This window comes from Scleropages formosus, chromosome 25 (assembly GCF_900964775.1).
Source record: "Scleropages formosus chromosome 25, fSclFor1.1, whole genome shotgun sequence".
NCBI lineage: Eukaryota > Metazoa > Chordata > Actinopteri > Osteoglossiformes > Osteoglossidae > Scleropages > Scleropages formosus.
The window spans coordinates 18,474,834-18,528,539 of NC_041830.1; the positions used below are offsets into that span (position 1 = coordinate 18,474,834).

Below are 53,706 nucleotides of genomic sequence, written 5' to 3' on the forward strand. Positions count from 1 at the left end.
TGAACTACATCATGAGTGTGTAATTGAATCTCCAGCACTGTAATCTGGGGGAAACAAGAATCATGTTAATTCAAGGAAATTAATAAATACTTTGAATATTAAGTGTTACATTTGTGCATTTATCCCTGAGGGGAACAAGTTCACTTGAAATGCTGACCTGACTGCAGTTTTCATAATTTTTACATCAATGTGTAAAAAATGAACTGTAAATTGACTTACCTAGGAGTGCTGAGAGCAGGAGAAATGAAGAGAACAACATCATGGTGGATGGAGAAAGACACACTGACAGTGTGTACAGTTAGAGCTCAACACTTCCTCTACTGTACAGGAGAACTCCTCCTGCCCTGAAGTGCTCAGCTCCTCCTTCACACACAGCACAGACACACAACACACACACACACACACACTCTGTGCAGGAACACATGTCAGCATCAGGTTATTGCAGGTGATATAGTAATGCTGAATATATTAAATGCATCACCATCTGCAGGTGAAAACATTATGTTGTCCCCATGTTTTCACCTGGTATTTATGCTGATATTAATAATGAGATACTCTACTCCCACTGATTCTGTATTCCTGTTAATCAGATATTCCATATAAAATTTAATATGTATGTAAACTGTTCAAGCAATGTCATTTTGTACCCTAGAGCAAACCCATATTCCACTATGGTAAATCAAGGTACTTACCCTCCATTCAAACAACAAAAATGCTCTGCTGTGCAAATGGGTAAATCAGTGCAAAGTGCTTTTCTCAAAGTAATCAGTTCAATATAGACTAATAATATAAGAGCAGCTACTGAAATATTAATTTTACGTTTTTGAGAAACGTTTTTTGAGACATGTTATGTTTCAGAGGAATGTGAAGAGATGAGCTGAGCTGTGCAGTTCAGTTTCCGTAAGGGGTTCAGAGTGTTGCTGTCACTGTGGGCTGCACAGCACAGTAATACACAGCTGAGTCTTCTGTCTGAGTGTCACTGATGGACAGGTTGGTCGAACGTCCCTTTCTGTCCACATCCATTGAGAACCTTCCTTTGGAATCGGCTTCATTAACTCCATGAATAATATATTCAGGTTCTTTGTTCACGTGCTGTACGTACCAGTACATAGAGTTGAAGTTAGTGATGTCATGGTTGCATGTCAGTAGCGCTTTGTCTCCCTCCAAAAAATACATCAAAGGTTGCTGTTCGACTTTATCTGCATCAACTCCTACTGAAAAAAGGACAAGAAAAAAAAAAACTAATTAGACTGAGAAATTCTATTTCCACTGTTAGAAGCTAAATGATAAACATACTTACACATTAGTCCAATAAGCAGCACTGTTGTAAAAACAATCATGGTGTCAATTACAGATGACTTTAAAATATGGTTTGAGATCAGTTTTTCTGGTTGGATCACTGTGGTTACTCAGGTTTATACCCGGCTGTAAAAAGTGGTTTGTTGATGTTTCGGCTCTGGGTTTGAGGGAAGAATGTTCCCAGAAAGATCCAGAACCTTATAAAGTAGAAATAGTGTCATGTACAGTCTGCATCACACAAGCAATTTGTCTGTTACTTCAAAATGCCTTTTTATTCCTGTTGTGAGGGTGGGAACTTTTGTTAAAGAGCGCCACCAAGAGTTCAGGCAGGGAATTAAAAAGTGAAAATTCATTTCCCTCGTTAAAGTAATGACTGCAATTATTCAATTTTATTAACAAATATAGATCAGGCAATTTCAATCTGAGAGCAGTATTTTCTTTTAAAACTATGTGAACCTTATCACAAATAATGCTGTAAAATACAGTACAGTTTAAGTGTTTGGATTGTGCCACATTTTTTGTTAAGCTGGTTCTGTACACCGCACACTGTATGTGACATGAAAGAACAACTATGAGGTTAAATTGCAGACTTTTGGCATTACTTTGAGGGTTTATACAGTTATAAAGAGTGAACCGTGTGGTGATTACAGCTCTTTGTATATGCTGGACACCCATTTTAAAGAGCCAAAAGTAAAGGGAGAAAGTAACACAATTTCAAACAAAATCACCATGTTTAGTACTTGGCTGCAAATCATCAGCATTTGGAGACTTCCTAAATTCTGCTACTTGTAGGAATAACCAGATGCTGGGCATCATCCCTGGAGATGATTGTAGTGCAGCCACATTCCATTGCTGCTGGTCTTCTGCATTTGAACAGCAAACTCAACCAGCATAACCAACAGATGTGTGGTGTACCATATCTCCGTGTGTGGTGTACACAGTGCAGTAGATAGCATTCATTTCACGTTCAAGGTCAAGTTCATTATTTGTCACATACACATCCATACTTTGTAAGACGTGCAGTGAAATGCTTTTCCAACTGTCCGTAATAGAGACTGATAGAAGAGATATAAATAAGGCAATACAAATAAAGTAGAAATTAGAAACATACTGTGAAAGTATGAAGGATATACAGTATAATGCTTAAAATAGGATACAATAAGTAGTAAAACAAATAAAGTAACAAAAAATATAGTGGTAAAAGAATTCGAAAAAAAAAAAAAAACATGTAAGTGGGGGGCGTGGTGGCACAGTGGGTTGGACCACAGTCCTGCTCTCCGGTGGGTCTGGGGTTCAAGTCCCGCTTGGGGTGCCTTGCGGCGGACTGGCGTTCCGTCCTGGGTGTGTCCCCCTCCCCCTTTGGCCTTACGCCCTGTGTTACCGGGCAGGCTCCGGTTCCCCGTGACCCCGTATGGGACAAGTGGCTCTGAAAGTGTGTGTGTGTGTGTGTGTGTGTGTGTGTGTGTGTGTGTGTGTGTGTGTAAAAATATGTAGAGGTGTAAAAATGTGGAATAAACACATTTCACCACTAGAGGGCAGCAGATCTTCACGTCACATGACCAATGACTTTTACTCCACATACAGAAATGATATTAATGTTCTGTTACTATGGGACAAATATGTCACAAATACTGAATGAAAACACGGACAGTAAAATTAATAAATGTGGTTGATTATACCCCGTCAGTTAATATACAATTAAAACTAATAAGCAAACTGGAGTTTCATAGTGTGTATTGAACGCGTCTCAAAGTATCAGTCAATGTAAAAAAGACGTGCATTTCAGGTTAACTGACGACTCAAAATTGCCGATAGATAGATAGATAGACACTTTATTTACAAACATTTAATGATAAGGGGGAGTGAAACCTTGTACACAAATGACGAGTAAAATTCCAAATAAGCACTGAATTTGAAGAGTGTCAAAGTGAAGTGTTGTATGTGTAGGCAAAGATCCCAGGATTTATCTGTTTATCTGACACTTTTTTGAAAGTCACTAACAACGATTAATATTTACATTTACATTCATTCACTTAGCTGATGTTTTTCTCCAACACAACTAACAATGTTAAGGTATTTTCCATTATTTACCCATTTATACAGCTGGGTAATTTTACTGGAGCAATACAGGGTAAATACAGTATCTTGTTCAAGGTACTACTGCTGGAGGAGGAATTCAAACCTGGGTCCTTCTAGTGTAAGGGGGTGATGCTACCCACTACACTACCTGCTGCCCCCTTAAGTTTTAATTTTGAATGTGTTTCAGTTGCTGTGAAAGTGCAGTGTTTCTCAGTCACAGTGAGCTTTTTGTACAGAGTAAATGGGTTTCCTGTCACTGTGGGACTCAAGGCACAGTAGTACATCGCAGAGTCTGTCAGTGCTGTAGAGGAGAACTTGAGATCCACACGGTTGTTTCCTTTATCTAGTATAACTGACAGATGAGGGAATGGTGGAGTCGCATGTATTATTCTGTCAGAGGATTCATATCTGAGCAGGAGGAATTCTGGTTTTGATCTGGAGTACTGTCGATACCACAGAAAACTATCAGCTGATCCACTGTAGCTGCAGGAAAGTGTAACATTGTTTCCCTCCAAAACATGAACTACGTCACTGAGTGGTGTAATTGAATTTCCAGCACTGTAATCTGTGGGGAAACAAGAATTATCATGTTAATTCAAGGACATTGATAAATACTTTGAAAATAAAGTGTTTACAGTCTTGCGTTTTTCCCTGAGTAGAACACGTTCACTTGAAATGCTGACCTGATTGCAGTTTTCATAATTTTTACATCAATGTGTAAAAAAATGAACTGTAAATTGACTTACCTACAAGTGCTGAGAGCAGGAGAAATGAAGAGAACAACATCATGGTGGATGGAGAAAGACACACTGACAGTGTGTACAGTTAGAGCTCAACACTTCCTCTACTGTACAGGAGAATCCTCCTGCCCTGAAGTGCTCAGCTCCTCCTTCACACACAGCACAGACACACACACACACCACACACACACACACACACACACACACACACACACACACATACACATCTGTGCTGGAACACACATCATAATATTATTATTACACATGACTCTCTAGAGTTAAACATGAATCAGATATCAACTGCAAATATTATCACTTAGTACCAAGTCTGCATGATTTTGAGTTTTTTCATTCGTCTTCTTAGATGTTTGGAAAGGTGGTGCAGTGCGTTCAGCCGGTGATGGCTGTGTGGTGGGTGGGGGTTTGAGTCCTGATTAAGGTGCTTTGGGACGGACTGATGTCCCATCCAGGGTCTGTCCCTTCGACCTTGCACCCTGTGTTGCTGGGACTCTGCTTGAGACAAGCGGTTGTGGACAATGGATAGTTGGATAGATGGATTTTGAATTTAATTCAATTGGTTTCCTGCAATAGTCCAAAGAATAAGTGGTGTGTCAGGTGAAGTGGTGACTCTAAACTGCTCGCAGTGTGTGAGTTGAAAGTGTTACCTTGCTCTATAAACACTATAATCAAACAGCAGCTATTGAATAACTTGCAGTATTAATTTATAAATAATAGAGAAATCTGAGAAAGAAGCAGAAAGTCTCCTACTGTAAGATTGTGCCAGTGTCTTGGAGTTTCTGTAAGGGGTTCAGAGTGTTACTGTCACTGTGAGCCTCAGCGCACAGTAATACACAGCAGAGTCATACAGCTGCACATCCTCTATTGTCAAAGGAACTGAACTTGTGTTGAGTTTTGCATTAAATCTTTCTTGTACTCTTGTACTGTATCGTTGCTGTATTTGTCACGTCTCAGCATGTACTTGGGAGGGTCATTAGGACGTTGGATGTACCAGAAGAGATATGGATTTGGATCACTTGTTGTAAAGTTACAGCTGAGAGTCACTGATCCTCCTTCGTATCTGAGCACATCTCCTGTGGACTGAATCACTGTGTCCTGAGCTCTGATTTCTGGGGAGAAAAAGACACAATATTTATAATGCACAACCACAATCCATCATAATTAATTGAACAAAATAATTAATTGTGAATATAAAAGTCATACCAAGGCAAAATGCAGTAAGAATGACAATAATGTTGATCCCATGTGCCATTTATGATCTGCTCAGTGAATAAAGACAACAAACTGATCTGTGTGTCTGTTGCATTTATCAGTCTCTCTGGTTGTCTCCCGACTTTTAGACCAAACCTCTCTGCAGTGACAAATGTTAACGGGAAGGTTGCAAAAAGTGCTGGGGCTGAAAGAGCAGATGTTTCTGGTGTGGTGTCGCCCCCATTAGGCCATATGTGGAATAACATGCTCACAACCTCAGCAGCAGCTTTGTGTGTCAGACCCACAGGTGGACGGAGTGGTCAAAAGCAAAACTCAAGCAAATATACGATATACAGACCTGGACATGGAGGTGCGACTTCAGCTTCAGTCTGTAACTCCACCTGGACACATTTTGGAAATAGAGACACACACAGGTCCTCAGTCACCACAGTCCAATGTGCAATTGTGGAATGTGTGCAGCCACAAGAACTTTTGGACCTCCAGAGGTTTATTCATCCCTCCTTGTTCTATTTGGAAGATTTTAGTTTTACGCTCCTCACTTACCAGTTTGGTTACTTTTTAGCTTTATTATTTAGTGAATATTGTATTGCTGTTGGGGGTGCGGTGGTGCAGTGGGTTGGACCGCAGTCCTGCTCTCCGGGGGGTCTGGGGTTCAAGTCCTGCTTGGGGTGCCTTGCGGCGGACTGGCGTCCCGTCCTGGGTGTGTCCCCTTCCCCCTCCGGCCTTACGCCCTGTGTTGCCGGGTAGGCTCCGGTTCCCCATGACCCTGTGACCCCCTAAGGGACAAGCGGTTCTGAAAGTGGTGTGTGTGTGTATTGCTGTTTGGGGTGTGGTGGTGCAGTGGGTTGGACTGGGTCCTACTCTCCAGTGGGTCTGGGGTTTGAGTCCTGCTAGGGGTGCCTTGTGGACTGGTGTTCTGTCCTGGGTGTGTCTCCTCCCCTCTGGCCTTGTGCCCTGTGTTGCTGGGTTCGGCTCCTGTTGACCGCAACCCCGCTTAAGACAAGTGATATCAGACAGTGTGTTTGTATACTATATATATTGTACCTTTTTGGATCTTTCTGTTGTATTTTCTGGAACTTGTTCAGTGCCCTGAGTCACTCCAGTGAGCAAACACCATATCTAAAAGTAAAATGTGTAACTGTAGAAATGCATAAATACTGACGATGGCTTATATTACATGTCCATGTGTTCTTATGAGAGACTTCACTCCAAAGTGACGTACATCTCATAGAAAATAAAATGTGTTCATTACATGAGCAGGAAAAGACACTTAGATGGGGAAGGATGATTCTAAAGTACAGGTAGTTACTTTCCATCAAATGAATCAATGTACACGACACAAGTAGCTGTTTAAAACTTTATCAGGATATCCACAATTTCTCATTACATTCCAATCAATTTATTTTTTTTTTTTTGTTAGAGATACATAGAAATATTGTGTTACGTTACAGGAGTAGCTGCATAAAGGTTTATCTGAGCATGATCTTAAAGTTATAGTGCATGAGCATTAACCCTTACATGAACTTAAGAGATCATGAATCTCTGTCCACATATAAAAGGGTCTAAGAACTCTCCTCTTCCAGACTCACTTAGCCATGATCTCTTAAGTTCATGTAAGAACCTGAAGTGGGAGCCCAACATAGACTCCATTGTGAAGAAGGCCCAGCAGAGGTTGTACTTCCTTCGCCAGCTGAGGAAGTTCAACCTGCCACAGGAGCTACTGATGCAATTCTACTCTGCAGTCATCGAGTCTGTCCTCTGCACTTCTATAACTGTCTGGTTCGGCTCAGCTACGAAGTCTGACATCAGAAGACTGCAGCGGATAGTTTGGACTGCTGGAAGAATCATCGGCACATCCCCCCAGCTCTCCAAAAGCTGTACTCGTCCAGAGACAGTAAAAGGGCTAGCAAAATCATTGTAGACCCCTCGCATCCAGGCCACTTCCTCTTCGAACCTTTGCCATCTGGCCGGCGCTACAGAGCACTGAGCACCAGGACAGGCCAGGCACAAGAAAAGTTTCTTTCCTCAGGCCATCTACCTCATGAACAGCTAAATCCCCCCTAGAGAGTAAACCAGTGCAATACATAATGCTATCTATATTTCTAACTTTTTATCACATCTCTTCTCACACTCCCTTGCATTTGTAACTAGTGACTATTTTGTATATAATATTGGGTACTGTATATTTTCACACACACACACACACACATTTTCAGAACCGCTTGTCCCTTATGGGGTCACGGGGAACCGGAGCCTACCCGGCAACACAGGGCGTAAGGCCGGAGAGGGAAGGGGACACACCCAGGACGGGACGCCAGTCCGCCGCAAGGCACCCCAAGCAGGACTCGAACCCCAGACCCACCGGAGAGCAGGACTGCGGTCCAACCACTGCGCCACCGCACCCCCTATTATTGAGAAACCTAGATGATAATAACCAACTGTGCTTCTTTGTGATGTTGTGTCGCCCCTTTAGGAAGTGTCTAATAACAACATGGTCGCAACAGACGACATTTCTTTCAGTTTCCAAGGTTTCTGCTTGCATTTTTGAACGTTTTGTTTGATTTCCCACAAGTTGAAAGTGAAATTATTTTAGAATAAATATAATGGCAGAATTAAAGTGTCTGAGAAAATGTTTATAATTTTTGTTCAAAAAACCAGAAGAAATGTAAAACTTTGTTTAACTGTTAAAAATGCTGGAAATTTGATTTAATGTCATTCTCTCTTGTAGGGGAGACAACTGTTAACCAGATATTCTGTAAACTGTAAATTTAAATTATTATAATTATATATTCTCTCAGACTAATGTGCAAGAAACTGCATGTTTTGTACTTTAAGAGTTGCTTGTCTCCAAGAGTTTCTGTAAAGGGTTCAGAGTGTTACTGTCACTGTGGGCTTCAGCGCACAGTAATACACAGCAGAGTCACACAGCTGCACATCCTCTATTGTCAAAGGAACCTCAGTTTTCGTTTTGCTTGCAACAGCTGTAAATCTTCTCTTAAACTCAGGAGCGGTGTGACCTTTTCCGTACGTATTTTCTCTCATCATATACTTGGGAGAGTCACTTTGCCGTTGAATGTACCAGAAAAGTTCTGCTGTTGTATCACTAGTTGTGTAGTTACAGCTGAGAGTCACCGATCCTCCTTCATGTACAAAAAACCTTCTGTGGACTGAGTCACTGTGTCTTCAGCTCTGATCTCTGCAGATAAAAGATATTTTGAGACACATTAATGAACAGCAGAGGAAGGTATCTGTATACTGAAAGTGGAGATACAGCATTAATTTTTTCAATAATCTCTTTGAAAAAGAGGGCAAAGCAGAGTTTCTGGCAGTAAATCATACCTTGATAGAATATGGAAAGAATTAAAACGATCTTCAGCTGATGTTCCATAATTCAGCGGAACATGGATGAAAACGGTATGTATGGCTTCTCAATGTATTTGAGTAGGAGCAGGTGAACAGCCTTTCTGGTTGTCACTTTCTGTCTTCTAGCTCATATCCCCCCTGCGATGCTAAGCCTCCATGAGGACTTTATGCAACAGTGTCGCCATCTTGAGGAAGGAGGTGCAACACTCTCTGCATCTGTGTGCTTCTCATACTTTACTGTACCATATCTGCTCCTGTCCCCAGAGAACTTTTCCAGGTTTTCAAAGTGATTTAAGTACATTAAAAGATTGCCCCTAGATCATGCACTACAGAAGGCGGTGAGAAAATTGGAGGATATGATATTTAAACATTTTTCTGAAGTTTTTTGTAAAACAAAAAATGGAAAGTACGATGATGCATAAATGATAACGAAAATGTGAAAAGTTTAGAGCTATTGAGGTAGTTAGAAACAAATTGCACTTAACTCTGAAACACTATCTGACTCTGACTCTGAACCCAAGTAATGGAAGAGAAAACGGGGAACACGAGAGATGTGGAGGTGGAGATGGATCACTGTTGGATGAGGACGGGAGGGTAACCACAGACTTTGCTGAGGAACAGTTCAGCATCTTTACTGTAAGAAAGTGCCGCAGTGACTGTCCGTGTCGATGCTCTTTTATTGTGTTCAGTGTTGATTGGTGTCCAGCGAGGGTGTGTGTCCTCAGTCAGGAATTCGCTGCTTGACAGTTAATTGATAACTGATTTGGTACCATCACTGACAGTTTAACTAGTTCCGCTAAGAATTTCCAAGAAGGGATGGAAATCCTTTACGCTCGTGTACTTTCAGACACACACACAACTTTCTGAACCGCTTGTCCCATACGGGGTCGCGGGGAACCGAGCCTACCCGGCAACACAGGGTGTAAGACCGGAGGGGGAGGGGGCACACCCAGGACGGGACGCCAGTCCGTCGCAAGGCACCCCAAGCGGGACTCGAACCCCAGACCCACTGGAGAGCAAGACCAGGTCCAACCCACTGCGCTACCCCCCCATTACTTTCAGAACACTTGTAGTAAATTCCAGTAATTTATGAATATCCTATTAATCAGCTGTGCTTTAATTTAACCGTTAATGTTATCAGTTCCAAAGAGTTAATTATCTATTACATTTTTCCAAACTGACACATTTGGAGCTGTATTTTCCTCACTCACTCACTATAAATAGCTGCTTTTCCCAAGACCAGGTTGTGAGGGTCTTGAGCCTATCCTGGAAATGCAGGGTGCTAGGCTAGTCAGGGTAGGTGAGGGGAAGGTGGAGGTGAAGGTAGGTGAAGTCATTGCAAGGTGACCACACACTGTAAGCAGTGTGGAGTCACCAGTCCAGTTCAGTTCAATGTATTTCTGTGTGTCTCCCTCAACCAGGATGTAACTGAGCTCAACCTCCAGCAGCAGCACTGATATCTTATTAAACAGCACTGTAACCGCACCTTTTGGCCACCGTTTTAGGAAGTCAGGAGCATCGCACAGATGTGATTGTGGTGAACCAACAGTAGAGGAATTAGTTCCTCAAAGGGTCGATAAGCATCTGGATGCCACTTGATTTCTGCTGAAGGTTTTTGCTGGAGTGCAGAGCCTCTCGTGTCACTGTGGTAGCTATGGCGCAGTAGTAGATGGCAGAATCGTCAGCTGTCGGCGTAATTCTCAGTGTTCCTCTCTTTTCTGAGGTGACCACTTCTGGCTATTTCCCGCTGTAATCTCCATGCTTAGAGGAACCTGTCGCTTTATTTATGTATTTAGGCGAACCACCGTTAATGGGCTGTTTGTACCACTGCATCGCATAAAAGTTACTGGTTTTGTAACTGCAGTCGATAATGACGGATTGACCCTCTGTCACCTCCTTAGACGCCGGGCTTTGTGTCACTTCATCTGCGCTCTGAACATCTGAGGAGGTAAAGAAAAGCATGAGGTGAGTGAGAGATGATGGAGCAATGGAAGCAGATGACAATGTGATGTGCGGGAGAAACCCTGCAGTGGTACTCACATGGTACGAGTGAGCAGACTGACCAGGCCAGCAGGTGGCAGGAGAAGCGAACATGTACAGAAATGAACATTGTCCGGTGTTTTTCGTCTGCTCGGGATGGACGCTCTCTGCTTCCTTTCACCTCCTCCTCTCATATGAAGGGAAACGCTAAACGGGAAGTAGGAGGGGCTTGGTGAGTCTGCACTAAAACTGCACACTGCAGTATAGCAGAAAAGTCCTGAAATATGAAAAGATTTGGTTTCTACCTGTAAAAGTTCTCATGGTGAAAATAATGTGAGATTAACTGATATGTAAGTGCAATACAGAAGATGTGATAGTCGTTTGACTCAGTGTATAATGTGGGAATGTGAGTCAAGTTTTAAAATCAGCAAGTCAATCATAAAATAATTTAGTTTCCCAACAGAATTTTCACCAACAGGAATGATGACTTGGTGGTGTGCTGAGGAGCTGTTCTATCCCCCAAGGGCTGGGCAGTTTAGGCATACAGTATATTTAAGTGCAATACAGACTGTGCATGTTCATCTTGCGTTTATGTGGGTTTTATCCAGGTGCTCTGGTTTCCTCCCACAGTCCAAAGTCAAGTGTATCAGGTGAACTAGTGACTCAAAATTACCAAAGTGTGTATAAATGTGTGAATATGGCTACCATGTAGTGGACTGGGGTCACATTCAGGGTTTAACCCAGCCAGGGTTTCTGGGACAGGCTCAAAATTACCACAATGCTGAGTTGGAGAAGTGGTTAACGTTTGTTGGGGGGGTGCGGTGTCGCAGCGGATTTGGCCGGGCCCTGCTGTGTGGTGGGTCTGGGGTTCAAGTCTTGTGTGGGTTGCCTTACTGTGCCCTGGCATCCCGTCCTGGGGTGTCCTCTCGCCTTCCAGACTTGCGCCTTCTGTTGCTGGGTCAGGCTCCGGTTTGCTGAGACCCTGCTCGGGACTAGCAGTTATAGACATTGTGTTTGTGTGTGTGTGTGTGTCTGTGTGTGTGTGTGTGTGTTAATGTTCTGACAGCTGGTTCTAGACTACAGTAAATATTTTACCCACCTGAGAATACCAGTGCATGACTGTACAGTATATATGTCTCTATTAAAGAATAAAGACAATTTGCCTACATCTGATTCTAGTCTCCTCTAATACTGCGACTGCATCTCTTGGTATTGAGCTCATGTGACAAATGGACTGTCATGAATGCAGTGGGTGAATTGCTACATGGAACAACAGCACCATCTGGAGTTTCATATCCAACAGCTGTTCTCCAGGCTTTGACTCAAAGCAGTCAGTCAAAACGTTAGTGAATGTAAACCCTCGAAGCTTACTTTATTTGGAAAGATGCTGCAATTTGAAAATGATGAATAAATCAAAGAGGAACAGATCTGGGCGTGAAACAGCATAGTTCATGAGTTGTTCATTTAACTGGTGCAACAGCTGGTAACACTGGGGTTTCACCGTTTATGAGCTGTGCATTGAAGTGCAGGTTTGAACCCAGAAAGGCAATAGATAGCAATATATTGCAAAAGCAGTGTACTTTTCATCTCCACGTAGTTCCCCATGAACCTCAATTAGCTTACATGTTACCCGGCTGAGTGCTCTGGATCCAGGTTTTATCTAAATGATCACTGCTTTTTCCAGCTCTGGTAAACCTCTGAGTTTTTAATTTTTTTTTTCTGGACTCTTTTCTATAGGCAAACCAGGTTTTTGTACGAGTGTTTAGGTGGATTCATTACTGTGGTCACCAGCGCACAGTAATACACAGTAGAGTCTTCTAGTTCCTCTCTTGAGATGGACAGAGAGGCTTTACCAGATGACTTGTCAGCACTTGAGGAGAATCTTTCTTCTGCAAACTCCGCACTGTAGCTATCGGACCCACTGAACAGAATGAACTGTGGAGGTGTTCCTGGATACTGGCGGTACCAGTGGATCCAGTAGCTAGTGCTGGTTGTGCTGAAGGTACATTCCAGAGAAACACTCTGTCCTTCTTCCTTCGACAGCGAGGACTCCTTCTGTTGAATCTCATCTCCAGCTGAAATGGCTGTGAACAACAGATGAAAACCCATTTACATTTATTCAGTTAGCAGATGTTTTGTCCAAAGTGACATAGATTTCAGCAAAAGTACAATTTATGCATTACATTCAGAGAAGGAGACATAGCTGCAGACATGAAAGTCTCAAGCAAACCTAGTTTGTTCCCTACCACTTGCCGCACCGAGGTTCATCGTTCAATTAGCTGCATAAGACACGGGAGACAAAACCCGATACCCCACAACACACACACACACTTTCTGAACCGCTTGTCCCATAGGGGTCACGGGAACTGGAGCCTAACCTGGCAACTCAGGGCGTAAGGCTGGAGGGGGAGGGGATGCACCCAGGACGGGATCCAGTCCGTCGCAAGGCACCCCAAGCGGGACTCAAACCCCAAACCCACTGGAGAGCAGGACCTGGTCCAACTCATTGCGCCACCAAGCCCAAATCCCAATACCCTCCCACCAATTTTTTTAAAATTTAAAAAAAATATTATAAGACACACAAATGAACAAGTACAATGCCAGAGTAATGACTGAATAAAGATTGTATCTGGGATGCTTATGGAGTTACGATGCCTGGACAGTTACAGCGTAAACTAGCTGGAGAGATCTTGGGTAAAGTGGCTCTGGAAAAGGTGGGCTTTCAGACCCTTCTTGAAAACAGAGAGAGTTTTCTAACAGTTCTGAGTGACAGGGGAAGGTCGTTCCACCACAACGGACCGAGAACCTCCCAGTGGTTGCTTTTCGTGCACAGGACCACCAAAGGAGGGAAGTAGATGAGTGAAGGGGCCTGGCTGGGGTGTACCGCTTGATCAAGTCCTGTAAATAGCCGGGAGCAGTTCTATTGATGCATTTGTACACAGTAACCGGGTTTGAATTTGATTCGGGCAGCTATAGTAAGCCAGTGCAGAGAGATGAGTAGAGGAGATACCATGGGAGGGCTTTGGCAAATCAACACAAACTCGTGCAGCAGTATTCTGTTAGAAGCTGCAGAGGTTTGATGGCATTAGCAGGAAGGCCACACAGGAGAGAGTGCAGTAGTCCAGACGGGAAGTCCCCTGGCCTGGACAAGTAGTTGGGTGGAGGTCCGTAGTGAGGTAGGGACAGATCCTACGAATATTATAAAGGATGAATCTGCAGGACAGCGTTGTGGCTTCGATATGTTGAGAGAATGACAGACTCGCATCAATCGTTACTCCAGACTCTTAGCGAAGAAGCCACGAGAAATGAGTGAGTTGCTCAGTTTGATCGAGAGGTCGTGACAGGAGGACAGGCCAGCTGGGAGGTAAAGAATCTCTGTTTTGGAGAGGTTGAGTTGGAGGTGAAGAGATGTCCGACAGGCAGGCAGCAATGCGTGAGGAGATGTCTGACGTACCAGTTTTACACCAATTTTGCAGAATTTTTTACTTTGAGAGAGGAGACGGTGAGCATCAGTTTTAGCTTTAATGACCCACCAGTTCTCACAAGCAGTGTTTAGTTTAGAAAAACTGATTGAATTTGGTTCACAAGTAACATGAGATATACTGGTGTCCCATCTGTGCACATGAGTTGTTACATTGATTTCATGGCATTATTTTATTTACACAGAAAACAAGCATTTTATGTCTTCTAATCCTGCAACTTCTTACGTAGCTGCTTTTAGACAAGACGTGATCAAAGTTGGTTTCACTAGAAAGCAGAGTGGTGGTGGTGCTGCCTTGTAGTGCCTAGGCTGCGGGTTCAAAACTCGCTCAGTCTGGGCAGAGTTTGCATCTCTCTTATTTGCATGGGTTTCAATCCACATTCCGCAGACTGTGTTCTAGTGGATTGGTCACTCTAAATTCCCCAGTACCGGGTGTGTGGGTGTTGATGCGACTGAATGATTCCTCTTTTGACCACTAGAAAGCAGCAGATGTTCACTTCAGAGACCAACAGCTATTATTGTACTGCCACCAGTCCACTAAATATCACAACAGTCAGTTCTGCAATAACAAGCTTTTCACTGAAGTGATTTTGATGTGACACAGAAGGAATGCAAATTTTTGGAAGACGATTTTTGTTGTCACTGTGATTTGGAATAATGAAATTCCATTCATAAAGTTGAAACTTTATGATTGCATTGTCTGAACTTCTCTCCTTCAGTGAGTTTTCTTTATGGCACAAATAGGTCTCAAGTGAAAATCTCACGATATGAATAATTCTTGCAGTCATTTGTTCATTATTTTCATGTGCACAAAAAAACATTATTTCAGTGTACAGCTGTTTTTTTATGTGTGAAAGGGGGTGCATCACATTTATTCAGACTTGCATATATTTAGATAATAGTAAGAGCAAAAGTTTGCCATTTTTCTAAAAGTAGTTTATTCAGTTGCACTGAGGTTTTTGTACAGAGCAGATGGGTTTCCTGTCACTGTGGGCCTCAGGGCACAGTAGTACATCGCAGAGTCTGTCAGTGCTGTAGAGGAGAACTCCAGATCCACAGTGCTGTTCTTTTGTGAACTTTGGCAGACAGGTGTGGATTTGGAGGACTGGCTTTCATTACCTTCCTGAGGATTCTAAAATGAGCAGGAGATATTCTGGTTTTGACCTGGAGTACTGTCGATACCACTGTAGGTTATTTATGTTGCCGCTATAGTTGCAGGAAAGTGTAACATTGTTTCCCTCCAATATATGAACTACATCATTGAGTGGTGTTATTGAATCCCCAGCACTGTAATCTGTGGGAAACAAGAATTATTATGTGAATTCAAGGACATTAATAACTATTTTGAATATAAAGTGTTTACATTTGTGCTTTTATCCCCGAGTGGAACACGTTCACTTGAAATGCTGACCTGATTGCAGTTTTCATAATTTTTAAATCAATGTGTAAAAAAAAATGAACTGTAAATTGACTTACCTACAAGTGCTGAGAGCAGGAGAAATGAAGAGAACAACATCATGGTGGATGGAGAAAGACACACTGACAGTGTGTACAGTTAGAGCTCAACACTTCCTCTACTGTACAGGAGAACTCCTCCTGCCCTGAAGTGCTCAGCTCCTTCTTCACACAGACACACACACACACACACACACACACACACACACACAGACACTCATCTGTGCTGGAACACAGATCAGTATTATTACACATGACTCTCTAGAGTTAAATATGAATCAGATATCAACTGCAAATATTATCACTTAGTACTAAGTTTGCATGATTTTGAGTTTTTTAATTTGTCTTCTTAGATGTTTGGAAAGGTGGTGCAGTGCGTTCAGCTGATGCTGGCTGTGTGGTGGGTCTGGAGTTTGAGCCCTTCTTAGGGTGCTTTGTGATGGACTGGCGTCCCCTCCGGGGTCTGTTCTTTCGACCTTGCACCCTGTGTTGCTGGGACTCCTGCTTGAGACAAGCGGTTGTGGACAATGGATAGTTGGATAGATGGATTTTGAATTTAATTCAATTGGTTTTTCTGCAATAGTCCAAAGAATAAGTGGTGTGTCAGGTGAACTAGTGACTCTAAACTGCTTTCAGTGTGTGAGTTGAAAGTGTTACCTTGCTCTATAAACACCGTAATCAAGCAGCAGCTATTGAATAACTTGCAGTATTAATTTACAAATAATAGAGAAATTTGTGAATGAAGCAGAAGGTGTCCTACTGTAAGAGTGTGACAGTGTCCTGGAGTTTCTGTAAGGGGTTCAGAGTGTTACTGTCACTGTGGGCTTCAGCGCACAGTAATACACAGCAGAGTCACACAGCTGCACAACCTCTATTGCCAAAGGAACTGAACTTGTGTTGAGTTTTGCATTAAATCTCTTCTTGTACTCTTGTACTGTATCGTTGCTGTATTTGTCACGTCTCAGCACGTACTTGGGAGGGTCATTAGGACGTTGGATGTACCAGAACAGGTAGTGTGTGTTTGTGCTGCTAGTTGTAAAGTTACAGCTGAGAGTCACTGATCCTCCTTCGTATCTGATCACATCTCCTGTGGACTGAGTCACTGTATCTTCAGCTCTGATTTCTGGTGAAAAAAGAATACATATTTTTTTAATGCATAAGAGTAGTTTAACAAAATGCACTAAATAAAAATATGGATGAAATTATACCTAAGTAACAAGCAGTGAGGATAACAGTTATTCTGAGGCACAATTCCATACTGAAGTTATAAAACACTTGAAAACTATAGAGTTTGTGGAGTGTGTAAAAAATCTCTCTTGTTGTTTCAGTCTTGTCGTCAGTATCTCTCTGCAGTTCCAAGTCGTGAGAGGAGTTTATGAGGGTGTTCAAAGTACAGGAGTGGAAATATTGCTACAATGTCGCCCCCAGGAGATGTGTGTAAATACTTGCTCACGTCTCCAGGAAAGTACAGTACACACACACATCATCTGGAACTACTAGTTCCATGTGGAGTCGTGGGGAGCCGGAGTCTAACCCGGCAACAGAGGGAGTAAGGCTGCAGGGGGAGGGAACACACCCAGAACAGGATGCCAGTCTGTCGCAGGGCACCCCAAGTGGGACTCAAACCCCAGACCCACCGGAAAGCAGAACCCAGTCAAACCCACTGCACCACTGTGCCCCCCCAGTACAGTACAGTATTTTAAATTTGTCAGAGTCCAGAGGAGCTGGAGGAAGCAGAAGAAGGAACAGATGTACCGACACAGTGCTTCACGTCTCCTCTTTTCATTGTTCTTTCTCTCTGTTAGTCCTTGTTTCCTTTTCATTTCATGTGAAAACTAAATGTGCTTTCAGCTGTTACATGGCTGCACCACAAAGATGAATGTACTTCTGTGCTCATATGCTGACTAGATTACAATCAGGTTTTATCAGCTTTCTTTCCTGCTGAGACCAACCTCTGGTTGTGTCAGTTTGCCCTATAGAGCCCCTGGGGGAAATAGGTTTTGTACCACTGTTGCCCTGAGTTCATCACTGTGGGAGTCAGTGCACAGTATACACAGCAGAGTCAGTCAGTTGCAGCCTCTGAATTGTTAAAGGTACCATGGTTTTCTCAATGTTGGCATCGAATCTGTCCTGGAATTCAGCGGCAGTATCACTAGCTCCAAATGTGTGCCTTCTCAGAATATACTTGGGAGAGCCATTAGGGTGTTGGATGTACCAGAAGAGAAATGGAGCTGTGCTGCTAGTTGTAAAGCTACAGCTGAGAGTCACTGATCCTCCTTCGTATCCGATCACATCTCCTGTGGACTGAGTCACTGTATCCTGAGCTCTGATTTCTGGGGGGAAAAAGACACAATATTTATAAGACACAACCAAAATCCATCATAATTGATTGAACAAAATGATTTATTGTGAATATTGCAGTCATACCAAGGCAAATTGCGGCAAGAATGACAATAATGTTGATCCCATGTGCCATTTCTGATCTGCTCAGTGAATAAAGACAACAAACTGATCTGTGTGTCTGTTGCATTTATCAGTCTCTCTGGTTGTCTCCCGACTTTTAGACCAAACCTCTTTGCATTGGCTGACAAATGTTAATGAGAAGCTTATATGATGATAATCACATCTGAAACTGTGCTTCTTTGTGATGTTGTGTCGCCCCCTTTTAGAAGGTGTGCGTAACAACATGATTGCAACAGACTCCTCCTGCCCTGAAGTACTCAGCTGTGGAAGCTGGAGAAATGAGATGAACATTCAAAAGTCTTCTGTGTACTTGAGGTTTTAGAATCAGAATCAGAACAAGCTTTACTGCCAAGTATGTTCACACATACAAGGAATTTGTCTTGGTGACAGAAACTTCTACAGCACAGACAGAGTTACAGTAACAAGACACAGATGAGAAGATAGAATATGTGAATCAAGGATAAAAATATAAAGTACACAATATACAAAAAATAGTCACTAGACATTGTATGTATGTACAGGTGTGTTCTATACAAATGCAAAGGAATGTGAGTAAGAGATATGATGTGATAAATAAACATAAGTATAAATAGTGTTGTGTATTGCACCACTTTACTCCCTAGGGGGATTTAGCTGTTCATGAGGTAGATGGCCTGAGGAAAGAAACTTTTCTTGTGCCTGGCTGTCCTGGTGCTCAGTGCTCTGTAGCGCCGGCCAGATGGCAAAGGTTCGAAGAGGAAGTGGCCTGGATGTGAGGGGTCTACAATGATTTTGCTGACTCTGGATGACTACAGTTTTTGGAGAGCTGGGGGGGATGTGCCCATGATTCTTCCAGCAGTCCGAACTATCTGCTGTAACCTTCTGATGTCTGATTTCGTAGCTGAGCCGAACCAGACAGTTATAGAAGCGCAGAGGACAGACTCGATGACTGCAGAGTAGAATTGCATCAGTAGCTCCTGTGGCAGCTTGAACTTCCTCTGCTGGCGAAGGAAGTACAACCTCTGCTGGGCCTTCTTCACAATGGAGTCTATGTTGGGCTCTCACTTCAGGTCCTGTGAGATGGTGGTGCCCAGAAACCTGAATGACTCCACTGTTGCCACAGTGCTGTTCATGATGGTGAGTTTCATAATGCTGGGGTATTTCTTCTAAAGTCTACAATCACCTCCACTGTTTTGAGCATGTTCAGCTCCAGGTTGTTATGACTGCACTAGACAGCCAGCTCTTGGACCTCCTGTCTGTAAGCAGACTCGTCACCATCCCGGATGAGGCCGATGAGTGTGGTGTCGTCTGCAAACTTCAGGAGTTTGACAGAGGGGTCTTTTGCGGTGCAGTCGTTGGTGTACAGGGAGAAGAGCAGTGGGGAGAGCACACATCCCTGGGGGGCGCCAGTACTGGTTGTGCAAGTATTGGATGAGAATTTTCCCAGCCTCACTATCTGCTGCCTGTCTGTCAGAAAGTTGGTGATCCACTGACAGATGGAGGTGGGCACAGAGAGTTGGGTTAATTTGGACAGGAGGAGGTGTGGGATGATGGTGTTGAAGGCTGAGCTGAAGTCCACGAACAGGATTCTCGCATAAGTCCCTGGTTTGTCCAGATGTTGCAGAATGTAGTGCAGTCCCATGTTGACTGCATCATCCACAGACCTGTTTGCTCGGTAAGCAAACTGCAGGGTTCCAGCAAGGGTCCAGTGATGTCCTTCAGGTAGGCCAACACCAATCTTTCAAGTGACTTCATGACCACAGACGTTAAGGCGACAGGTCTGTAGTCATTAAGTCCTGTGATTTTGGGTTTCTTCAGGATGGGGATGATGGTGGAGCGTTTGAAGCAGAAAGGAACTTCGCACATCTCCAGTGATCTGTTGAAGATCTTTGTGAAGATAGGGGCCAGCTGGTCAGCACAGGTTTTTAGGCAGGCCGGTGAGACACCGTCTGGGCCTGGTGCTTTCCTTGTCTTCTGTTTGTGGAAGACCCGACACAGCTCCTCTTCACAGATCAAAGGTGCAGGAGGTGGGAAGGTGGGGGTTACTGGAGGTGTTAATCGATGCATGGAGAGAAGGTCAGAATGGGTGTGGGGCGTGAGACAGGGTTTTTCAAACCTGCAATAAAACTCATTCAAATTGTTGGCCAGTCGTTGAGTTGACACGGTTCTGGAGGATGGTGTCTTGTAATTGGTGATGTCTTTCAGGCCTTTCCACACCGATGCTGGGTCGTTGGCTGAAAACTGTTTCTTCAGCTTTTCAGAGTAGTTCCTCTTAGCCACTCTGATCTCCTTTGCCAGTGTGTTTTTGGCCTGTTTATACAAGACTCCGTCTCCATTTTGTAGGCGTCGTCTTTGGCCTGACGAAGCTGTCTGAGTTTTGCAGTGAACCACGGTTTGTCATTGTTGTATGTTAAACGAGTCCTGGTAGGGATGCACATATCCTCACAGAAACTGACATATGATGTTACAGAGTCTGTTAGCTCATCCATATCGGCAGCAGCAGCCTCAAAAACACTCCAATCAGTGCACTTGAAGCAGGCTTGTAAGTCCTGCTCAGCTTCCTCAGTCCATCTTTTAAGAGTCCTTATTACAGGTTTAGCTGATTTCAGTTTCTGCCTGTAGGTTGGTATAGGTCGGTATGTTTACACGGATTTTGTAGCATTTATTTAATTTTTTTTTTACCAGAAAGAGGTATCAATAATTTTATCTCTTCTAACTCAATAATGACTTGTTTTGAATTTAGTTCCACTGTATTTCTTACTTCTGCTGTTCAGGTCTTGCGCCAGAGAGAATTGCACTGTGTTCACTCTGGAAAGTTGAGGTGTTTGTCTGAACACCTTGGTTTTGTTGGACGGAAACCTGTCATTTGTGTCTCATGTTACTACACTGACTTGGTCGTGCTTCCTTCAGCTGAGAAATATAGTGAAATCGAGGCAATTTTTATGTAGTTCGGGATGCTGAGAAACTTGTTCCTACTTCTATTTCAAGTAGGTTGGACTGCTGTAATGCTCTGTTATTGAACTGTCCGTACCAGACTGTATCCAGGTTACAGTGGATACAAAATGCTGCTATGAGACATGTTACTAGAAGTAGGAAGTAAGACCATCAAACACCGGGTCTTAAATCGCTACATTGGCTTCTAGTTCAGTTTGGAATGGGTTCTAAATTTTATTCTCGATCTACCAGGCAGTAAATGGCATTTCTCCAGTTTACCTTAGTGAGAATATTGATTCTTTCTGTGTGTTCCGGGGGGGGGGGGGGGGGGGGGGGGGGGGCACAGTGGCGCAGCGGGTTTGACTGGTTACTGCTCTCTGGCTGGTCTGGGGTTTGAGTCCTGCTTGGCAAAGCTAGTTATTTCTCTCTTACCTTTTGGTTGTGTTTTTATTTGTTCCTTTCATCTGTGACCAGTTGGCTTACTTATAGCTTTAATAATTAATACAGTTATTGCAGTGATTTAATGTATAGCCAACATTTTCTTGGTGTTATGTCTCTGATCTTTTGTTCAGCGCTCTGAGTCACTGTGAGAGAAGAGCTCAATGAAAATACATTGAATTCAATGCTGGTGTTTGATAAACTCTTAATTAAAAAGTGTTATTTTCACCACTAGATGAAAGCAGAAACTTTTTGAACAGGGTTGTGATCTTTATCCTAAAAACTGTGTTCTTTTTCAAATATCTGAAAATCAGAGAGTGGAGTGCGGTGGCTGGGTCCTGCTCTCTGGTGTGTCTGAGGCTCTAGTCCTGCTTGGGGTGTCTTTGATGGACTGGTGTCCCGTCCTGCGTTGCCGGGTTAGGCTCTGGTTCGCTGTGACTCTGCTTGAGAAAAGTGGTTTAAGACAGTGCGTGCGTGCGTGTGTGTGTGAAAATGAGATGTGTTTAAGTCTCGAAATGACAATATGGGACAATGACAAAACAGGGAAAGACCTTTATTACATATTCACACTTAGTTTTAATTGAAAGATAACTTACTTTACCTTTTCCAAGGTTTATTAATCCATAACCTACATTAATGCAGTTCTTTCAAACATCTTTACTGTGTTTCTGTATGATTCTAAATTGACAAACATAGGGGTGTGGTATACAGTGTTTTCCCCTTTATTTCTTTAGGTTCAGCGAATTCAGTGCAGTTCACATTGTTTTACACTTCAATCTTACTCATATTTTCAAAGGGTTTAACAATACCTTAGTTTAAATACACACACACACACACACACACACACACACTCATCTGTGCAGGAACACACATCAATATTATTACACATGACTCTCGAGAGTTAAATATGAATACTATAGCAAAGTTTGCATGATTTTCGAGTTTTTAATTTGTGGTTTTAGATTTTGAATAAATTTTTCTGGTTTCCTACGACAGTCCAAGGAATAAGTGTGTGTCAGGTGAACTGGTGACTCTACACTTTTTTAGTGAAAGTGTTACCCTGCTCTATAAACAGATGAATGGCTGAGGGAGTTTCGGGACCCATGTCTAGCACTGTACGTTACCATGAATGAAGGTTCTGGAAGAGCTCTTGAAGGAAATAATTACAAGTCATTTTGGAGAGAATTGTTTTCCAGTAAGAAGATGTTTAAATATTTATGAGCTGGTGACTGAAGATGCTGGAATAAAGACACTTAACCATAATAAAGAGACAACTACAGAATAACTTGCAGTCTTTATTTATAAATAATAGAGAAATCTGAGAATGAAGCAGAAGGTGTCCTACTGAAAAAGTGTGACAGTGTTCTGCAGTTTCTGTAAGGGGTTCAGAGTGTTACTGTCACTGTGAGCCTCAGCGCACAGTAATACACAGCAGAGTCACACAGCTGCACATCCTCTATTGTCAAAGGTACTGAACTTGTGTTGAGTTTTGCATTAAATCTCTTCTTGTACTCTTGTACTGTATCATTGCTGTATTTGTCACGTCTCAGCATGTACTTGGGAGGGTCATTAGGACATTGGATGTACCAGAAGAGATACGGATTAGAATCGCTTGTTGTAAAGTTACAGCTGAGAGTCACTGATCCTCCTTCGTATCCGATCACATCTCCTGTGGACTGAGTCACCGTATCCTGAGCTCTGATTTCTGGGGAGAAAGGAGACAATATTTATAAGACACAACCAAAATCTATCATAATTGATTGAACAAAATGATTAATTGTGAATATTGCAGTCATACCAAGGCAAATTGCAGCAAAAATGACAATAATGTTGAGCCCATGTGCCATTTCTGATCTTCTCAGTGACTAAATACAACAAACTGATCTGTGTGTCTGTTGCATTTATCAGTCTCTCTGGTTGTCTCCCGACTTTTAGACCAAACCTCTCTGCATTGGCTGACAAATGTTAATGAAAGCTTATATGATGATAATCACATCTGAAACTGTGCTTCTTTGTGATGTTGTGTCGCCCCCTTTAGGAAGTGTGTGTAACAACATGATCGCAACAGACAGTTAATTTCAGCTGATCACTGTGAACAAATGAAGAAAGTTTTCAGCATTTATTGTTTAATTTCTTCTGCATTTTGTTGCATTCTAAGCAAAATAACTGTGAATTATTTTAAAAATAATTATAAGGGAAGAACTGAAGACCATGAAATGTTTTAATTTTTTATTCATAATGTCAGATACGTAAGATCTTTCAACTGTTAACGAAGCTGATTCGGAAATTTGATTTCATGTCATTTTATCTTGTAGGATAGGCAAGTATTAATCCAGGTCATCAGTACATTTTAAAATTTATTTATTTATATCGTCAATTTAAATGTATTTGATATTGTTGTGTTAACGTTAACATAAAAGGTATTGGACTGTATGGAGTCTTATCGGTTATACAGCAAGACTACATATGAAGAGAAATAACACATCAAGCTCTTGTACTCTATTTGTAGAGTTAATATGATAATGTAATGACCTGTATTACTGAAAAATGTCACATTTGAGCATTTATTATAAATACTTGTGAATGACAGGAACTGTGGGAAAAATGTAAAATAGTTGTTTAACCATCGCGGGGGCTGACAGGGTTATTAGGGAGTGAGTGCCTGTTGGGAAGCGTGGAAGACGAGCTTGAGGTGTAGATACTTGTGAAAAATGGGTCCTGCGACTGAGTCCATTATTTCCTCACATTCCTCTTGATACCTTTCACTGTATGTTGGTGTTCCCCTAAATGATAATAATGAACAGTGTCTCTTCCTCCTTCTTTGCCCCATTCAAACCCAGAATGGTGAGCACTACAATAAATATGAAGGAACCCACAAGCATTTATCTGCTTCTTTAAATAAAAAGGCGTCACATAACAATTGATATAATCTAAGACTGATTTGAAATGTTTTCCAAACAATTATGTGGGGTTATAAATCTATTTATCCTTCTCCTTCCCTCTTTCTCCTTTGCTATGAAACTGATGCACACTTCACTACCATGTAGATATACCACAAAACTGAATTGGGTTCAGAGCAAACAGGGATGAGAGCCAGTTTATATCATAATGATCTGCTTCATTTCCTCATGAAGGAAACACTGTGGTTTTTTCAGTTTGTCGTTAATAGACAGGAGGTGAAGCAGGTTTTTGTACGAGTGTTGATGTAGATTCATTACTGTGGTCTCCAGCGCACAGTAATACACAGCAGAGTCCTTCTAGTTGAACTCTTGAGATGGACAGAGAGGCTTTACCAGATGCCTTGTCAGCACTTGAGGAGAATCTTTCTTTTGTAAACTCTGCACTGTAACTATCGGACCCACTGAACAGAATGAACTGGGGACCTGTTCCTGGATACTGGCGGTACCAGTGGATATTGTAATAAGTGCTGGTTGTGCTGAAGGTACATTCCAGAGAAACACTCTGTCCTTCTTCCTTCAACAACGAGGACTCCTTCTGTTGAATCTCATCTCCAGCTGAAATGGCTGTGAACAACAGATAAAAACCCATCGAACTGTTTAATGATGAGAAAAGAACCAGTTTGGTAATGAAACAAAGACTCCGGAGACACTTACGGAGGCTCATGATGAACAGCATTCCCACAAGAGGCTGCATTTTGTCTCAGTGTGAACCTTCACAGTGCTGGAGGACAGACGACTGGAAGAATAAACGTGTTCTTGGTGTCTTTGGGTGGAGGTCAGTCTTGTGATGTGGGTGGGGCGATGAGACCTTCTTGTGGAAGCTGTGAAAAACGGAGAAAGTTCTAACATATTGCATCATTTGTGCACAGCAGTTTTCCACCCATTTTGTAGAATTTTTTTACTTTCAGAGAGGAGACAGTGGGGATCCGATTTAGCTATAATGACCCACCAAGTTTTCACAAGCTGTGTTTAGTTTAGAAAAACTGTCCCATCTGTGCACATGAGTTGTTACATTTATTTCATGGTGTTTATTTTATTTACAGAGAAAAGAAGCGATTTATGTCTTCTCATCCTGCAAGTTCTTACGTAGCTGCTTTTAGACAAAAAGGGATCAAAGTTGGTTTCACCAGAGGGCAGAACGGTGGTGGTGCTGCTTTGTAGTGCCTGGGTTCTGGGTTCAAAACTCGCTCAGTCTGAGCAGAGTTTGCATCTCTCTTATTTGCATGGGTTTCTATCCACATTCCGTAGACGTGTTCAAGTGAATTGGTCACTCTAAATTGCCAATTCCGTGTGTGTGTGTGTGTGTGTGTGTGTGTGTGTGTGTTCATGAGAATGAATGATTCCACTTTTGACCACTAGAAGGCAGCACATGTTCACTTCAGAGACCAACAGCTATTATCGTTCTGCCACAAGTCCACTAAATTATCACAACAGTCAGTTCTGCAATAACAGGCTGTAAGAAACGAAGCAGAAGACAGCAGATGCGGTGCCTGTCGGTGAGGGGTTTTATTTGCTCTCAGTGCAGGGAGAAGGAAGGGGATGGAAAAGGGGGGCCAGGGAACAGGTAAGATGGGGCTTCGTGCGGGTCGGGGGGGCTGGGAGCCTCGGGTCGGTCCCAACACCGGCGTCGTCTCCGGGTTCGGGTTCATCTCTTGGGGTTTGCTCTCCTCCTCCATCTCTCTCTCTCTCTCTCTCTTACTGGCAGGCGCCGGGGAAGAAATAGGGAAGGTAATTAGCCCCAGCTGTGGCTGCTTTGCCCCCGTCTCTGTCCCCATCCCAGGCCGCCTCAGCATGCTACACAGGCTTTCCACTGAAGTGATTTTCATGTGACACAGGAGGAATGCAAATCTGTGGAATACGATTTTCTTTGTCACTGTGATTTGGGAATAATGAAATCTCATTCATAAAATTGAAACTTTATGACCGCATTGTCTGAACTTTTCTCCTTCGGTGACTTTTCTTTATGGTACAAGTAGGTCTCAAGTGAAAATCTCACAATATGAATAATTCTTGCAGTCATTTGTTCATTATTTTCATGTGCTTTATTTATTTGTAATACATTATTCCTTGCTTGCTGGTTTTACTGGCTGTACTTTGAGATTACTTTTTCCTATAAATGATTTTTGTATGGTTTCAGAAAAGTATATAACTGGAAGCAATAAAATGACATTATTTTACTGTACAGCTGTGTTTTAAAGCTTTAAAGTGAGTGCATCAATTTTATTCAGATCTGCATACATTTACATAAATATAATAACAGCAAAAACTTTTACTTTTTTATTGTGAAATACCATTTTCTGAAAGGAGTTCTTTCAGTCACAATGAGGTTTTTGTACAGAGTAAATGGGTTTCCTGTCACTGTGGGCCTCAGGGCACAGTAGTACATCGCAGAGTCTGTCAGTGCTGTAGAGGAGAACTCCAGATCCACAGTGCTGTTCTTTTTGTGAACTTTGGCAGACAGGTGTGGATATGGAGGACTGGCTTTCATTACCTTTCCTGAGGATTCTAAAATGATCAGGAGATTTTCTGGTTTTGATCTGGAGTACTGTCGATACCACTGTAGGTTATTTACAGTAGCGCTGTAGTTGCAGGAAAGTGTAACATTGCTTCCCTCCAAAACATGAACTGCATCACTGAGTGGTGTTATTGAATCTCCAGAACTGTAATCTGTGGGAAATGAAATAGATGTTAATTTAAATTCATAAATAACAGTTAAATTTATCATGTTCATAATTACAATCAATGTAATTATCTTTGTATTTGCTGAACACATTTTTTTGAAATGGTGGTATGAGGCAGTTGTTTCATTCAGATATTTTAGTATTTCCAAACGTATGAACTGTGTGTAAAGTGTGACTTACCTACAAGTGCTGAGAGCAGGAGAAATGAAGAGAACAACATCATGGTGGATGGAGAAAGACACACTGACAGTGTGTACAGTTAGAGCTCAACACTTCCTCTACTGTACAGGAGAACTCCTCCTGCCCTGAAGTGCTCAGCTCCTCCTTCACACACACACACACACACACACACACACACACACACACACACACACAGACACACTCAGCTGTGCAGGAACACATTGTCAGCATCAGGTTATTGCAGGTGATATAGTAATGCTGAATGTATTAATTGCATCACCATCTGCAGGTGAAAACATTATGTTGTCCCTATATTTTTACCTGGTATTTATGCTGATATGAATAATGAGATACTCTACTCCCACTGATTCTGTATTCCTGTTAATCAGATATTCCATATAAAATTTAATATGTATGTAAACTGTTCAAGCAATGTCATTTTGTACCCTAGAGCAAACCCATATTCCACTATGGTAAATCAAGGTACTTACCCTCCATTCAAACAACAAAAATGCTCTGCTGTGCAAATGGGTAAATCAGTGCAAAGTGCTTTTGTCAAAGTAATCAGTTCAATATAGACTAATAATATAAGAGCAGCTACTGAAATATTAATTGTACGTTTTTTGAGACATGTTACGTTTCAGAGGAATGTGAAGAGATGAGCTGAGCTGTGCAGTTCAGTTTCCGTAAGGGGTTCAGAGTGTTGCTGTCACTGTGGGCTGCACAGCACAGTAATACACAGCTGAGTCTTCTGTCTGAGTGTCACTGATGGACAGGTTGGTCGAACGTCCCTTTCTGTCCACATCCACTGAGAACCTTCCTTGGAATCGGCTTCATTAAATCCATGAATAATATATTCAGGTTCTTTGTTCACGTGCTGTACATACCAGTACATAGAGTTGAAGTTAGTGATGTCATGGTTGCATGTCAGCAGAGCTTTGTCTCCTTCCAAAAAATACATCAAAGGTTGCTGTTCAACTTTATCTGCATCAACTCCTACTGAAAAAAGGACAAAAAAAAGACTAATTAGACTGAGAAATTCTATTTCCACTGTTAGAAGCTAAATGATAAACATACTTACAGATTAGTCCAATAAGCAGCACTGTTGTAAAAACAATCATGGTGTCAGTTACAGATGACTTTAAAATATGGTTTGAGATCAGTTTCTTCTGGCTGGATCACTGTGGTTACTCAGGTTTATACCCAGCTGTAAAATTGGTTTGTTGATGTTTCGGCTCTGGGTTTGAGGGAAGAATGTTCCCAGAAAGATCCAGAACCTTATAAAGTAGAAATAGTGTCATGTACAGTCTGCATCACACAAGCAATTTGTCTGTTACTTCAAAACGCCTTTTTATTCCCTGTTGTGAGGGTGGGAACTTTTGTTAAAGAGCGCCACCAAGAGTTCAGGCAGGGAATTAATAAGTGAAAATTCATTTCCCTCGTTTAAGTAATGACTGCAATTATTCAATTTTATTAACAAATATAGATCAGGCAATTTCAATCTGAGAGCATTTTTTTCTTTTAAAACTATGTGAACCTTACCACACATAATACTGTAAAATACAGTACAGTTTAAGTGTTTGGATTGTGCCACATTTTTTGTTAAGCTGGTTCTATACACCGCACACTGTATGCAACATGAAAGAACAACTATGAGGTTAAAATGCAGACTTTTGGCATTAATTTGAGGGTTTATACAGTTATAAAGAGTGAACCGTGTGGTGATTACAGCTCTTTGTATGTGCTGGACACCCATTTTAAAGAACCAAAAGTAATGGGAGAAAGTAACACAATTTCAAACAAAATCACCATATTTAGTACTTGGCTGCAAATCATCTGCATTTGGAGACTTCCTAAATTCTGCTACTTGTAGGAATAACCAGATGATGGGCATCATCCCTGGAGATGACTGTAGTGCAGCCACATTCCATTGCTGCTGGTCTTCTGCATTTGAACAGCAAACTCAACCAGCATAACCAACAGATGTGTGGTGTACCATATCTCCGTGTGTGGTGTACACAGTGCAGTAGATAGCATTCATTTCACGTTCAAGGTCAAGTTCATTATTTGTCACATACACATCCATACTTTGTAAGACGTGCAGTGAAATGTTTTTCCAACTGTCCGTAATACAGACTGATAGAAGAGATAATATAAATAAGGCAATACAAATAAAGTAGAAATTAGAAACATACTGCGAAAGTATGAAGGATATACAGTATAATGCTTAAAATAGGATACAATAAGTAGTAAAACAAATAAAGTAACAAAAAATATAGTGGTAAAAGAATCTGAAAAAAAATAAAAATATGTAGAGGTGTAAAAATGTGGAATAAACACATTTCACCACTAGAGGGCAGCAGATCTTCACGTCACATGACCAATGACTTTTACTCCACATACAGAAATGATATTAATGTTCTGTTACTATGGGACAAATATGTCACAAATACTGAATGAAAACACGGACAGTAAAATTAATAAATGTGGTTGATTATACCCCGTCAGTTAATATACAATTAAAACCGATAAGCAAACTGGAGTTTCATAGTGTGTATTGAACGCGTCTCAAAGTATCAGTCAATGTAAAAAAGACGTGCATTTCAGGTTAACTGACGACTCAAAATTGCCGATAGATAGATAGATAGATAGATAGATAGATAGATAGATAGACACTTTATTTACAAACATTTAATGATAAGGGGGAGTGAAACCTTGTACACAAATGACGAGTAAAATTCCAAATAAGCACTGAATTTGAACAGTGTCAAAGTGAAGTGTTGTATGTGTAGGCAAAGATCCCAGGATTTATCTGTTTATCTGACACTTTTTTGAAAGTCACTAACAACGATTAATATTTACATTTACATTCTTTCACTTAGCTGATGTTTTTCTCCAATGCAACTAACAATGTTAAGGTATTTTCCATTATTTACCCATTTATACAGCTGGGTAATTTTTACTGGAGCAATACAGGGTAAACATCTTGTTCAGGGTACTACAGCTAGAGGAGAAATTCAAACCTGGGTCCTTCTAGTGTAAGGGGGTGATGCTACCCACTACACTACCTGCTGCCCCCTTAAATTTTAATTCTTGAGTGTGTTTCAGTTTCTGTGAAAGTGCAGTGTTTCTCAGTCACAATGAGGTTTTTGTACCGAGTAAATGGGTTTCCTGTCACTGTGGGACTCAGGGCACAGTAGTACATCGCAGAGTCTGTCAGTGCTGTAGAGGAGAACACCAGATCCACAGTGCTGTTCTTTTTGTGAACTTTGGCAGACAGGTGTGGATTTGGAGGACTGGCTTTCATTACCTTTCCTAAGGATTCTAAAATGAGCAGGAGATATTCTGGTTTTGATCTGGAGTACTGTCGATACCACAGGAAAGAGTAAGCCGATCCGCTGTAGCTGCAGGAAAGTGTAACATTGTTTCCCTCCAAAACATGAACTACGTCACTGAGTGATGTTATTGAATTTCCAGCACTGTAATCTGTGGGGAAACAAGAATTATCATGTTAATTCAAGGACATTGATAAATACTTTGAAAGTAAAGTGTTTACAGTCTTGCGTTTATCCCTGAGTAGAACAAGTTCACTTGAAATGCTGACTTGATTGCAGTTTTCTTAATTTTTACATCAATGTGTAAAAAAATGAACTGTAAATTGACTTACCTACAAGTGCTGAGAGCAGGAGAAATGAAGAGAACAACATCGTGGTGGATGGAGAAAGACACACTGACAGTGTGTACAGTTAGAGCTCAACACTTCCTCTACTGTACAGGAGAACTCCTCCTGCCCTGAAGTGCTCAGCTCCTCCTTCACACACATACTCATCTGTGCTGGAACACACATCAATATTATTAGACATGACTCTCTAGAGTTAAACATGAATCAGACATGAACTGCAAGTATTATCACTTAGTACCAAGTTGGCATGATTTTGAGTTTTTTAATTTGTCTTCTTAGATGTTTGGAAAGGTGGTGCAGTGCATTCAGCCGGTGATGGCTGTGTGGTGGGTCTGGGCTTTGAGCCCTGATTAAGGTGCTTTGGGACGGACTGATGTCCCAACCAGGGTCTGTACCTTCGACCTTGCACCCTGTGTTGCTGGGACTCTGCTTGAGACAAGCGGTTGTGGACAATGGATAGTTGGATGGATGGATTTTGAATTTAATTCAATTGGTGTCCTGCAATAGTCCAAAGAAGTGTGTGTCAGGTGAAGTGGTGACTCTAAACTGCTCGCAGTGTGTGAGTTGAAAGTGTTACCTTGCTCTATAAACACTATAATCAAACAGCAGCTATTGAATAACTTGCAGTATTAATTTATAAATAATAGAGAAATCTGAGAATGAAGCAGAAAATCTCCTACTGTAAGAGTGTGACAGTGTTCTGGAGTTTCTGTAAGGGGTTCAGAGTGTTTCTGTCACTGTGGGCTTCAGCACACAGTAATACACAGCAGAGTCACACAGCTGCACATCCTCTATTGTCAAAGGTACTGAACTTGTGTTGAGTTTTGCATTAAATCTCTTCTTGTACTCTTGTACTGTATCGTTGCTGTATTTGTCACGTCTCAGCATATACTTGGGAGGGTCATTAGGACGTTGGATGTACCAGAAGAGATACGGATTTGTAGAACTTGTAGTTGTAAAGGTACAGCTGAGAGTCACTGATCCTCCTTCGTATCCGATCACATCTCCTGTGGACTGAGTCACCGTATCCTGAGCTCTGATTTCTGGGGAGAAAAGGACACAATATTTATAAGACACAACCAAAATCCATCAGAACTGACTGAACAAAATAATTAATTGTGAATATTGCAGTCATACCAAGGCAAATTGCAGCAAGAATGACAATAATGCTGATCCCATGTGCCATTAGTGATCTGCTCAGTGACTAAAGACAACAAACTGATCTGTGTGTCTGTTGCATTTATCCGTCTCCCTGGCTGTTTTCCGACCTTTAGACCAAACCTCTCTGCAGTGACAAATGTTAACGGGAAGGTTGCAAGAAGTGCTGGGGCTGAAAGAGCAGATGTTTCTGGTGTGATGTCGCCCCCATTAGGCCATATGTGGAATAACATGCTCACAACCTCAGCAGCAGCTTCGTGTGTCAGACCCACAGGTGGACGGAGTGGTCAAAAGCAAAACTCAAGCAAATATACGATATACAGACCTGGACATGGAGGTGCGACTTCAGCTTCAGTCTGTAACTCCACCTGGACACATTTTGGAAATAGAGACACACACAGGTCCTCAGTTACCACAGTCTAAAGTGCCATTGTGGAATGTGTGGAACCACAGGTACTTGGGCCTCCAGGGGTTCATTCATCCCTTCTTTTTCTCTTTGGAAGATTTTAGTTTTACGCTCCTCACTTACCAGTTTGCTTACTTTTCAGCTTTTATTATTCAGCGAATATTGTATTGTTGTTGGGGGGCATGGTGGCACAGCGAGTTTGGCTTGGTCCTGTTGTGTGATGGGTCTGGGATTCAAGTCCTGCTTGTGGTGGACTGACTTTCTGTCCTGGGTGTGTCCCCTCCCCCTCTGGCCTTGTGCCCTGTGTTGCTGGGTTCGGCTCCTCTTCACCGCAACCCCGCTTAAAACAAGTGATTTCAGACAGTGTGTTTGTATACATATATATTATTGTACCTTTGTGTTGTATTTTCTGGAACTTGTTCAGTGCCCTGAGTCACTCCAGTGAGCAGAGCACCATATCTAAAAGTAAAATGTGTAACTGTAGAAATGCATAAATACTGACGATGGCTTATATTTACATGTCCATGTGTTCATTTATGAGAGACTTCACTCCAAAGTGACGTACATCTGATAGAAAATAAAATGTGTTCATTACATGAGCAGGAAAAGACACTTAGATGCAGAGGGATGATTCTAAAGTACAGGTAGTTACTTTCCATCAAATGAATCAATGTACATGACACAAGTAGCTGTTTAAAACTTTGTCAGGATATCCATGATTTCTCATTACATTCCTAGCAATTTTATTTTTTTCCTTGGAGAAACATTGAAATATTTGCATTACGTTACAGGAGTAGCTGTGTAAAGGTTTATCCGGGCATGATCGATAGTGCATGAGCATTAACCCTTACATGAACTTAAGAGATTATGAATCTCTGTCCACATATAAAAGGGTCTAAGAACTCTCCTCTTCCAGACTCACTTGACCATTGATCTCTTAAGTTCATGTAAGGTATAAATATTCATGCAAATAGAATAACCCCAACACTCTCATGACCCTGGGTTTCAGTTCCTTGCAGGACCACCAGAGGTCCCCCCTTCCCAGAATTGGAAAAGCCATCACGAGTGTGTGTGTGGAGTCTTGTGTGTGTGACAGTGCTTGACTAGTTACAGAAACACTCGAGTGTTTGTCTTTGTGTATCTCACCAAGCCTGGTCCTGCTCCTGAGTGTCCTCTGAAGGTCCATCTCACTTGAAGATTTGAACCTTTCTCTCTCTAAATAAATTCTGGACACACTTCATCCACCTGTCTGTGCTACAGCTACTGTACCAGTTCTGACCACATTTACAGCACCTTCCTCCCATATTTACTTCACTCTCTCACCCCATCAGCTCCACACAGTCGTGTTTACCACGGTAACCACAGTTACTTCTGAAGCTCTGCTGCTGTGGAACTGATCCCAGACTGTGGGAAGGAAGCTGCATTTCATGGTTGCTGAGAGGAAGTTCTGGGCAAAGGAGTTTTTGTAGAGCTTCTCAGTGACTTTTGCTCACTGTGCCACCATCAGAGCGCAGTAGTAGACGGCTGTGTCTGACATGGTAAGAGCTTCGATGGTGAGCTGGGTTGAGTCCCTGGATGTGGTACATTTGAATCTCTTATTTGTACTGTGTTCAGCACTACTGTATGATCCTGCCCCCTTGTAGAGGAGGTACTGAGGAGCCTGGTTCGGGTTCTGTCTGTACCAGTAGAGAAGTATGTAGTCACTGTTAGCACTGTATTTACAGCTCAGTGTCACTGATTCTCCTTCTTTACCGGACTGTCGATCATTTTCAGGTGCGATATCATCACCAGCACTCAGTCCTGAAAAGAGAATATATACATAAATACCAACAGAGACAATAAAATGACACAAGGACAGAACACTTCAATATTTACCACAGTAAAGCACACAAATCCCCAGGTGACAGTGAGAACAGGAATTACTGTCCAACAGCTCTGACCTGTGGTGATGGTGACAATCAGTAAGATGAATGATTTCTCCATGTAGAACTGAGAGTAACACGACTGCGCTCCTGTGTTCGCTGTGCTGTGGGTTGTGCTCATTGTTACCTCGTTCTTCTGGGCTTAATCAGGTCACATGACCTCCCCTAAGGAATCCTTGCTCTATGTGTCATCCATATATGGCCCCGAACTTCTCCATTTCAGACCCCTAGGTGGCAGTGTTGTCTTTACTTTTTGTGTTGTACGTCTTATCCAGGAGTTTCTGTAAGGGGTTCAGAGTATTACTGTCACTGTGGGCCTCAGCGCACAGTAATACACAGCAGAGTCACACAGCTGCACATCCTCTATTGTCAAAGGTACGCTGCTGTTAACTTTCCTGAGAGTGGATTTAAACCTGAGTTTAAATTCTGGGTCTGTGCTATGTCCTTCATTTGTATCTCCTCTCAAAATGTATCTGGGAGACTTATGAGGACGCTGGATGTACCAGAAGAGATCTGGGACTGAAGAGGTTGTTTTATAGGTACAGCTGAGAGTCACCGATCCTCCTTCATATCCGATCACATCTCCTGTGGACTGAGTCACTGTGTCCTGAGCTCTGATTTCTGGGGAGAAAAAGACACAATATTTATAAGACACAACCAAAATCCATGAGAATTGACTGAACAAAGTGATTAATTGTGAATATAGCAGTCATACCAAGGCAAATTGCAGCAAGAATGACAATAATGTTGATCCCATGTGCCATTAGTGATCTGTTCAGTGACTAAAAGCAACAAACCGATCTGTGTGTCTGTTGCATTTATTCATCTCTCTAGTTGTTTCCTGACTTTTAGACCAAACCTCTCTGCAGTGACAAATGTTAATGAGAAGCTTATGTGATAATAATCGCAGCTGAAACTGTGCTTCTTTCTGATGTTGTGTCGCCCCCTTTAGGAATTGTGTGCAACATCATGTCACAACGGACTAAATTTTTGTCAGCAGTATCCAGGTATTCATTTTTTAATTTTTGAAGATTTTGCTGGATTTCCCACAAGTTAAAATGAAATTATTTTAAAGTAAATATGATAAGGAAAGAATTAAAGTGTGTGAAAAAATGTTTTGATGTTCTGTTCAATATCTCAGAGGAAATGTAAAATCTTTGTCGTCTTTTATTGTTAATAAAGGTGATTAGGAATTTTGATTTTATGTCATTTTATCTTGTAGGGGAGACAAGTATCAATCCCATAATTAGTAAATTGTAAAATTTATTGATATAGTCTTATCTCAAGTGATGTGCAAGAGGCTGCATGTATTATACTTTGAGCTCGTAAGTCAAAGTTTCTTTAAGGGGTCCAGAGTGTTACTGTCACTATTCGCCTCAAGGCGAAGCAACGTTAAAAAGCAACAATAAAGACTAAAGACCATATTATTACAAAATGTAATCATCCATCCATCCATCCATCTTCCTCCGCTTATCTGGGACCGGGTCACGGGGGCAGTGGTCCGAGCAGAGCCTCCCAGACTTCCCTCTCCCCGCAAACCTCCTCCAGCTCCTCTGGGGGAACCCCAAGGCGTTCCTAGGCCAGCTGGGAGACGTAGTCTCTCCAACGTGTCCTGGGTCTGCCCCGAGGCCTCCTCCCAGTGGGACATGCCCAGAACACCTCCCCAGGGAGGCATCCAGGAGGTATCCGGAACAGATGCCCGAGCTACCTCAACTGGCTCCTCTCGATGCGGAGGAGCAGCGGCTCTACTCCGAGCTCCTCTCGGGTGACTGAGCTCCTCACCCTATCCCTAAAGGTGCGCCCAGCCACTCTGCGGAGGAAACTCATTTCTGCCGCTTGTATCCGCGATCTCATTCTTTCGGTCATGATGCAGAGTTCATGACCATAGATGAGAGTAGGAACGTGGATCGACCGGTCAATTGAAAGCTTCGCCTTACGACTCAGCTCCTTCTTCACCACAACAGACCGGTACAATGACCGCATTACTGCGGACGCCGCACCGATCCGTCTGTCAACCTGCCGTTCCATTTTTCCCTCACTCGTGAACAAGACCCCGAGATACTTAAACTCCTCCACTTGAGGGAGCAACTCCCCCCTAACCCGGAGGGGGCAATTCACCTTTTTCCGACTGAGGACCATGGTCTCGGATTTGGAGGTGCTGATTCTCATCCCTGCCGCTTCGCACTCGGCTGCAAACCTCTCCAGTGCACGCTGCAAGTCTTGATTCGATGAAGCCAACAGGACCACATCGTCCGCAAAAAGCAGAGACGAGATCCTGCGGCCACCAAAACAGACACCCTCCGTTCCCTGACTGCGCCTAGAAATTCTGTCCATAAAGATAATGAACAGAATCGGTGACAAAGGGCAGCCCTGGCGGAGTCCAACATGCACCGGGAACAGGTCTGACAGGGAACGAACAGCCCGTAGCAACGAGCCCTGAACCCCATAATACTGAAGTACCCCCCACAGGATGCCACGAGGGACATGGTCGAATGCCTTCTCCAGGTCTACAAAACACATATGGACTGGTTGGGCAAACTCCCATGAACCCTCCAACACCCTAGTGAGGGTATAGAGCTGGTCCAGCGTTCCACGGCCAGGGCGAAAACCGCATTGCTCCTCCTGAATCCGAGGTTCGACTATCGGTCGGATTCTCCTCTCCATTACCCTGGCATAGACTTTCCCAGGGAGGCTAAGGAGTGTGATCACCTATAGTTGGAACACAATCTCCGGTCCCCCTTCTTAAAAAGAGGGACCACCACCCCGGTCTGCCAGTCCAGAGGCACCGTCCCCGAATTCCACGCGATGCTGCAGAGGCGTGTCAGCCAAGACAGCCCCACAACATCCAGAGACTTGAGAAACTCGGGGCGGATCTCATCCACCCCCGGAGCCTTGCCACCGAGGAGTTTTTTGACTACCTCAGCAACTTCAGCCAGGGTAATGGATGAGTCCCCCTCCGAGTCCCCGGCCTCAGCTTCGTCTACGAAAGGTGTGTTGGAGGGATTGAGGAGATCCTCAAAGTACTCCTTCCACTGCCTGAGGACATCCTCAGTTGAGGTCAGCAGCGCACCACTTCCACTGTAAACAGTGTTTGTGGAACACCGCTTCCCCCCTCTGAGTCGCTGGACGGTTTGCCAGAATCTCTTTGAGGCCGACCGAAAGTCTTCCTCCATGGCCTCTCTGAACTCCTCCCAGGCCCGAGTTTTTGCCGCGGCGACTGCCAGAGCCACGCTCCGTCTGGTCCGCCGGTACCCGTCAGCTGCTTCAGGAGTCCCATGAGCCAGCCAGGCCCAATAGAACTCCTTCTTCAGCTTGATGGTATCCCTTACCTCCGGTGTCCACCACCGTGTTTGGGGATTGCCGCCGCGACAGGCGCCGGAGACTTTATGGCCGCAGCTCCGAACCGCCGCCCCGACAATGGAGGCGCGGAACATAGTCCATTCGGACTCAATGTCCCCAGTCTCCCTCGGGACTTGGTTGAAGTTCTGTCGGAGGTGGGAGTTGAAGACCTCTTTGACAGGGGCCTCCGCCAAACATTTCCAACAGACCCTCACTATGCGTTTGGGCCTGCCAGGTCTGTCCAGCTTTTTCCCCCACCATCGAATCCAACTCACCACCAGGTGGTGATCAGTTGACAGCTCAGCCCCTCTCTTCACCCGAGTGTCCAAGACATATGGCCGAAGGTCAGAAGAAACGACTACAAAGTCGATCATCGACCTCCGACCTAGGGTGTCCTGGTGCCAAGTGCACTGATGGACACCCTTATGCATGAACATGGTGTTCGTTATGGATAAACCGTGACTAGCACAGAAATCCAATAACAACTCACCACTCGGATTCAGATCAGTGCCCGGTATGGGGTCACCGGGGCCCCACCCTGGAGCCAGGCCTGGGGGGGGGGGGGGCTCGCATGCGAGCGCCTGGTGGCCAGGTCTATGCTCACGGGGCCTGACCGGGCTTAGCCCGAAGCCATGACGTGGAGCCGCTCTTCGGTGGGCTCACCACCTGCCGGAGAGGACATAAGGGGCTGGTACGTTGTGATTTGGGCAGTGGTCGGGGACGAGTGCCCGGCCGACCCAAACCTCGGGCGCCAACTCTGGCTTTTGGGACTTGGGGTGAACGAGATCCTTGATTTAATAGTCATAAGGGGATTTTGAATCGCACTTTGTCTCGTCTGTCATCCAGGACCTGTTTGCCTTGGGAGACCCTACCAGGGGCATATAGCCCCAGGCAACATAGCTCCTGAGATCATTCAGGCACTCTAACCCCTCCACCTCGGTAAGGTGGCGGTTCGCGGAGGGGTTACAAAATGTAGTAAGAACAAAAATAATTCTCAGCTGTGTTTCTATTTTTCAAGTGTGAGGTGATGAGAAACAGGAAACAAGTAGATCTTTGTGGACAGTGAAGCAGTAAAAGTCTTTCTTTTTGTTTTGAGTAATTTACTCCATGTGTTTCAAGTACTTACATTTAATGTGGAGTTTATATGTCTGAATTCCAACTGGAATGTAGGATATTTGTGCTACAATGTCGCCCCCAAAAGGACACGTGTCACCACATCCTCAAATCTTCAGTGTCGTATCTTCCTTGAGCTTGTCTTTATATGTCTGTTCTTGTGTTCGTACATATATACGCATACAGTTTTCTGTTTGTGGAGTTATTTCCAGAAATCACTGCAGAATACAAGAAATGTATTTCCTATAGTGGCGTAAACATTAACAAAAAGAATACTGGACTGTATGGAGTATTATCAGTCATATAGCAAGACTACATATGAAGAGAAGTAACACATCAAGCTCTTGTACTATATCTGTAGAGTTAATAAGATGATGCAATGACCCGTATGACTGAAAAGTGTCATGTTTGAGTTTTTATTGTAAATACTTGTGAATGACAGGAATTGTGGGGAAAAATGTAAAAGAGTTGATTAATCACTGTGGAGGCTGACAGTGAGTGCCTGTTGGCAAGTGTGGAAGCCTGAGGTGTAGATCCCTGAGGAAAAATGGGTCCTGGGACTGAGTCCATTATTTCCTCACATTATTGTTGATACCTTTCGCTGTGTGCTGGTGTTCCCCTAAATGATAATAATGAACAGTCTCTCTTCGCCCTTCTTTGCCCCATTCGAACCCAGAAGGGTGTGCACTACAATAAATATGAAGGAACCCACAAGCGTTTATGTGCTTCTTTAAAGGAAAAGAGGTCATGTAATCATTGATATAATTTGAATTGTTTTCCAAACAAATATGTGGGCTTATAGATCTGTTTCATCCTTCTCCTTCTCTCCTTTCTCTATGAAACTGATGCATGTTTCACTACCATGTAGCTACACCACAAATCTGAACTGGGTTCAGAGAAAACAGACTGGCTGGATGAGAGCCGGTTAATATCACAATGAGCTGCCTCATTTCCTCATGGGGAAAACACACACACATCACCTGAACCCCTTGTCCCATACAGGGTCATGGGGAGCCGGAGCCTAACCCGGCAACACAGGGCATAAGGCTGGAGGTGGAGGAGACCCACTCAGGACAAGATGCGAGGCCGTCACAAGGCACCCCAAGCAGGACTTGAACACCAGACCCACCAGAGAGCAGGACCTGGTCTAACCCACCGCACCACCACACCCCCCCCCCATGGGGTAAATGCTGTGGTTTTTTTAGTTTATTTTTTATAGATGGGAGGTGATGCAGGTTTTTGTACAAGTGTTGATGTAGATCTGTGGAGCTGTTCCTGGATACTGGCGGTACCAGTGGATATTGTAATAAGTGCTGGTTGTGCTGAAGGTACATTCCAGAGAAACACTCTGTCCTCCTTCCTTCGATAGCGAGGACTCCTTCTGTTGAATCTCATCTCCAGCTGAAATGGCTGTGAACAACAGATGAAAACCCATTTACATTTATTCAGTTAGCAGATGTTTTGTCCAAAGTGACATAGATTTCAGCAAAAGTACAATTTATGCATTACATTCAGAGAAGGAGACATAGCTGCAGACATGAAAGTCTCAAGCAAACCTAGTTTGTTCCCTACCACTTGCCGCACCGAGGTTCATCTTTCAATTAGCTGCATAAGACACGGGATAGACAAAACCCGATACCCCACAAACACACACACACACTTTCTGAACCGCTTGTCCCATAGGGGGTCACGGGGAACCGGAGCCTAACCTGGCAACTCAGGGCGTTAGGCTGGAGGGGGAGGGGACGCACCCAGGACGGGATGCCAGTCCGTCGCAAGGCACCCCAAGCGGGACTCAAACCCCAAACCCACTGGAGAGCAGGACCTGGTCCAACTCATTGCGCCACCAAGCCCAAATCCCAATACCCTCCCCCCAATTTTTTTAAAATTTAAAAAAAATATTATAAGACACACAAATGAACAAGTACAATGCCAGAGTAGTGACTGAATAAAGATTGTATCTGGGGATGCTTATGGAGTTACGATGCCTGGACAGTTACACCGTAAACCAGCTGGAGAGATCTTGGGTGAAGTGGCTCTGGAAAAGGTGGGCTTTCAGACCCTTCTTGAAAACAGAGAGAGTTTCTACAGTTCTGAGTGACAGGAGAAGGTCATTCCACCACAACGGACCCAGAAACGAGAACTTCAGAGCTTTGCTTTTCGTGCACGGGACTACCAAGCGAGCAGAAGTAGATGAACGAAGGGGCCTGGCTGGGGTGTACCGGTTGATTAAGTCTTGTAAATAGCCGGGAGCAGTTCTATTGATGCATTTGTACACAGTAACCAGGGTTTTGAATTTGATTCGGGCAGCTATAGGAAGCCAGTGCAGAGAGATGAGTAGAGGAGATACATGGGAGGGCTTTGGCAAATCAAACACAACTTGTGCAGCAGCATTCTGTAGAAGCTGCAGAGGTTTGATGGCATTAGCAGGAATGCCACACAGGAGAGAGTTGCAGTAGTCCAGATGGGAAGTCACCATGGCCTGGACAAGTAGTTGGGTGGAGTCAGTAGTGAGGTAGGGACAGATCCTACAAATATTACGCATTATGTATCTACAGGACAGCGTTGTGGCTTCGATATGTCGAGAGAATGATAGACTCGCATCAATCGTTATACCCAGACTCTTAGCGAAGAAGCCACGAGAAATGAGTGAGTTGCTCAGTTTGATCGAGAGGTCGTGACAGGAGGACAGGCCAGCTGGGAGGTAAAGAATCTCTGTTTTGGAGAGGTTGAGTTGGAGGTGAAGAGATGTCCGACAGGCAGGCAGCAATGCGTGCGGAGATGTCTGATGCACCAGTTTTACACCCATTTTGTAGAATTTTTTTACTTCCAGAGAGACGGTGAGGATCAGTTTTAGCTATAATGACCCACCAAGTTCTCACAAGCTGTGTTTAGTTTAGAAAAACTGATTGAATTTGGTTTCACCAGTAACATGAGACATACTGGTGTCCCATCTGTGCACATGAGTTGTTACATTGATTTCATGGCATTATTTTATTTACACAGAAAACAAGCATTTTATGTCTTCTAATCCTGCAACTTCTTACGTAGCTGCTTTTAGACAAGAAGTGATCAAAGTTGGTTTCACTAGAAAGCAGAATGGTGGTGGTGCTGCTTTGTAGTGCCTGGGCTCTGGGTTCAAAACTCGCTCAATCTGGGCAGAGTTTGCATCTCTCTTATTTGCATGGGTTTCAATCCACATTCCGCAGACATGTGTTCTAGTGGATTGGTCACTCTAAATTCCCAGTACCGTGTGTGTGGGTGTTGATGCGACTGAATGATTCCTCTTTTGACCACTAGAAAGCAGCAGATGTTCACTTCAGAGACCAACAGCTATTATTGTACTGCCACCAGTCCACTAAATTATCACAACAGTCAGTTCTGCAATAACAAGCTTTTCACTGAAGTGATTTTGATGTGACACAGAAGGAATGCAAATTTTTGGAAGACGATTTTTGTTGTCACTGTGATTTGGGAATAATGAAATTCCATTCATAAAGTTGAAACTTTATGATTGCATTGTCTGAACTTCTCTCCTTCGGTGAGTTTTCTTTATGGCACAAATAGGTCTCAAGTGAAAATCTCACGATATGAATAATTCTTGCAGGCATGTGTTTATTATTTTCATGTGCTTTATTTCTTTGTAATACATTATTCTTTGCTTGGTGGCTTTACTGGCTGTAGTTTCAGATTAATATTTCCCATAAATTAATTTCTTTTGGTGGGGGGTTCGGTAGCGCAGCGGGTTTGGCCAGGTCCTGCTCTCCGGTGGGTCCGGGGTTTGAGTCCCACTTGGGGTGCCTTGGGACGGACTGGCGTCCCGTTCCTGGGTGTGACCCCTCCCCATCCAGCCTTATGCCCTGTGTTGCCGGGTTAGGCTCGGTTCTCCGCAACCTCGCTTGGGACAAATGGCTTCAGACAATGTGTGTCTGTGAATTTTTTAAGATTTCAGAAAAATATACAGTATGTATATCTGGAAGCAATAAAAAGACAGTATTTCAGTGTACAGCTGTGTTTTAATTCTTGAAAGAAGGTCAATCAATTTTATTCAGACTTGCATAGATTTAGGTGAAAAAAGTAACAGCAGAACGTTTGCCATTGTCTTAAAAGTATTTCTTTTCAGTCCCACTGAGGTTTTTGTACAGAGTAAATGGGTTTCCTGTCACTGTGGGCCTCAAAGCACAATAGTACATCGCAGAGTCTGTCAGTGCTGTAGAGGAGAACTTCAGATCCACACGGTTGTTTCCTTTATCTAGTATAACTGACAGATGAGGGAATGGTGGAGTCGCATGTATTATTCTGTCAGAGGATTCATATCTGAGCAAGAGGAATTCTGGGTTGGACCTGGAGTACTGCCGATACCACAGGAAAGAGTTAGCTGATCCGCTGTAGTTGCAGGAAAGTGTAACATTGTTTCCCTCAAAAACATGAACTACGTCACTGAGTGGTATTATTGAATCCCCAGCACTGTAATCTGTGGAAAACAAGAATTATCATATTAATTCAAGGACATTAATAAATACTTTGAAAATAAAGTGTTTACAGTCTTGCGTTTTTCCCTGAGTAGAACAAGTTCACTTGAAAAGCTGACTTGATGCAGTTTTCATAATTTTTACATCAATGTGTAAAAAAAAATGAACTATAAATTGACTTACCTAGGAGTGCTGAGAGCAGGAGAAATGAAGAGAACAACATCGTGGTGGATGGAGAAAGACACACTGACAGTGTGTACAGTTAGAGCTCAACACTTCCTCTGCTGTACAGGAGAACTTCTCCTGCCCTGAAGTGCTCAGCTCCTCCTTCACACACAGCACACACACACACACACACACACACACACACACACACACACACACACACACACACACACACACACACTCATCTGTGCTGGAAGACACATCAATATTATTACACATGACTCTTTAGAGTTAAATATGAATCAGGTATCAACTGAAAATATTATCAATTAGTACCAAGTTTGCATGATTTTGAGTTTTTTAATTTGTGTTTTTAGATGTTTAGAAGGTTGGTGCAGTGCGTTTAGCAGGTGCTGGCTGTGTGGTGGGTCTGGGGTTTGAGTCCTGATTAAGGTGCTTTGGGACTGAGTGACGTCCCATCCAGGGTCTGTCCCTTCGACCTTGCACCCTGTGTTGCTGGGACTCTGCTTGAGACAAGCGGTTGTGGACAATGGATAGTTGGGTGGATGGATTTTGAATTTAATTCAACTGGTTTCCTGCAACAGTCCAAAGAATAAGTGTGTGTCAGGTGAACTGGTGACTCTAACCTGCAGTGTGTGAGTGAAAGTGTTACCCTGCCCTATAAACAGGTGCATGGCTGTTGGGAGTTTGACAACCCATATCTAGCACTGTAATTTAACATGAATGAAGGTTCCAGACAAGTACTAGACAGAAATATTGTTACTTCACCGTAATTAAGGGGCTGCTATTCAATATTGCAGAATTTATTTATGAATAATCGAGAAATTTGTGAATGAAGCAGAAGGTGTCCTACTGTAAGAGTGTGACAGTGTTCTGGAGTTTCTGTAAGGGGTTCAGAGTATTACTGTCACTGTGGGCCTCAGCGCACAGTAATACACAGCAGAGTCACACAGCTGCACATCCTCTATTGTCAAAGGAACTGAACTTGTGTTGAGTTTTGCATTAAATCTCTTCTTGTACTCTTGTACTGTATCGTTCCTGTATTTGTCACGTCTCAGCATGTACTTGGGAGGGTCATTAAGATGTTGGATGTACCAGAAGAGATACGGATCTGTAGGACTTGTTGTAAAGTTACAGCTGAGAGTCACTGATCCTCCTTCGTATCCGATCACATCTCCTGTGGACTGAGTCACTGTGTCTTGAGCTCTGATTTCTGGGGAGAAAAGGACACAATATTAATAAGACACAACCAAAAGTGATCATAATTAATTGAACAAAATAATTAATTGTGAATATAAAAGTTATACCAAGGCAAATTGCGGCAAGAATGACAATAATGTTGATCCCATGTGCCATTACTGATCTTCTCAGTGACTAAATACAACAAACTGATCTGTGTGTCTGTTGCATTTATCCGTCTCTCTGGTTGTTTCCCCACTTTTAGACCAAACCTCTCTTCAGTGACAAATGTTAATGAGAAGCTTATGTGATAATAATCGCAGCTGAAACTGTGGTTCTTTGTGATGTTGTGTCGCCCCCTTTAGGAAGTGTGTGTAACAACATGATCAGAACAGAGTTAATTTCAGCTGATCACTGTGAACAAATGAAGAAAGTTTTCAGCATTTATTGTTTAATTTCTTCTGCATTTTGTTGCATTCTAAGCAAAATAACTGTGAATTATTTTAAAAATAATTATAAGGGAAGAACTGAAGACCATGAAATGTTTTAATTTTTTATTCATAATGTCAGATACGTAAGATCTTTCAACTGTTAACGAAGCTGATTCGGAAATTTGATTTCATGTCATTTTATCTTGTAGGATAGGCAAGTATTAATCCGGCCATCAGTACATTTGAAAATTTATTTATATAGTCAATTTAAATGTATTTGATATTGTTGTGTTAACGTTAACATAAAAGGTATTGGACTGTATGGAGTCTTATCGGTTATACAGCAAGACTACATATGAAGAGAAATAACACATCAAGCTCTTGTACTCTATTTGTAGAGTTAATATGATAATGTAATGACCTGTATTACTGAAAAATGTCACATTTGAGCATTTATTATAAATACTTGTGAATGACAGGAACTGTGGGAAAAATGTAAAATAGTTGTTTAACCATCGCGGGGGCTGACAGGGTTTATTAGGGAGTGAGTGCCTGTTGGGAAGCGTGGAAGACGAGCTTGAGGTGTAGATACTTGTGAAAAATGGGTCCTGCGACTGAGTCCATTATTTCCTCACATTCCTCTTGATACCTTTCACTGTATGTTGGTGTTCCCCTAAATGATAATAATGAACAGTGTCTCTTCCTCCTTCTTTGCCCCATTCAAACCCAGAATGGTGAGCACTACAATAAATATGAAGGAACCCACAAGCATTTATCTGCTTCTTTAAATAAAAAGATGTCACATAATAACTGATATAATCTAAGACTGATTTGAAATGTTTTCCAAACAATTATGTGGGCTTATAGATCTGTTTATCCTTCTCCTTCCCTCTTTCTCCTTTTGCTATGAAACTGATACACACTTCACTACCATGTAGCTACACCACAAAACTGAACTGGGTTCAGAGCAAACAGGGATGAGAGCCGGTTTATATCATAATGATCTGCTTCATTTCCTCATGAAGGAAACACTGTGGTTTTTCAGTTTGTCTTTTATAGACGGGAGGTGAAGCAAGTACGAGTTTTGTACGAGTGTTGATGTAGATTCATCACTGTGGTCTCCAGCGCACAGTAATACACAGCAGAGTCTTCTAGCTGAACTCTTGAGATGGTCAGAGAGGCTTCACCAGATGACTTATCAGCACTTGAGGAGAATCTTTCTTTTGCAAACTCCGCACTGTAGCCACTAGACCCACTGAACAGTATGAACTGTGGAGCTGTTCCTGGATACTGGCGGTACCAGTGGATCCAGTATCTAGTGCTGGTTGTGCTGAAGGTACATTCCAGAGAAACACTCTGTCCTTCTTCCTTCGACAGCAAGGACTCCTTCTGTTGAATCTCATCTCCAGCTGAAATGGCTGTGAACAACAGATAAAAACCCATCAAAGTGTTTAATCATGAGAAAAGAACCAGTTTGGTAATGAAACAAAGACTCCAGAGACACTTACGGAGGCTCATGATGAACAGCATTCCCACAAGAGGCATTATCTTGTCTCAGTGTGAACCTTCACAGTGCTGGAGGACAGACGACTGGAAGAATAAACGTGTTCTTGGTGTCTTTGGGTGGATGTCAGTCCTGTGATGTGGGTGGGGCGATGAGACCTTCTTGTGGAAGCTGTGGAAAACTGAGGAAGTTCTAACATATTGCATCATCTGCGCACAGCAGTTTCACATCCATTTTGCAGAATTTTTTTACTTTCAGAGAGGAGACGGTGAGGATCCGATTTAGCTATAATGACCCACCAAGTTCTCACAAGCTGTGTATAGTTTAGAAAAACTGTCCCATCTCTGCATATGAGCTGTTACATTTATTTCATGGCGTTTATTTTATTTCCACAGAAAACTAGCAATTTATGTCTTCTCATCCTCCAAGTTCTTATGTAGCTGCTTTTAGACAAGAAGTGATCAAAGTTGGTTTCATTAGAGGGCAGAATGGTGGTGGTGCTGCTTTGTAGTGCCTGGGCTGTGGGTTCAAAACTCGCTCAATCTGGGCAGAGTTTGCATCTCTCTTATTTGCATGGGTTTCGATCCACATTCCGTAGATGTGTTCCAGTGGATTGGTCACTCTAAATTGCCAGTACGTGTGTGCAGTGTTGATGCGAATGAATGATTCTTCTTTTGACCACTAGAAGGCAGCAGATGTTCACTTCAGAGACCAACAGCTATTATTGTACTGCCACCAGTCCACTAAACAATCACTGCAGTCAGTTCTGCAATAACAGGCTTTTCACTGAAGTGATTTTGATGTGACACAGGAGGAATGCAAATTTGTGGAATATGATTTTCTCTGCGATTGTGACTGTGGAATAATGAAATTCACTTCATAAAGCTGAGACTTGATGACTGCATTGTGTGAATTTTTCTCCTTTAGTGAGTTTTCTTTATGGTGGTCCCGCGCGCGAAAAGCAAAGCATGGAGGTTCTCGGTTCTGGCTCCATTGAGGTGGAATTACCTCCCTCCTCTCACTCAGAACTGAAACTCTCTCTATATTCAAGAAGGGTCTGAAAACTCACCTTTTGCAGACCCACTTCGCCCATGATCTCTCCAACTCATGTATGGTGTAAATGTTCATGCACCGTAACTTTATGATCATACACAGATAACCCTTTATAGAGCCGCTACTCTCTATTCTATGTGAATGTCTGTGCACCTTATAAAGATTATAAAAATTCTATTAGAAAAATTTAATATTATAAAGATTTTAAGATTATAAAAATTTAGGAAGGTATGTCTGCAACTATGTGTCTTTCTCCTAATGTAATGTACAAATTGTATTTTTGATGAGACGTACGTTGCTTTGGAGAAAAGCCTCTGCTAAATGAATAAATGTGAAAGTGAATGTAAAATCTCACAATATGAATATTCTGTGCAGTCGTTAGTTCATTATTTTCATGTGCTTTATTTATTTGTAGTACATTATTCTTTGCTTGGTGGCTTGACTGGCGACTTTTTCCTATGAATCATTTTTTTATGGTTTCTGGAAAATAAATACACACACACACACACACACACACTTTCAGAACCGCTTGTCCCACCTGCGGTCGTGGAGAACCGGAGCCTACCCGGCAACACAGGGCATAAGGCCAGAGGGGGAAGGGACACACCCAGGACTGGACGCCAGTCCATTGCAAGGCACCCCCAGGGGGACTCGAACCCCAGACCCACCGGAGAGCAGGACTGTGGTCCAACCCACTGTGCCACCACACCCCCCTTGAAAATAAATAACTGGAAGCAATAAAATGAATTTTACTGTGCAACTGCATTTTAATGCTTGAAAGAGGGTGCATCAATTTTATTCAGATCTCCATACATTTACATAAATATAGTAACAGCAAAAAGTTTGACTTTTTTGTTGTGAAATGCCATTCTCTGAGTTTTTTTTTTTTTTTTTTTCAGTCACACTGAGGTTTTTGTACAGAGTAAATGGGTTTCCTGTCACTGTGGGCCTCAAGGCACAGTAGTACATCGCAGAGTCTGTCAGTGCTGTAGAGGAGAACTTCAGATCCACAGTGTTGTTCTTTTTGTGAACTTTAGCAGACAGGTGTGGATTTGGAGGACTGGCTTCCTGTACCTTTCCTGTGGATTCTAAAATTAACAGGAGATATTCTGGTTTTGATCTGGAGTACTGTCGATACCACTGTATGCTACTAACAGTACCACTGTAGTTGCAGGAAAGTGTAACATTGTTTCCCTCCAAAACATGAACTACATCACTGAGTGGTGTAATTGAATCTCCAGCACTGTAATCTGTGGGAAATGAAATAGATGTTAACTTAAATTCATAAATAACAGTTAAATGTCTTATGTTCATAATTACAATCAATGTAATTGTCTTTGTATTTGCTGAACACATTTTTTTGAAATGGTGGTATGAGGCAGTTGTTTCATTCATATATTTTAGTGTTACCAACCATAGGAACTGAGTGTAAAGTGTGACTTACCTACAAGTGCTGAGAGGAGGAGAAATGAAGAGAACAACATCATGGTGGATGGAGAAAGACACACTGACAGTGTGTACAGTTAGAGCTCAACACTTCCTCTACTGTACAGGAGAACTCCTCCTGCCCTGAAGTGCTCAGCTCCTCCTTCACACACAGCACACACACACAGCACACACACACACACACAGACACTCAGCTGTGCAGGAACACATGTCAATGTCAGGTTATTGCAGGTGATATAGTAATGCTAGGGGGTGCGGTGGCGCAGTGGGTTGGACCGCAGTCCTGCTCTCCGGTGGGTCTGGGGTTCAAGTCCTGCTTGGGGTGCCTTGCGGCGGACTGGCATCCCGTCCTGGGTGCGTTCCCTTTCCCCTCTGGCCTTACGCCCTGTGTTACCGGGTAGGCTCCGGTTCCCCGTGACCCCGTAAGGGACAAGCGGTTCTGAAAGTGTGTGTGTGTGTGTGTGTGTGTGTGTGTGTGTTGTTGCTGGGGTGTGGTGGTGCAGTGGGTTGGACCACAGTCCTGCTCTCCAGTGGGTCTGGGGTTTGAGTCCTGCTTGGGGTGGCTTGTGATGGGCTTGTGATGGACTGGTGTTCCATCCGGGGTGTGTCTCTTACCCTTCTGGCCTTGTGCCCTGGGTTTGGCTCCTGTTCACTGCAACCCTGCTTAAGACAAGCGATTTCAGACAGTGTGTTTGTATACATATATATTATTGTACCTTTTTGGATCTTTGTGTTGTATTTTCTGGAACTTGTTCAGTGCCCTGAGTCACTCCAGTGAGAAGGGCACCATGTAAAAATATGCTGGACCGAACTGAACTTTTTCACAAAGGGACTTCATGTACAGTTAGATTGACATATTTTTTGCAAAGATAACAGTGCATATGTGAAGCGTTAGTGGATGCGTAGCCAGTGTACCCTTTAGGGTTAACTCTCACCGGCATTCTGTGCGCAAACAAACCAAGAAATTGATTTCACTTCAACAATAAAAATTACTTTACAACAAAAATTACTGTATATTACTTTGGTATTATTATTATTGCTGTTGTTGTTGTTGCATCATCTTCCCTGTGAGTAAGATAATTTGAATTGCTTGAGTTAAAAAATATAACTGTAGAAATGGATAAATAACTGCATCTGGCTTACATTTACTTGTCTGTTCATTTATCAGACACTTTTCTCCAAACCGACGTACATCTCATAGGAAGCCCAGTGTGTTCATTACTTGAGCAGGAAGAAACACTTAGATGCAGACGCATGAGTTTAAAGTACAGTTACTTACTTTCTACTGTATGAAGCAATGTACATGACACAAGTAGCTGTATAAAGCTTAATCAGGATATTCACGATTTCTCATCACATTCCTAGTAATTTAATTTATTTTTTGTTGTTGGATTAGCTGTGTAAAGGTTTATCCGGGCACGATCTTAAAGTTATAGTGCATGAGCATGAACCCTTACATGAACTTAAGAGATCATGAATCTCTGTCCACATTTAAAAAGGGTCTAAGAACTCTCTTCTTCCAGACTCACTTAGCCATTGATCTCTTAAGTTCATGTAAGGTATAAATGTTCATGTAATAGAATAACCCCAACACTCTCATGACCCTGGGTTTCAGTTCCTTGCAGGACCACCAGAGGTCTCCGCACCCCAGAATTGCAAAAGCCATCACGAGTGTGTGTGTGGAGTCCTGAGTGTGTGACAGTGCTTGACTAGTTACAGAAACACTCGAGTGTTTGTCTTTGTGTATCTCACCAAGCCTGGTCCTGCTCCTCCTCCTGAGTGTCCTCTGTGTTCTCTGAAAGTCCATCTCACTTGAAGATTTGAAACTTTCTCTCTCTAAATAAATTCTGGACACACTTCATCCACCTGTCTGTGCTACAGCTACTGTACCAGTTCTGACCACATTTACAGCACCTTCCTCCCATATTTACTTCACTGTCTCACCCCATCAGCTCCACACAGTCATGTTTACCACAGTAACCACAGTTACTTCTGAAGCTCTGCTGCTGTGGAACTGATCCCAGACTGTGGGAAGGAAGCTGCATTTCATGGTTGCTGAGAGGAAGTTCTGGGCAAAGGAGTTTTTGTAGAGCTTCTCAGTGGCTTTTGCTCACTGTGCCACCCTCAGAGCACAGTAGTAGACGGCTGTGTCTGACATGGTAAGAGCTTCGATGGTGAGCTGGGTTGAGTCCCTGGATGTAGTACATTTGAATCTATTATTTGTACTGTGTTCACCACTGCCTGAGCGAGCTGCTTTATAGAGGAGGTACTGAGGAGCCTGGTTCGGGTTCTGTCTGTACCAGTAGAGATAAACATATTCACTGTTAGCACTGTATTTACAGCTCAGTGTCACTGATTCTCCTTCTGTACCGGACTGTTGATCCTTTTCAGGTCTGATATCATCACCAGCACTCAGTCCTGAAAAGAGAACATATAAATAGCAAGGATGACAAAGAAATGACACAAGAACACAACCCTACAATATTTATCACCGAGAAGAACACAAATCCCCAGGTGACAGTGACAACAGGAATTACTGTCCAACAGCTCTGACCTGTTGTGATGGTGACAATCAGTAAGATGAATGATTTCTCCATGTAGAACTGAGAGTAACACGACTGCGCTCCTGTGTTCGCTGTGCTGTGGGTTGTGCTCATTGTTACCTCGTTCTTCTGGGCTTAATCAGGTCACATGACCTCCCCTAAGGAATCCTTGCTCTATGTGTCATCCATATGTGGCTCTGACCTTCTCCATTTCAGACCCCTAGGGGGCAGTGTTGTCTTTACTTTTTATGTTGTACTTCTTCTCCAGGAGTTTCTGTAAGGGGTTCAGAGTGTTTCTGTCACTGTGGGCCTCAGCGCACAGTAATACACAGCAGAGTCACACAGCTGCACATCCTCTATTGTCAAAGGTACGCCGCTGTTAACTTTCCTGAGAGTGGATTTAAACCTGAGTTTAAATTCTGGGTCTGTGCTATGTCCTTCATTTGTATCTCCTCTCAAAATGTATCTGGGGGACTCATGAGGACGCTGGATGTACCAGAAGAGATCTGGGACTGAAGAGGTTGTTTTATAGGTACAGCTGAGAGTCACTGATCCTCCTTCATATCCGATCACATCTCCTGTGGACTGAATCACTGTGTCTTGAGCTCTGATTTCTGGGGAGAAAAGGACACAATATTTATAAGACACAACCAAAATCCATCATAATTGATTGAACAAAATGATTAATTGTGAATATTGCAGTCATACCAAGGCAAATTGCAGCAAGAATGACAATAATGTTGAGCCCATGTGCCATTAGTGATCTGTTCAGTGACTAAATACAACAAACTGATCTGTGTGTCTGTTGCATTTATCAGTCTCTCTGTTTGTTTCCTGACTTTTAGACCAAACCTCTCTTCAGTGACAAATGTTAATGAGAAGCTTATGTGATAATTATCGCAGCTGAAACTCTGCTTCTTTGTGATGTTGTGTCGCCCCCTTTAGGAGGTGTGTCTAACAACATGATCACAACAGACTACGTTTCTGTCAGTAGTTTCCAAGTTTTTGAACGTTTTGCTGGATTTCCCACAAGTAAAAATGAAATCATTTTAAAGTAATTACGACAAGGAAAGAATTAAAGTGTATGAAAAAATGTTTTGATTTGTCTTCTTTTATTGTTAATAAAGGTGATTCGGAATTTTGGTTTTATGTCATTTTATCTTGTAGGGGAGACAAGTATTAATCCCATATTTAGTAAATTGTAAAATTTATTGATATAGTCTTATCTCAAGTGATGTGCAAGAGGCTGCATGTATTGTACTTTGAGCTCCTAAGTCAAAGTTTCTTTAAGGGGTCCGGAGTGTTACTGTCACTGTTGGCCTCAAGGCAAAGCAACATTAAAAAGCAACGATAAAAAATAAAGACCATACTATTACAAAATGTAGTAAGAACAAAAATAATTCTCAGCTGTGTTTCTATTTTTCAAGTGTGAGATGATGAGAAACGGGAAACAAGTAGATCTTTGTGGACAGTGAAGCAGTAAAAGTCTTTCTTTTTGTTTTGAGTAATTTACTCCATGTGTTTCAAGTGGACATGGGGGTGCGGTGCCGCAGTGGGTTGGACCGGGTCCTGCTCTCCAGTGGGTCTGGGGTTCGAGTCCCACTTGGGGTGCCTTGCGACGGACTGGTGTCCCGTCCTGGGTGTGTCCCCTCCCCCTCCGGCCTTACGCCCTGTGTTACCGGGTAGGCTCCGGTTCCCTGTCACCCCGTATGGGACAAGCGGTTCTGAAGATGTGTGTGTGTGTGTGTGTGTGTGTGTGTGTGTGTTTCAAGTGCTAAAATTTTGTGTGGAGTTTATGTGTCTGAGTTACAACTCGAATGTAGGATATTTGTGCTACAATGTCGCCCCCAACAGGACACATGTGTAACCACATCCTCGCATCTTCAGTGTCCTATCTTCCTTGATCTGGTCTTTATATGTCTGTTCTTGTGTTCGTACATATATATGCATACAGTTTTCTGTTTGTAGAGTTATTTCCAGAAATCACTGCAGAATACAAGAAATGTATTT

The 53,706-nt window shown here is 42.8% G+C and overlaps 2 protein-coding genes and 1 gene segment (V, D, J or C); all 3 read right to left on the reverse strand.

Moving 5' to 3' along the window:
• LOC114909468 (uncharacterized) overlaps positions 1-10,847 on the reverse strand; it is a 14,700-nt gene extending 3,853 nt beyond the window's left edge. The window contains exons 1-3 of the mRNA XM_029248997.1: positions 10,752-10,847; positions 10,450-10,651; positions 10,259-10,363 (exon numbers count right to left, since the gene is read on the reverse strand). Coding sequence (XP_029104830.1) covers positions 10,259-10,363; positions 10,450-10,651; positions 10,752-10,821 — 377 coding nt within the window. The 5' untranslated portion in view covers positions 10,822-10,847. The remainder of the gene's footprint in view (positions 1-10,258; positions 10,364-10,449; positions 10,652-10,751) is intronic.
• A 23,150-nt stretch (positions 10,848-33,997) lies between these two features.
• LOC114909469 (immunoglobulin lambda variable 2-23-like) lies at positions 33,998-34,551 on the reverse strand. The segment is given in 2 exon segments: positions 33,998-34,308; positions 34,449-34,551. Coding segments are annotated over 2 exon segments (414 nt in total).
• A 106-nt stretch (positions 34,552-34,657) lies between these two features.
• On the reverse strand, positions 34,658-51,810 carry LOC114909470 (uncharacterized). The gene is made up of 6 exons (XM_029248998.1): positions 51,708-51,810; positions 48,665-48,957; positions 46,451-46,568; positions 43,538-43,546; positions 43,049-43,356; positions 34,658-34,711 (listed from the first exon to the last, which is right to left on the reverse strand). The coding sequence occupies exons 1-6, from the start codon at positions 51,808-51,810 to the stop codon at positions 34,658-34,660; spliced, it is 885 nt and encodes a 294-aa protein (XP_029104831.1).
• Between the last annotated feature and the right edge of the window lie 1,896 nt (positions 51,811-53,706).

What these genes read in the sequence shown, in the direction of transcription:
- LOC114909470 (XM_029248998.1), bottom strand. Translation starts at nt 51,810, where the DNA reads ATGAGCACAACCCACAGCACAGCGAACACAGGAGCGCAGTCGTGTTAC. An exon ending in GATTGTCACCATCACAACAG is followed by an intron (nt 48,958 to 51,707) that starts GTCAGAGCTGTT and finishes CATTTCCCACAG; the next exon opens with ATTACAGTGCTGGAGATTCA. An exon ending in ACTCTGCGATGTACTACTGT is followed by an intron (nt 46,569 to 48,664) that starts GCCTTGAGGCCC and finishes TGTTGTTCACAG; the next exon opens with CCATTTCAGCTGGAGATGAG.